Source organism: Balaenoptera acutorostrata, chromosome 9, assembly GCF_949987535.1.
Source record: "Balaenoptera acutorostrata chromosome 9, mBalAcu1.1, whole genome shotgun sequence".
Lineage (NCBI taxonomy): Eukaryota > Metazoa > Chordata > Mammalia > Artiodactyla > Balaenopteridae > Balaenoptera > Balaenoptera acutorostrata.
This window is the reverse complement of record NC_080072.1, coordinates 73551527-73623615: the sequence shown is the minus strand read 5'-3', so window position 1 is coordinate 73623615 and position 72089 is coordinate 73551527. Positions and strand designations below refer to the sequence as shown.

Sequence of the window (72089 nt, the reverse complement as noted above, 5' to 3'; positions counted from 1 at the left end):
CTGTATTACTTAGATGTTCTAACTACTTCTCCTGCCCCCAAGGGGTCCACAGAACAATTAAGGTGATTAGTTAAATGTGCAAATTATATCATGTCAAGTGCTGTTTCAAACTTCCAATGCCTTCTCATTTCAAGTTGAAAAAAACTCAAATATTTCACATGAGCTACAAGGTCCTGCATACCCTGGACCCTGCCTCTCCCTTCTCAGTGCCCCAGACACAAATGAGCTTCCTCTCTATCCACACAAAAACACCAAGCTCTATGTTAGGGCTGTTACACGTGCTGTTTCATCCAAGTGGAAATCAGCTCCGGACCTTCCTTCTTGTCATTTGGGACTCAGAAAAGCCTCCTGCTCTATGAAGTATTCCCTGACCACCAGAACCACACTGCCCATTCTGCACTAGCATCCCATGCCCTTTAATCTCTTCACAGAACATATGCCCACTTGAAATTGTCTTGTTCCTTTATTTGTGGATTGGTTTATTGGGATGTATCAATGACTTAACCATGTGAAATATACATACAGCATTGAGAAGGCAGTGGAGACTTGGAGAGAAGATTTTCACAGGCTGGCACTTTTTGTCCTATGTTTGCTCATCTCTCCTAGCAACTTGGATCAGCCAAGTGCCAGGTGATTCCCACCAAGTCATCCTTCAGATAGGCCTGAAAACCAAACCCCCCAACCCAGCCCGCCAGCTGGAACCCAACAATCAACCCCAAACTCACTCACCAACATCACACAAGGCAACCAGCTCATAAAAATAAGATTTGCTTGAAATGTTTTGGTATAATTATTAAGAAAAGTGCAGAAAAAACGACCACCTCTCAGTTGACTGACTGAACAACACAAAAAATAAAGTCCGATTTTAACATTCTGGTTACCTTTAATATATTTAATAAACTCAGATTTTAACATTCTAGTTACCATACTGGCAGAGAACACATTTTCAATACATCAAAGACTCAGAAAGATTATCAATTATTATCTAAGTCTCTACTGACCGAATTGGTCAAAAGGGCCTAGTTTGGCAAGAAAAGTGGGAAGAGAAGGGGGAAGAGGAAAAGGAGAGAGACTGGAGAGTAATCAAAGCCCAGGGTTCTTTAGAAGTTCAGCAGCATCCAGAGCCGGCCCACAGGATGGGAGTGTGAGGTAGATTGGGCTCTGGCGACCTCAGCAGGACCTAGTTCCCAGAGCCACTAGAGTGTCCAGTGCATGAAACCTCAGTTTGTGACACAGGAGTTAGCAGTGTCCAAAGATTCCAGGGTCTGGAAGGAAGAACAAACTTTGCAGAATTTGGTAAACACCACGGACCCAGCCCGTCCAGCGGCAGCACAAGAGGCACTCTCACGCAAGACTAGTGACCTGCAAATACCCAAAGCTCTGAAATGTAAATGTGACCAGTCTCAAAGGATCCCCACGCAGGAGCAGTGGGGTAGAAAGACATCCCCTGGGCTTAGGGGACAGGGCCACAACCACAGCCAGAAGCCGTGGCGGGATGCTGCAGCCCAGGGCTGAGCGGGGTGGCGCTGTCCGGCGAGGGTGCATCCACAGGCAGGGGCTGAGCCTCTGGGTCCTGATCTGTGTCTAAGGAAAGCCTCCTCTTAGCCCTGGCGGGAGCAGCTGGCTCCTCAGAGCCCTGTTCCCAAGGACGACGACGAGGGCCACATCTTCCAGCTGGGTGGCGATCCGGGGCGGATGGACCTGGGGTCGGCGGCTGGGTCGGGCCGGGCTCCCCGGAGGTGCTGGTGACCGCATCCCCGAACTGGGCGGCATAGCAAGAACCCCGGGCCGGCGAGGGGCGCCGGGACACAGAACGCACAGGGACTCGGTGGCTGGTCCCACCGCCCGCGGCTACAGCCCTACGGGGGCGCAGAGCGCGGCGGGGCAGGTGGTGCCTCTGGCCGAGAGCGGCTCCCGCGGGCGCTCGGACCTCCCTCCAGGCGTTCAGGACCTGGCTGTCCGGCGCCGTGGGCTGCGTGTAGTCCACCACGGTCCGGTCCTGCCCGCGTTTCCACAGCTCGTAGCGCTCCGGTTGCAGGATGCGCACGAAGGCGTCCATGGAGAAGGCGACCCGGGCCTCCCCGCAGCTGCACTGCGAGGCCACTTTGCCATAATCGATCCAGCGCGGGGAGGCGAAATTGATGGCTTCCGCGCAGTTGAAGCCATGGTTGAAGCCAGAGTGGTAGCCATAGGGAAAGGTCACCATGAACTCTCCAGCCTCCTGAGTGACCTGATCGAAGGGGATGCCGTTGTCCTTGAGGACCGTGGGCGAGATGAGAGCCACCTTGTGCCGCAGGAAGGCCTCACAGCCCCGCGCGCTGCCCGGGAAAAGCTCCCTGGCCAGGCGTTCCAGGCGCCGGCCGTGCTCCGGGGGCACCGCGTACCACGTCTTGGGCTCCCCGAAGTGCATGTAGTTGATGCTGTAAAGGTCCATGTCCTCCGTGTGCCAGGCGAAGGCGGTCTTCCACATGCCGAAGTACAGGTACGGGGTGTTGACGCCTTCGATGACCACTCCGCACTCCTGCTCCAGCAGGTCCTGAATGGTTCCCAGGTGTCCAAGGTTCCACTGCTCCGTGTTTTGATCGAATAAGGAGCCACTCACGTCCGCACCATATACTGGTGAATCATAGAGGCGTGTTTTCCAATATTTTCGCTCCAGCTCCTTAAAATCAAAGTGTGGTGGAGTCCGGTATTTTGCACTATTTGCTAAGTGGTGGTACTCACCCACGGTCATGGCTTTCTTCTTTTTGTGGTATTGAGTAAACACACCTGCCTGCCCAGAAGTCACCTGCTGGAGGGGAGCGGCTATTAAGATGTCACTGATATCATCATAGGTCTGTCTGGCTTTCCAGTCCTTGGGTGGAATGATCTTCGCCACGCCTGCTCGGTGTGCACCTTGGGATTCCATATAAGCAATGTATTTATCGAAATCATTAAACTCTTCTTTGGTTGGATGAAATACCATTATTCTACAACTTGGGTTCCGGGCCCAGTTCGACTTAGACTTCATAGCTTTCATTAATAAGCAGGAAACTCTCAAGTTCTGATGTATGTTCTGGGCAGGTGAGGATGCTGGAAAACACTACTTTTTCAAAAATGGGTTGGAGTATATCAGCAGGAACCCGCAGTAGACTTTAATGCAATGAGTTGATAATATTTCTTAGGCTTGCTGATTCTCCAGGGGACTCCACGCTGGGCAGAAGCCTTGCTCAGGACTGATGCCGGCTGAGCCTGCAAGTCTGTGATGTCCTTGGTTGACACTTGGCTCTGTCCTCTTGAGATCTAGTGAATCACCCAGCCCTGGCTGGGTATCCCAAATGCAGTGTCTTCAGGGCAGAATTGAAAACAAAACCTAAAAAGAAAAAGAATAGAGACAGGTTGAAAACTGATGGTTGGAAATAGTTACAAGGGAACTACAAAGAAAACACCACCATGGACTTTAATTGCATATTCAAATAAAGGCTAAAATTTCATAAGTTTGACAATACAAGAAATGGTGTTGTTGTGAACAATGGAAATTCTTGTACTCTAGTAAGGAGAACGGAAATCATTACATTCACTTTGAAAACCTATTTGGACAGTATCCACTAAAATTGAACTTACCCATGTGCTATGATTCATGCCTAGGATATGTGTATGTCTGTGCAATGCAAGTCAAGTCCGAGAATGTTCAGAACAACATGATTTCAGTAGTCAAACACTGGAAACAACTCAAATGCCAGTCAACATTAGAATGGCTAAGTACATTGTAGTATATTCATACAATGGAATACAATACAGGAATGAGATAAACAAAAACTACATGAAAATAAAAGAATAATTCTATAAACATAATACTGAGCAAAATTATCTGGACTCACAAGAATACCTATTCTATGCTTCCATTTATATAAAGATAAAAAGGTACCTATAAGATGATGATATTTTTTGGTACCAACATAATGTATGTTAGAAGTCAGAGTAGTGGTTACCTTTGTGAAAGAGAGAGGTTGTGAGTGGGGCTGTGAGGAAGTCTCTAGAATAATGTGAATATTCTGTTCTGAACCCAGGTACTGGTTACACAGCCATCAGAATGGCTCATTGTCATAATTCATCAAGTTATGATGAATCTCACAAATTTCTGTGAAATAAATTTTTTAAAATTTATTTATATTATTTAAATAAATTTAAAAATATAGTTTAGGGTGAAAAGCATTAAAGGAGACAGATAGCTTTCATCGTACCAAAAGGAAAAGGAAGGGTGATTGAAAATATATGAACTAAATATTCAATTGAAGAAGCTATAAAATAGAAGAAGAGAAAGAAGGGGTAGGAGTAAAAAAATAACAAAGAATAAAGACAAAATTAATGAAAGAAAACACATACAAGACTGAACACTGATGACCAAAAATATTCTTGGAAGAAATTAATGATAGCAATAAAGCATGGGCATAACTGAGCATAAGAAAGAAGGGGAAAATAAACCACTAGGAATGAAATAGTGCACAAAAGAATTTTTAAAATCTCCAAAGATAATCTTAGGAGAAACTTGACAGCAACATTTTCAAAAGATAAGAGAAAAGAATAAATTTCTGGAGAGGAAACATATCCAAAATGGATGCAAGAAACACCAGAAAGCTTGAATAACACCCCAGTATAAGAAGCTGGTTCAAAGTATGACCCCTGAAAGTCCAGGAGACGCATCATTTTGCATGTGAATCTAGAAAACTTTCAAGAAACAGTTAACTCTTATTGTGCAAATTGCTTCAGAGTATAGAAAAAGCTGGAAAGCTACTCAGATGAGGCTATTCTGCTCTCTGATAGCCAAACGAAAAAAGGACAATAAAAAATAAAGCTACAGGCCATTTTTGTTTATAAGCATAGAGGAAAGCATAAAATGGAATGTTATCCAATGAAATGCAGCAATATAGTAAAAGAATAATACATCATGACCAAATAGAATGCAAGTATGATTGAACATTGGAAAATTTAATGATATAATTCAGAATATTAACAAAGTAAATGAAAGATATCATCATCTTATAAGTACCAAAAAAAGCATTTGATGAAATGGAAAATCCATTCATGATTTTAAAATTCTTACTTGCAAAGCATCAAGAGAAACTTTTTTTTGTAAGATAAAGAATTTCAAGGTAAAAAATAGCAATGATCATTCTTAACAGTGAAACAAAAGTAACATTCTCATTAAAGTTAGGAAAAAGAGATGCATCAGCATGAAAAGCTGCTCAATATCACTAATTATTAGAGAAATGCAAATCAAAACTACAATGAGGTATCACCTCACACCAGTTAGAATAGGCATCATTAGAACATCTACAAACAAATGCTGGAGAAGGTGTGGAGAAAAGGGAACCCTCTTGCACTGTTGGTGGGAATGTAAATAGATAGAGCCACTATGGAGAAGAGTATAGAGGTTCCTTAAGAAGCTAAAAATAGAATTACCATATGATCCAGCAATCCCACTACTGGGCATATACACAGAGAAAACCATAATTGAAAAAATACATGCACCCCAATGTTCATTGCAGCACTATTTACAATAGCCAGGTCACGGAGGCAACCTCAATGCCCATCGACAGATGAATGGATAAAGAAGTGGTGGTACATATATACAATAGAATATTACTCAGCCATAAAAAGGAACGAAATTGAGTCATTTGTTGAGACGTGGATGGATCTAGAGACTGTCATACAGAGTGAAGTAAGTCAGAAAGAGAAAAACAAATATCGTATATTAACGCATGTATGTGGAATCTAGAGAAATAGTACAGATGAACCGGTTTGCAGGGCAGAAGTTGAGACAGAGATGTAGAGAACAAGCGTATGGACACCAAGGGGGGAAAACCGCGGTGGGGTGTGGGTGGTGGTGTGCTGAATTGGGCGATTGGGATTGACATGTATGCACTGATGTGTATAAAATTGATGACTAATTAGAACCTGCAGTATAAAAAAACAAACAAACAAACAAAAAACAAGTAATACTAAACTTTTTTTGGGTTATTTGTATGGAAATATGTTAATATAAAGGTTTCAGACATTACATGAAATTTCCAGAAATCTTATATCTTCTGGTCTAATGTTATAAGTCATAATTCTAGTTATTACTTTAAAATGTATATCTCAGAAATAACAAAATTTCCTTGTCAATTGCTTTATTATGAAATTTCATCCAATCTTTAACCGTGGTCATTTTCAAGTCTTTTGTCATTTACAGACAGTTCTGGGTGTTCTCTGATGCTTTTGCAAAAATGATCCTATAAAAGGGTCTCATCTTCAAGGAATTCATGGAAAAGACTCTGACAAGTACAGGTTTCTGGTAACTGACTATACTGCTGAACTGAATGAATAAGCATGTTCAGAAAACTAATGGAAAACTGATGAATTCATAAAAGTGCTAACAAAAGATCAAGACAAAAAAAAATTAATTAGGTGGGACTGAGTCAACTTATGAGGATGATTTAATTTTTGTGACTTTCTGTTTGAATAAAAAAAAGAGAAATCCCACAAGGACTCGGAGGTAAAAAATATACAAATCAATTTCCACTGCAAAGTAAAGAAGTTGTTACAGTGGAGGATTACTGGACTGAATGTCAATATTATGACATAGTATGAGTGAGTTTCATGTTTGGTAATTGCAATCATTGTTGCTTTTGTTGTGGTCATCCATTTACAATGCTTGGTGTCAGTTTATTTATCCCTTATAAAAATAAAATACAGTGTGTGTGTGTGAAAAGAAAAAAACATATTGAAAACAATGTGAAAAATAAATCTCACCATGTACACACCACGTTCAACTTGAACTGTATAGAGGATATGTAATAGTTATGATTTAGGACAGAAAATATATGTGAACAATTAAGAAAACACAAAAATAACCAAAGCAAACTATCTCATTAACCCAATTTCAAGTGCTCCCTTATTACTGTTTCCTAATCCTCTTAAGCTCCCCTAATTTCCACCGTTCAAATATTCTCTCTCACTTTCCCCTGTCCTCAAACTTCAGGCGCCCCTATTCCACCCCACTTAGAATCCTCCGAATGTCCGAAAAGTCCCTAGGTGATCTGGCCCACCATCACCTCTTGAACTCACCCCTTTCGACCCTGCTCCTTGCTCTCTCATTCCAAACACATTCCTGGCTGTGTCTCAAAAAAGGCCGCTATACTCTTGTCTGATGGTCTTTGCACCCAGGCAACTCTCAAGCCTCAGCCCAAACATCACCTTTTCAGGGAACTCTCCTCTGATTGTCTTGCTTTGGATAAAAGTAGAGACGATTTTCTTTCCAGGAAAACAGGTACTCTCTCAACAAAACATTTCCAAATGAAACTTGAACTGATGGGCAGTACCCATGTATCTCTTCCAGATATACTGACATCAGCCCCATGGTAACTCCAACGTTCCTGATTGCATCACAGTGGAATCCAACTGGCTCTTCCAACTGTCTACTAAAAGGTCTCCTTTTTAAAGTTATCAGCCCACAAAACACAGGTATTTTACCTGAAATTTTTCCTTTAAGATTTCTTACAAGAAAATAAATGAGATCTAAATATTATACAAATTTCAGGGTCCTTTTAGGTCCAGAGGGATTTCCCTGGGAAAGCTGCCAGAATGGGAGGAGCTAGCACAGTTGTCAGGGTATTAAACACCACTAGTATTGGGTCAGCACAAGAACCAGGGAGAGGAGAAGAAAACCATGCTAAAGAAATCGGTGAGGAAGAGCTCAAATGCCTTTAGAGAACAAAGGCATTTCATCTTCCTCACCCTGTAGTCTCCCCAATAAGACTTGGAAAGATCAGCTTGCCTGCCATTGTTCCAAGTAATAGAAACTCCCCACATCTCCTATGGTCTGCAAGAGGTGCCCGAGGTCCCTATATCTTATCTGGGGTCCATTCAAGACAAGAGGAAGCTGGGACTGGGGCCCAATCCTCTACCAGCCCTCTCCCCAAAGAGGTCAGCACAATTTGGCTTCAACATAAAACATTTCTCCTTTGGATCTGGGATCAGGGACAAAAAAATAGCCAAGGAAGGGCTTGCTCTCTGTGACCCCTGCTGGTAGCTTTTGTAAGAGTGCATCAAAGGAATGTTTGCTGCAGACCTGAATACTGGTGGCAGGGGCCCTTTGAGTGAGCAGTAGTAGCTCTGTGTACCTCTGCCCTGGAGCCTCATGCACCATGGAACATGCAGAAGGTAGGTAATGGAGGATTAAAACACTCTTCTCTTTTTCCAACTTTAAGGTCAAAGGATAAAATAAACAATCTCGAGGTTTCTATAGAATTTGTTGGTAATAAATGGTGGGGAGGGGAAGTGGTTGACAATCTAGTTCATCCTTGAGGGAGTGTGACAAATGCAGTTCACTTAGCCTCTAAAGATTGGGTGGAAGTCAAATAATCTCTCTCTTCCTATTCCAGAAACACCTGATGAGCACTCAAGGGTCTTGGGGATAGATTGTTATGAAGGAGAAGCATTGTTCAAACATGACCCTAGATGTTCATCCTAAGATGCCTGAACAATGGGCTAGCCTAGACTCCTTCCATGACTGGAGGGCTATAGCATCCAAAAGGGCCCAAGGTCCCCAGGTGCCTCCTAACGTACAGGGCTGCTGGCTTTCCCGGACAGCTCCTGTAAATGGCTGGCATGATATCTAGGCCGCTTAATTCACCAAGCAGTCCGAAGGTCCCTTTCCTAATAAAGTTGTTGTCATCAAAGCCCTATATGAAGGAAGAGCACTGGGGAAGGGGCCTCCACTAGAACAAAACCCTCCTCAACATGGGATGCTTCTCCATGTAGACGCTGAGGAAATGCAGAGCCTATGTGTGCCTTGGTCTTGATGTGTTTCCTGAACTCATATTGTATGACTCTGTGGAACTGTCCACCATTGACAAGGGGACCCAAAAGATGGGAAGAAAGCAAATAGTAAGGTTTCATCAGGGTTCGGGTTTTCCAGCCATGTGTATCTCAAGGAGAGAGGAACAAGTGTCTTGATGGATTGGATGGAGGGATAAGAGAGTGATTACAATGATGGACCAGTAAATTTATCCTGGGTAAAAAAGGAAATGAGAACATGAGGGCAATGAGGGAGAATGAAACAGTGCCTGATTCATGGGATGAATGTCTCCATTAGGTGAAATACTTGTATTAGAACACTAGGAAATGTAAGCTAGAAAGAGAATGGGATGCTTGAAACATAGCTGGTACTATTATTATTCCCATTTTATGGAGGAAGAAACTGAGGTGCAGAAAAATTTATATTTAACTTCATAGCTTGTGCTCTCAATCTCTAGAGTTATTTTTGTGCTTGTCTTATCTTCCATATAAAACTACTTTGAGAGCATTGTCTAGGTCTTGTTCATCATCAAATTTTCCAGGGGATCTTGGTACTCTATATGGTGCACACTCCAAAAATATTTATTAAAAAATAAGTAACTAAAATCATTTGGCGCACACTGCAGTCTCTCTCCTCTTGGTTACACCCCATCTTTCTCCCTACTCTCCTATCTCAGGGGAAGAGAAGATACTCCCCCTCTCCAGAGCTAATCTTGCCATTTAAACTCCTTAAATTGACACCTCCCATGCATTCCAAAACTACAGTCAATTAAATGATCACTATCACCTCTGTAAAGACTTAAATCATCAGTCATCAGTCTGTTTCCTGATTTAAGCTACATCCTTTCTCTTACCTTCCTTTCAATACCGAACATGTCAAAACATAAGCAAAAATAATCTACCTTTACAAAAACCTTTCCTCATCTCTCTCGTCTTCTGATTCTGACCCCACTTCTCCACTGAAATTGATCTCTGTCAATCATCACATTGTCTCCCAAGTGCGCCTCCATGGGTTACACTTTATCTCTCTACATCATTGATTCAGGGAACACCTCCTTCCTCCTAAAATGTCTCTGACCTCTAGGGTACTGATAGTCTACTCCGGTTCTTTTCTTTCTCCTTGGTTCCACTTCTTTTTCCACTATACAAATGCAGTCTTATTTGAAAGCTCAATTCTCATCTCTCTTTTAACTCTTTTTATTTCTCCCTTTCAATTTCCTTTTTCTGTTCATGGATTTCTTTAGTATCACACTCTCTCTCTTTAAAGATATTATTTATTGCCATAGCTTTCTCTAATAGCACTGACTTTCTCCTGCATTTCTGATTTGCTTTTCCTTCTTGACTGGCCACTGAGCCCCTGAAAACCAACTTGTTTAGTACAAATTGATCATCTCTCTCCTGAAATTAACTTCGTCCTTTAGAAATCTTTTTTTCTAAGGATGGGAATACAGTATCCTAGTTACCGTTGGCTATTACATCTCCCTCTCCCTAGACATATAGTCGGTGATGTCAGGGGATCCCACGACAGTCTACTGTGAGGCCCCAGGGACACCTGGTTACCCCAGGGAGGCTTCCTGTGCTCTCCTTCCTTATATAAGGACCCAAGGATCCAGCTTGCCTACCTCTCCTCCTTAGAGCTGTCACCACTCAAGCTAGACCCTGAGGATCTACAAGTACCCATCACCTGTATCATGTGATAATCTCCCCATCTCACTGTAATTTTTAATCTTAAAAATTCTTCTATAATGATTTTATTTAAAACTATATAAATATATAATCAAATTTTTCATTCTATATGAAAACTTCCTCTAGAGAAATGAAAAGAGAAGAGTGAAACAATTTACAAGGAAAATTAATGTCAAAAATTTAAATACCATGCTAAGGGTCTTTCCCCTAATAAACCCTAAAATGCTGATTATGAATATCACACAGGCCCTCATTTCTTATTGAATTCTTAATAGACAACTAAAACAAGCCTTGAGGTGAGTATTTGCTTTTGTTTTTCTTTTTGTTGGCTTTGCCACGTGGCATGTGGGATCTTCGTTCCCTGACCAGGGATCAAACCCGTCCCCCTGCAGTGGAAGCACAGAGTCCCAACCACTGGACTGCCAGGGAAGTCCCCTGTATTTGTTTAATAAACTAAATTATTTCCTTTTTACATTTCTAAGGATCCTAGGAGGTATGCGGCCGGGCTACCATCTATAGAAAATAAATAATCTAGATACACATTAATCTTCAGATATTGAGCATCCAAAGGAAACACTCTGATTCTGTAAGTGTAACTCTGTGCTCAAATCAAAACTTCCCAGAATTTGCCGGGTACAATTACGGTGCTCCTTCAGTGCTCCAGGCAAATGTCTTCTCTCCGGGTCTCAGATGGTTGCTTTTACTGTGAAACCGCCTCCGTGTTTCTTTCAATTGGAGCCACAGGTACTAGCTGAGAATAAGTACCCTTACATTTCAGTTGCTCTTCCATTTTACCCTTATTCTTGGTATCCCCAGTAACACAGAAATTCTTCCTCTAAGGAAACTTGATAATTCTGACAATTGAAGAAAAGAATTTTTATCAGAATGATTAGACTTGATGGATTTCTGGATATTAGGAGTCTTTCAAAAATAATTCCACTAAGCTTTCCTGGGGTGTGTGTGTGTGTGTGTGTGTGTATGTGTGTGTGTGTGTGTGTTTTAAACTGGGGAAGGTAAGAAGTGAAGTAAGTTTAATAAGTCCTCTCACTGTGGCCATTGTCCAGATTGCTTATTGCACAGATTGCTCAACAATTTCAGGACAGCAGGAAAGCCTTCTTGTATTTCATGTTCCGTGCATATTTCAAAGCTATTCTTTCAAATGAGGATTGTTGACAGAATGCCTCAGACGTTAGCCATTGTTTCCACTGACAGCCAATATCTAAATGCTGTGTTTAATAAATTTCTTCTCACATTAGAAAGTCTACTTACCGTTTATTGAAAATAATTATAACCATCATATTTGATGGCTAAATAAATTCTATTGGATGGAGATATGTGACTCAACTTTCCCCCTATTATTGGACAGTTATTTTGTTTTTTACTTTTCCACAAGTTTTACTAATCCCTTATAAATATCCTATATTTCAGTACCTAGATCAGTATATTTGGTAAAATATTAGTGAAATAATGAAATTCCTTGGATTAGATAACTAGAAATGGAATTACTGCATTGCAAGTGTTAAACATTTAAAATCCTTAACATGTATTGCCAAAACTTTCCAGAAACATATCACTTTACATCCTCACCATTAACTTTACAATGAAAAGAAATCTCTAATAATTTGGTAAGAAAATTATTGTGAAAAATTTTGGTGAAAAAGTGTAGCTCAAGTTTTAATTTATACTTCTTAGATTACAACTAAGATTGACTTGTTTTTCTTCAATGAATGCTAGCCATTTGTATTGCTTCATATCCTTTGCCCATTTTTCTCCAATATGGTTCTAGTGTTTTTTCTCATCTACTTACATGAACATTTTATATATTATGTGACTATTCTGCATATTTTACACAGTATATGAACATTTTACTTGTCATGTGAATAGTTTCCATATTAAACCCTTTGTTTAATCTGTTCATAGATTTTTCCCAGTTTGCCATTTCTTTAATTTATATTTAATTTTAATTTTAAATGTTTTTCACATATATTTCAGTTTAATGTATTAAAATGTTGAGTCGGCCTTTTCCTTTGTAATGCCTTTCATGGCCTTTATGTTTAGAAAGTTAGAAAGTTATTTGCCCAACCAGAGACAGATAAATATTCTCTTATGGGGTTTTTCCTTTTTATATGTTAATTGTACTTTTAATTTTGATTTTAATTATACCTTTAATTCTAACTGGGGTTTTGGGTTTGTTTTATTAACTTGTTTTATTGTTTTGTGAGTGTGGTACGAGGAATAAGGGAGATGTAAGTATGATTCCTAGTCCTAGTGTGCTGTGTTCCTCTCTATTAGTTTATAGGAGCTTTTCTTTGTCCCAGTGCTCTTAAATGTTTTCCGTCTCAAAATTCTGGTTCTTTAGTTTTATGAAAGCTTTTTAGTTACTTCTTTGACAACATCCTCTAGTTTTTCCCTCTGTACATTAACTCCTGTATTTGGATATCGGACCTCATGGGCCGTACCTCCAATTTTTGTGTCTTTTCTTCTTCCAATTTTCTATCCCTTTATGACTATGCTTTACCTTCTGAAATTTTTTCTCATCTTTATCTTGTAAACCTACTTCTATTGTCTTTTTCATTTCTCCTATCAAACTTTTAATTTTTAACAGCTCATTTCTGTCCCCTTAGCTTTTTCCAGTGTACATAGCTTCCTTCCCTGTCCCCCACCATTGTCCTCTTTTTGTTTCACAGGTGCACTTATTTCATCTCTCAGAAAATACTAAAACCAGACACATATTGAGAAAGCAAGCTTCATGTAATAATCCTTATGCTTAAAATTGACATTGCAATCTAGTATTTCTGTTGTGTTCTATTTTGTTCCCTTTTAAAAAATATGCTGCTGGTAACCCACAAAGTTGTTTCTATGACCCACTAATGGCTCATGTCCTGCAGTTTGGAAAGAAATATTCTATAAATCATGTTGAGGCTTTTGATCTTTCAATGGCCGAGACACAATCACATTTGCTTTCTGGGCAGAAATGGGCAGACTGGAGTGGCCGAGAATGAATGAAGGAAAACATGTATAAAGATCCAGATGAGAGATGGTAGCTTGGAGTGGGGTGGTGGTTGAGCCAGAAGCAGAGTGCCTCCTAGGGTGCCTTCACTCACATCTTCTTATTTAATCTTACTTCCTCAGTGTGCCACGTGGGGAACTGGACCAGAGCGTTCAGATGCTTGTCCAAGATGGCATAATCAGTGAGTCCTGAGCCAGATTTGAGCCAGGCCCGTCTGCTTCCTAAGCCTGGCCTTTCCTCTAAGTCACAGCAAATCCATGAGGTGAGCCTATATAATAGGAGAGAAATTGTCAGAAGAGCACATTTTAGAGCTTAAGAACCAATTCCTTGGAGGCTTCAATACCTGAAAAGGTTGACTATGTTTGGGCCCTGAAATGAAACCTAAATTTATTTGTTAATAAAAAAAAAAAAACAAGACACATACAGTGTGATGTCACAGTAACAACTAGACTTGGAGTCCCCTTTGATCTGGAGTTGATGACCCTGGTCACGAGGTACTTGTCCCTCAGCCAGGTCATCCTTACCCTTGTACACCTCTGTCATGTCCTCCATGGGAGGCTGTGAGGATTATGGTTTTCATGGGATTTTTTAATATTTATGTTACTATCTAGGATTATACATGTTCCCCAATGTCGATTCATGTTGTCAACTCTAAACACAATTAAACAACTGGAAATCAATCCCTCTCTTTCTCATGTTCTTTATACATGCTCTATTATGCTGCTTGTCATGTAAGGGTATTAATCATTCCTCTGTCTGTCTTCTCTACTAGATCGTGTACTTCGCGGAACAGGGTGGTCCCTTCTTAGTCTCTGGGTCCCATTGGCCACCACAGAGTCTGGAGTAATAGATATCAAATTTGATAATTATGTTGTGTTTGAGAATATGCAGAATATAAAATTAAATTCTCAGTTTTTATGACTAAAGCATTTATACGATTTTAATTCACAGTTTTTCAAACTTTCTTGATCCCTGCACCCCCCTTTGATAAGCATAACTATCTCTGCCACTACTCCCCCACCCCCTTCGGCAAATTCTAGTTTTTCCCCAGACCCCTGTCAGTGACCAACACGCACATAACACAGAACATTTGCACATCCCACAGCCAGGGCGATTTTGTCTACTTTAGTTCCTTTTAGTCTATAGTACAAACAAGAGAGCTTCTTTTTGTTTGCCTGCTTTCCAAAGATAAGTTATATGATGATATTGAGTTTACTTTTGCAAATTACAAACGTTCTCACCCCAAGATTCTAGAACACAGTATCTCATGGGAGTACCTTGATCTAATTAAAGTTTTTGCTGACAGCTCATTCTAGGGGAAGCCTGTCTTTCACAGCATCTTTATGAGCGATAATTCACTGTCTCCATTTGATCACCTCTGGTCCCTTTTCTTTGCCACTGATGCTCTTCTCCTGGGGACGAGGTTGCAAACCAGATCCTCTTAGGCCTCTGCACTCACACCCATGCCAATCCAACATCTGTCGGTAGCTGTCAGCAAAGACCTGAAGGGGAAGAATAATGGCTGATGTGGAATAAAATGACACTCTACTTGGATTTCAGTGGTTTGGTTGATTCTGTTCCAAGCTCTTTGAAGACATGAGTCAAAATCGAACCTTCTCCAGCCCTGCAGTTCTCACCACCTCATCTCTCATACCCAGTTTTTCATCCCTTCATCCCTGCCAATCCATTCTGCAGCTGGAGTGACTTCCTAAAATAAATCTAATGACATCATCCTACTCTTACAGCCCGTCAATCGCTCCCCATTTGCCTTAGGATGAAACCCTGCTCCCTACCTGACCCCCAAAACCACTGAGATCTGATCTCTCCCTCTTGGGCCTCACCTGGGCCTGTGCCACCTGGCCGTGTATGCTCTGAGCAGTGCTATTCAACTTCTTGCAGTTTCTACCACAGACAGTGCTCTCTCTTGTCCCTGAGACTTTGCATCATAAAATACTTCCCTTGGCCTGGAATTCTCACCTTGTAATCCCATCCCTTCATCTCTTTCATTTGGCTTTTTTTTTTTCCTGAAACACAATCCAGCTAAACATTAGTTCCTCAAGTCATCCATCTTCCTAACAAGCATGTCCTCACTCACCCCTTGCCCTCCTCCTGTCTTACGTGATGTTAAGGGCCCTTTCTGATTGTGCCTTTTGTTTTTGCAGCTTGTGGCATCTTAGTTCCCTGACCAGGGATCGAACCCAGTCCCCCTACAGTGGAAGCATGGAGTCCTAATCACTGGACCACCAGGGAATTCCCTGACTGTGCCTATTAATCCCAGTATTTCCCCTGTATCTAACTGCTACCTTCCCCCTCAGACATAAACATCGTGCCTGCTATGCAGTAAGTATTCAATACAGTGAGTAAATAAATGAATAAAAGAAAGGGAAAAATACCCTTCCATGAAATTTCATTTGGAGTCTCATGGCTCTAGTTCATTCATTCATTTTCAAAATGTTTTAAAAACATCTACCGTGAGCACTGGCTAGATGCCGAGTGTTCACGGAGGAACGAGGTTAGACTTGGTCCCTCTCTCATGCCAGCACCTCGCAGGGCTCCATGGGTAACCAGAAAAGAAAGCAGAAGTCAACTGATGCTCTGCCTTAGACAGGGAAGGGCAACGCTGGGGAACTTTCCCGCCACGAGTGAGTTCTGTAACGTAGACTTCATGCTGTGTCACCTCTAGCCCAGGGCAAGACAGATACAGAACTCTGTACCTCAGAACTTGAAGTAGGTAGGGAAGACAAACAGACAGACAGACAAGGAGTTCCGATACAGTGTGAGAAGTGCTCTTTAAGAGAGCTATGTGCTATGAGGGCAGGGAAGGGTCGCTGAAGCTACTCTGGGGAGAAGTAGCTCTGGAAAGACAGTAGCAATGGGGTAAAATCATACTTAATAATGAGGTATGGTGAAACTGTGGCTTGTATACTGGAATAATGATTAAATTTCTAGGTCCCTGAAGCTACTTCTTTGTCACTCCTCTCTGTTGATTGTCAAACACTTGTATGAAATTGACAGGTAAGGAGGAAATTAACCCCATTTGGATTATGAGGAGAGGCAAGGAGGCTGAGGAGTAGCTCCTATTTGGGTGAGGATGTCTGATTTATTTTCCTAATCATGACTACCCTAAGAAAGCATACCAGGCTCAACCCTCAAGTGAGAAGCAGAAGGCCTCAGAGTCCAAAGTGGTGGTTGACACCCAAGCCAACAGGAGACTGAATCACGCTCTCCTGAAACTGTGGACAGAACTGTCTTCTTTCTAGCAAAGCTACACCCTCGATGGTGTCTAGAAGTAACGCTAGACAACCGCAGTCCTCATAGAAGGAGCCATGTGTCCACAGGCATGCTCTCACCCCAGGAGCTTGCACTAAAAAAGACATATGGTCCATAGAACTCCTGAGCACTTCCGGATTGCTCAGCTTTGCGATATTGGTCCAGATGTTAGGGGACAACTGCAGACAGGAATAACTTTGAGTCTCCTCATGCAGAGAAGTATTTAAAATAAATTTTCTGAAACTTACTTTTTTCGGCTTTCCTTATCTGCAGGGAGAAGAGTGTAGTGGTTGTGAGCTGGGCCCTGGAGTTCGACTGTCTGGGTGCAAATGCAGTGTGATCCTGGGCACATTGTGGAACCTCTCTATGCCTCAGTTTTCTCATCTACAAAATGAGGATAAGGATAGAACCTACCTCCTAGAGTTGTTTAATTATGACAACGTGCATTAATATACCATGGTTCATTGATTCTGAGACATGCATTTTTCACATTTTAACATGTCTGAAAATGAGGTGCAATTTACAGTCAATAGTATAGCATAGTTCAGTTGCCTCAGTGGTATGAAAAATAATGGTGTAGCTTATAATCAGTGGCATCTTAGATGTGATGAAATTCAGGATACAAGGAGCTTAGAACAATACATAGCACATAAACAGTACTAAAGGAATAGTTAATAGATGATATAGATATAAAATGTATATAGCTCTTCTAACTTCATCAGAGCCAACCTATATAGCTCATTTTTAAACAAATGTCCAAGATCACAATGGCAAATGATAACATGACTGACCCATTTCCCAGGAAAGTGAGAAGCTGCTCTTCATACTTGGCCTGCAGTTGGTGGAAGCATCTGGTACCCATCCCTTTATCTTAGCCAAGATCTCAGAAAGGTGATATAACTGAGATCCACTGAGATGTGGATACCTTGGACAGGTAAAAATTTGATGCCTCTTTAGATCAACATTCTTTTCCTAATCATTTATTAGAGCGACTGGTACTCTGAGACCCAGCAGAGAAGTAGGATCTCTGACAGTGAGGCTCAGAAATCCAGCTCTCACCCCAAAGCTGCACACACCAGAGAACAAATCCAAAGCCCCAAGTTACCCAACTGCTCTTCTTAGGAGGATAGTGATCATTGGACAACCGTTCCCCAACTGACTAATGAGAATCTTGTTTTCCAATTACAGACCCCGCTATCCCTAAGAGAAGATGCAATAAACACATTTTCTAAATACCAGCAAGTTTCCAGTGATGCTCTAGTGAACCTTGGAGACTGGTTCTATAAGCAACTCCTAAGCCTCCCCTACCAACTTTAATTCAGCTCATCTCTGGGCCCCAAAGGAGTTTATTCAGATGGCAGACACGCAGACATGAGTGAATGTTATGTATTTAGACAGGGGATCAAAAGGAGCTTCCCTGGCCTTTTGTTTCTTACTGATTGTGTGTTCCCTTTTAAAATATATTCGACTGTCAACCAGAGAAAGCAGAACTTTCTGTTCTAAACTTCCACATTAAAATTTTTCTTCATTTTCAATAATCTGTGTATCTTTCATCTGTATTGTTTTATTTAACTAAAACAAACATATATTGCCTTTGTATTATGAAAGCTTTTTTTACTTTCCAGGAAAAAAGGAAAATAAAATTCTATCAATATGTTTATAATAGAAAGACTAATTAGAAAAGTAGAATAAAAAACTTATGCATGGTTTGGTCACAGTGTGTGAACATACGCAAAGGATAATAAAAGACTGAGAAAAGCTCAATAATTGCCTTTGCCCGATAGGTAAATAAAATTATTTTGTTTTATTTTTGTGTATTTAAAATTTTATACAGAAAAACTGTTTTATAAGAGAAAAAATGAAATTCTTTTTCAAAGCAAAGAGTATTAAATTCAGTTGAAGTTTGGAAACCACTGTAGCTTTTGTAAATATACATTTAAAAAAAAACTCACAGGAGTATTTCATTTTCACTAGCTGTTCATAGATCACCAAGGCACTGAGTCATTTTATAATACAAACAGGAAATGGAGGTTCTGATGAAGCAAGATTACCAAAATCCACCTTCTCCAGATATTGATAAACTGCTTGGCTTGGCTCTCTGGCCTAACCCTTGTTAATATTATTTAGTATTTTCATAGTCCTTTCAGGATGATATAACAAAATATCATAGTGGCTTAGAAACAAGCATTTACTTCTCACTGTTCTGGAGGCTGGGAAGTCAAAGATCAAGGGGCCAGCAGAGTCAGTGTCTGGTGAGAACCAACTTCCTGGTTCATAGATGGCCGTCTTTTTGCTGTATACCCACATGGCCGAAGGGGCAAGCAAGCTCTCTCTGGTCTCTTTCTAGAGGCACTAATCCCTTTCATGAGGGCTCTACTCTCATGACCTAATCACCTCCCAAAAGCTCCACTTCCAAATACCATCACATAAGTTTCAACGCATGAACTTTGGAGGGAGACAAACATTCAGTCTATGGCAGTAATGTAGAAGACAACAGTCTGTTCAGTGGGTGAAGGAGGCCCATTTAACTTAAGTAGATGGTCTCTTCTTTTCCAAATATTGATGTGGATAGAGGAGACACTTATTTTTTCATTCAGCGAACACTGAGTGCCTTCCTCCGCACTGTGGGCTAGGCTCAGTGCTAATTGCTGGAGACACAGAGTGTATAAAACTTGGTCTCAGCTGTCGTGGAACTCACAGTCTCAGCTTTCTACCAGGTCATCTCGATTTTCAACACGGGACTTTAAACATTTATTTCAGAAATCTATTTGCCTAAGTATCTATTCCATTATAACTACTTATGAATTTAAAATAATTGCTGTTTATTTTTATCACTACAAAATATATTAAGGAAGACATTCAGTCCTATCTCTGTCTATATGTGTCTGTCTTAGTCTGAATATGACAGCATCTGGCAATTGCAAAAGAACTCCAGAAGTGCAGATAAATGGGAAAAGCAGAGGTCTGGGTATCAGGAGACTTTGATTGAAATCTAAGCTCTGCCATTTATCAGCTTTTGGAGCTCTCTGAGCCTTAAATGCCTCATTTGTAAAATGGGAATAATAAGACCTACCTCACATTTTTGACATGAGAATGAAATGAACTAAACAATGTGAAGCACTTAACCTATAACAAAACTGAACAAATGCTAGTTTGTTTCCTCCATATAGTTTCACTGTAGGTAGGTGGCCAGTCTTTCATCTGGGGGAAAAAATGCAATTACCAAAATCTGGAATTTACAAGACAGGTATTTTTAGGGCTCTGGTTCTCTTTTCAGAAAGATTAAACTCAGATTATAAATAGGTTGGCTGCAGGATTCACCTTGACAGTTCAATTCCAAATCAAGATAGCACAGAACCTTTGCAGCACAACCCTCCAGAAAAGGATGTCTGCTGTCACCACTTCTATTAAACAGTTTACTGCAGATTCTAGTCAGGGCAGTTAGGCAAGAAAAGAAAAGAAAAGACATCCAGATTGGAAAAGAACCAAAAGTATCTCTATATGCAGGTGATATGATCTTGTATATGAGAAATCATAAGGAATCCACTGGGAAAAAAGCATTAGAACTAATAAATGAGTTCATCAATGCTCCAGGATACAAGATCAATATACAAAAATCAACTGTATTTTTATATAGTATCAATGAGCAAACTGAAAATTAAATTAAGAAAACAATTTCATTTATAATAGCATTGAAAAGAAAAAACATACTTTGGAAAAAACTTAACAAAAGAAGTACAAAACTTTTGCTCTGCGAACTATAAAAGATTGTTGAAAGAAACTAAAGAAGCACAAAATAAACAGAACGACATCCCATTTTCATGGATCAAAACACTTAGTATTGTTAAGATGGCACTACCCTCCACATTGATCTATAGATTCAATGCAATTCTATCAAAATTCCAGCTAACTTCTTCACAAAAATTGACAAGCTGATCCTAAAATTCATATGGAAATGCAAAGAACCCAGAAGCGCCAAACAATCTCGAAAAAAAAAACAAAGTTGGAGAACTCACACTTTTTTATTTCAAAACTTACTAGAAAGCTTGTGGTACTGGCATAAGGATAAACATATACATCAATTTTGAATCCGGAAATAAACCCTCACATTTATGGAGCACTGAATACTTTTGACAATAGTGTCAAGACAATTCAATGGAGGAAAAAATAGCCTTTTTCAATAAATGGTTCTGGGAAAAGTGGGTATCCATGGGCAAAAGATTGAAGTTGGACTCCTACATCACACTATAATGTTAATACAAAAATTAAAATGATCAAATACTTAAATGTAAGAGCTAAAACTGTAAAACTTTTAGAAGAAAACATATGGAAAAAATCTTCATGATACTAGATTTGGCAATGATTTCTTGGATATGTCACCAAAAACACCACATTAAAGGAAAAATATAGATAAATGGGACTACATCAAAATTAAAACTTTTTTAAAATCAAAGGACACTATCAACAAAGTGAAAGGCAACTCATTAAATGGGAGAAAATATTTATAAACCATATATCTGATAAGGGATTAATATGCAGAGTATACAAAGAACTCTCAAAACTCAACAACAACAAAAAACCCAATTCAAAAAAGGATAAAATACTTGAATAGACATTTCTCCAAAGAAGATACACAAACAGCCCATAAACACATGAAAAGATACTCAAATCACTAGTCATTAGGAAAACGCAAAGCAAAATCACAAAGAGATACCACTTCACATTCATTAGGATAGCTAGCTGTTATATTTTTAAAAAGGAAAGTAACAAGACTTGGCAAGGATATAGAGAAATTGGAACCTTTGTGCATTGCTGGTGGCAATGTAAAGTGGTGCAGGCACTTGAAAAAGTTTAATGGTTCCTCACAAAATTAAACACAGAACTACCATATGATCCAGTAATTCCATTTCTAGGTATATACTCAAAAGAACTGAAAGCAGGAACTCAAAACTGATACTTGTACACCAGTGTTCATTGCAGCATTACTTGCAACTGCCTAAAGGTGGAAACAACCCAAATGTCCATCAACAGATGAACAGATATACACAATGTTGTATGTACATACAATGGAATATTATTCAATCTTAAAAAAGGAATGCAATTCTGATTCATGCTACAACATGGATGAACTTTAAAAACATTATGCTAAATGAAATAACCCAGACACAAAAGGAAAAGTTTGTATGATTCCACTTATATGAAGTACCTAAAGTAGTCAAATTCGCAGAGACAGAAGATAGAACAGAGGTTACCAGAGGGCAGGGAGAGGGGGAAATTGAGAATTATTGTTTAATGGGTACAATTTCTGTTTGGGATAATGAAAAAATTCTGGAAATGGATAGTGGTGATGACTGTACAACACTATGAATGTACTTAATGCCACTGAATTGTATACTTAAAAATGGTTAAAAGAGTAAATTTTATGTTATGTACATTTTATCACAATAAAAATAAAGCAGTTAGACCTCCAGATCCCCCATACCTAGCAGCTAGATGGTTGACCCCCCCCCCCCGCCACCGTCCACACCAGCAGAAGATTGGAGGTAATTCACTGAAGGAAGTCAAACAGGCTCTCTGGATGGAAGGTACAAAGCACAGTTGAAGGCAGGACCACCATACTGAAATGGGAATTTCATGAATACTTACATTCTACATATTAAGCCTTCAGTTCTCTTCTCCCCCTCACTTCCCAGGGTGCTGGTACCAGACTGATTCCCTCCAGCAGGGAGACCGGAGGAGTCACTCCATGGAGAATCAGAGCAGTTCACGAGATAAGACCTTAAAATACCAACATGAGGGCTTCCGCAACTGAACAGCCGAGACAGATCACCCGTCAGTAAAACCCCCAGTTGATAAGCCCACCTGTATGCACAGAATCATATGTCCACTACTAGATAGGGCAAGACAGTCAAAGATCACCTGAAGGTAGAGGAAAGCTACTAAGAGAACAAAACAAACTAGAACAGGTAACTTGGGGGAAGCAACAATTATACAAGAAGAAAGTACCATTGGAAATGAGTGTATCATTAATATCCTTAGACAGATAAGATATTGCATCCATGGCATAAGGCCAAAGTGTTATACAAAAAAGAGAGTTCTGAGAAATTAGAAACTTGATGGCAGAAGTGAAAAATAAAATGCATTGAAAGTACTGTTGAGGAAATCGCCAGAAAATAGTGCAAAAATACAGAGATATAAAATAGAAAAAAAGTCAGAAAATTAGAGGACAAATCAGGAGATCTAATATATAAATGACAGGAGTTCCAGAGGGAACAGAGAAAAAAATAGACATTACAATAAAACAATTCAAGAAAAAGTCTCTAAAATGAAGGACATGAGTTTCTAGATTGAAATGATCTGCTGAGTGCCCAGCAAAATGGTTGAAAATTTACCCACATCAAGGGGTATCATCATGAAATTTCAGAACATTGAAGACAAAGACAAGATCCTCCATGTTTCTAGAAAGAAAGAACAGGTCCTATCCAAGAGGTCAGGAATAGAATGGCAGTAGAATTCTCTGTGGCAGCAGTAGATGCCAAAAGACAATGGTGCAATGACTTTAAAATTCTGAAGAAAAATTATATCCAAATTAGAGTTCTTTATCCAGCTAGACCCTCACTTTAGTAGAGAATAAAATAAAGATACTTTTAAACCTGTAAAAACTTGGACATTTTATCTCCCATACACAATTTCTGAAAAAGCTCCTGGAGATATGCTCCACCAAATAAGTAAGGAAACCAAGAAAGAGAAGAATATGGACTCTACAAATCAGGGATTCAAGGCAAGAGAGAGGCATGATGGTGAAGGGAGATCCTTATACAACAGCTGTGCAACCACAGGTCTGGAGAGCGACCAGTGCAGACTGGGGCAGATCAGAGGTCTCTCTGGAAGGGACTTTTTCAAAAGGATGAAATTGATAGAATTCCTCATGTGTTTGAACATATTAAGAGATTTACACAAGGAGAGTTTAGGAATTAATTAGTGATAAAGACATTAAAATTCAAGCAAATTGGGGTTTCCCTGGTGGCGCAGTGGTTGAGAATCTGCCTGCCAATGCAGGGGACACAGGTTCGAGCCCTGGTCTGGGAAGATCCCAAATGCTGCGGAGCAACTAGGCCCGTGAGCCACAACCACTGAGCCTGCGCGTCTGGAGCCTGTGCTCCGCAACAAGAGAGGCCGCGATGGTGAGAGGCCCGCGCACCGCGATGAAGAGTGGCCCCCGCTTGCCACAACCTGAGAAAGCCCTCGCACAGAAACGAAGACCCAACACAGCCAAAAATAAATAAATTAATTAAAAATATATATATATATTAAAAAAAAAAGAAAAATGTTGAGTGGCCTTAGACTTGCCAAATATAAATTAAAAATAAAAATCAAGCAAATTAAAGAGCAAGGCACCTAGAGAGTCTCATATTAAGTGAAGTCAGAAAGAGAAAGACAAATACCATATGATATCACTTGTATGTGGAATCTAAAAGAATGACACAAATGAACTTATTCACAAAACAGAAACAGACTCACAGACATAGAAAACAAACTTTTGATTACCAAAGGGGATGGGGGGGAGATAAATTAGGAGTTTGGGATTAACAGATACACACTACTATATGTAAAACAGATAAACAACAAAGACCTACTGTGTAGCATAGGGAACTATACTCAGTATCTTGCAATTATCTATAATGGAAAAGAATCTGAAAAAGAATATATATATATATATATATAACCGAATCACCTTGCTGTGCACCTGAAACTATCACAACATTGTAAATTAACTATATGTCAATAAAAAAAAGGAAAAAGAAGCCAAAAAAAAAAAAAAAAAGAGCAAGGCAACTATCAACTCCAGGTAATTAAAAAGTTGTACAGAAAGAAAAAGTGAGCCTAGGATATTGTGCAGTGGATAAACTCAGCTGCGACTAGAGTTTACATAGCCATAGTAAATGAAAACCCTCTAGGCAAAATTTCAATTTATCTACAGTGGGAGTTTGAAGGTGCAGTTAAGTACATGTGAGGTGGGAAGCATGGAAGAGAGCTAAATCTTCACTCTCCCATAGCAGGAAATCAAGACATGATACCTGAAACTAAAAAATCTAAAGTTCAGCAAAATAAGCAGTTGGTTATATGGTTGTAAATGCTAACTTATCATCCAGAAGAGGTGAAAAGTGGAGTAAAATGGAGGTAAAACGGAGGCAGATGGGGTCCCCTGTATTTGGCTACAAACCTTGTAGAAGCATTTAATTCTGCACGTTTAGCTTTCATAAAATTAACACCACAACATATTTTTAAATGACTGCAAAAACAAAACAAAAGCAACTTCTTCCTCCAAATAAAACTCTAGATTTTCCCATTTGCTATTCAAATTAAACTTTTCTGAGTTTGATTTCTTCATCTGTAAAATTTAGTTTTTATATGGATTCAAATAGATTGTGAATACAAAAGTGCTTGGACACTACAAGAGTTGTTTATTAATAATAACAACAACAACAACAACTTACAATCCGAAAGTTGGGAATCCTCAACATTGATTTATTTGATCATGTGTGTGTAGCAGGGAGCGGGACACGACAAGCAAAGCACTGCGTGAAACCAGAGACCTTTCCTTGAACTCACTGCCCAGTCCCTCCTCCCGCCCCTACTTGTTCCAGGTGGTGATTTATTCTTTAGCCTTTGGGGCCAAACTTTTCTGAATTCAGATTCCGGCTGTGCCACTTCTAGTTGTGTAACCTCAGACAATATCCTTAGCTTTTCTGAATCTCAGTTTCCCTACCAGGGAATAGTGAACCCTCTCTCGCCAAACTGGTGTCACAAACAAATGAGAGATTATTGGAAAGAAAGTCCTTTGCTTTGGTCGGTAAGTAATTGCATTTCCCCAACTCCAGCGCCTTCCTGGGCGCGCGGGACACCTGCAGACTCCCGCTGGGAGCGGCTCGGGGCAGGGAGGACCCACAGTCAGCATGGCAACCGGAGACGCCTCGCGTTCCCCAGCAGCTTGCGGCGGAGCAGAGAAGGCCAGCCGGCCGCGCGCCGCGAAGAAGACCCCCGCGGCATGAGGGGGGAGGAGGCGGTGACCGCGGTGGCGAGGCCCGAGGCGGGCCGCGACGGCGAGCAGTCTCGGCCGCCCGCAGGCCTGGGGTGCGGGGCGCGCGGGGAGACCGGAGGCCGCGGCCCCCAAGAGTCCCGGAAGCAGTGTGAGTTCCCTTTCAGCCTCGGACCCCGCGGGAGGGACGTGGACGAGGAGAAGTGGTGAAAGATGAACTGGGGGAAACCGGAGTAAGACTAGCTGAAGCCGCAAAGGTTTTGTAGGGAGGGGGCGAAGCTGCTGTTTTGGCAAAGGCAGGGGTGATGGTTTTGTGGCCGAAGGCATCTGGTCCATTTCCGCAAGCCCTCCTTCATAAAAGGCTACCTGAGTCCAGGTAGCCTCCAACTTAATTGGTAGTGGCATTGGCCTGGAAGGTATTGAAAAAAATTGTGTGTATATATACATACATATGATATTAAAAATATTAAATTATAAAATATATCTTAATTATAAAAATGTGTAAAATATAATATATAAGTTTTAAATATATTTAAAAATATGTTTAAATTATAAAAATGTGTAAAATGTAATATATAAATTTAAATTTTACACATAATAAAACTATGAAATTTATTTTTTAAATACATAAATGATATACACACATGGAAATATGCAGATCATTTTTGTCAATTCCTTCATTTTACAGGCCAGGAAACTGAGGTCTACACTAGAGGAAAGGAAGTGACTTGCCTACCGTCACTCAGTGCTGGAGAAATCCTTCAAACACTTAAACCCCCATCTCTTGGATTATCAGTTCATAAATTATGATTACCTGATCCTTTTAGAATCTCACAATCATGGACCACATTTTAACACACTGCTGTTGTTTCCTCCCTGCCCTGCCGAACACACAAACAACATTCAAATAACTAGAAGCAGTTCTGGTTCACAGTCACAGCCAACATGGTTGAGTCCGCGCTAGGTCGAAGTGCTCTTCCATACTGTTCCATAAATGTACAGATATTTCACAGCCCTTTGTGCCCCACAGGTCTTCAGTAGGTGGTAAGGAATGATGAAGATGAAAATAATAGGCCGAAGAGGAAGGCAAGCGTTCCCAGCCCTTTTGCAGCGCCTCCCTGATTGCCTCTCTAGAGCAGCGTGGCTTCCTCTGCGCCAGGACAACAGAGGAGCGAGGGTTGGGCTGAAGCGGCTCAGCTTCCGCTCCTCGAGGGACCACGCACCCTCCTCTTGGGAGACGGAGACCCCCCGAGGAGCCACAGAACTGCTGCCGCCTGGTGAAAGGACCTCTTCCCTCAGCATCAGCCACAATGTGCCTGACTATGATACCTCATTCCTGTTACTGTCAACAGCATGCAGAGACCTTATTTACAGCAACTAAATTCAGTATATATAAGTATTCAGTACACTTAAGTAATTCCTTACTCCGACTTAAAATTCTATCTATCTGGGAATTTTCCTGTTAAAGATGCTATAATTTAAAGGTTCTGTATTCCCTGTGACTGTAGGAGTAAAAGGTGGAATTAACCATTCACTCATCAATTTGACAACTATTGAGTCCTTTTTGCATGTCAGGCATTGGGCTGGTTGCTGGGAAATGAGTAATGAATTAAGGCAGGTGTCCAGACTTTCAGGAGCTCACAAAGTCAGGGTGGGGGGCATATGAAGAGTTCCTGCCTCAGCCTTCCTGAGCTCCTGGCCTCAGCTGAAGTAGAGACAGAATATTTACACCTGCACAAAGTACCCATTCAATTTTCAAATTTTTTTTTTGAAAGGTCTTCAATCTCTATTTTTTGGAAAGGTCCCCAGTCTCTGTACAGCTTCTACTCCCTAATCACACATCTGTTCCCAAATATACACAGATAAAATGTGGTGCTTCCCCACTGAAACATTTTTGAATTATATAGTGGCGGCTATTTGAGCACCCACCAAATCTTTCATAGACTCAGTGTTACCTTTCTTTTTTTCTTTTTTCAGTGTTACCTTTAAAATAATTTGTAGTGCTTTCACCACGCTGGCTGAACTATCCCAGTATTCTCCATTTTATTAAATCACTGAATCCAGTACAATCAGGTTAGTGTAGTGTAGTGTGGTGGGGCTATAACCTCCCTTGCTCTGAAAATTATACTTCTATTAAGTGGATCTAAAATTACATGAGCTGTTTTGACAGACACATTATATTATTAACACACATAACAAACGCAGTCTATGACATCCTTAGTTTCTCTTTCCCCCCCCCCCGTCCAATTGAAAACATTTGACCCAGGCCTTTTCTGTCCTATGCTTATGCAATTCCTTTGTTTGGTCCTAAATACAGGTCGTTATATGTATCCCCAACCATCCCGTCCTATGAATTTTAGCACTTCATTCTGGGTGTAGAAGGCCCTTTGAGTCCTGAGTTTGCCATTCAGCACATAAACCGTTCACCAGGTTTGTGCCATTCTCACATTTGGTGAGTTTGCTGAAAGTTCCTATATTCAAATCAACAAATTAAATGGTGACCCCAACAGTTCCAAGTAGAGTCTCTAGAAGCCCCTGATCTGTCAGTCAGCATCTTTGGCGTGGGCGCTCTCTGCCAAAGAGAAATGCGCTTTATCAAGTGCCTTGCTGAAATGCACACACTGCACTGTAGCTACAGCATCTCCCTGGTCGGTCTAGTTTAGTAACTTGATTCGAGAGAGGTAGGCAGGCACGACTTTTAGTTTTTATGACTTCTGGAAGTTACTTTTTCGTCTATAAAATAGGAATAATTATACCTGCCCATAGGTTGTCAGGAAGAGAGATAATATATGTAAGATGCCTAGGGCACAGTAGCATTCAATAAACTGTAGCAATTGTTATTAGCCAGCTTGTTTGCTTTCTTTCTTTCTTTCTTTCTTTCTGTCTTTCTTGGAGCTGGGAATATTTGTCTATGCTAGCTCTTTACTACTATCTCATTTTTCATAGTTCCTCAAAACCTTTGGTGATTTCCTTTGTAAATTCTCTTAACAGAAGGGCTGAAATTTGTCAAGAGACTTGAACTTAGAGCAAGTGATCTCTTCCTCTCTTCTGAACTATTACAGGCTTTTCTTCTTTCTTGGCCACATTTCTTACACCCTTTTTCTGCCTGAAGATCATGATTTAACCAAAAAAGTTTAAACCAAAGTTAAGCTAGAGTAATTCTGACCCTCATTCATCTCTCATTCATATGACTCCTAATTTGGGGGAAACAAGATTCAGAGAGTATCCAACTCTGCCTTGTTCATGTCTGAGGGTGTGTTTGGGTCTCATGACCAGGAATGAACCAGACCCACAGCCGTATGCAGCAGGTCTTTTGCCCCATTAGGGTCAGTCTGCACACAAGTCAAATTTATTTACTTGTCTTCCCTATCAGTTAGTCAGGAAAAGATGACACCTGCCATAGCTTTGTGTTGGTTAGTTAGGTTTTCCATGGCTCCTTGGATTGAGCTTTTGGGCACTAAGACTAGAGCTACTGGTTCCCTGATGTTCACAAGGCTGAGTGCGCAGACATGCATATAGAAGAATCTTTCACTAATTGAACAATGCTTAGTTCCACTTGAACACACATTTGTTGAGCATCTATTATGATGTCAAACTCTGTTCTAGGACTCTAATGAACCGAACAGACAACATCCCTGCTCTTATGGTATTTATGGCCTGGTAAGGGAGACATATGGTAAACTAATAGTTACACAAATAATTGTATATACAGTAAATGAGGCTGCACACACATTGCAATAAATCAAATGAAAGAAAAGAGGAGAGTACTATGAGAAAAAGTAACCAGGGGCATTTCAAGAATGTGGAGCCAAGGAAAGTTTCCTTAAAGAACTGACATTCCAGCATAGACCTGAAATTCAGGTAGAAGTTACCCAGGGAAAAAAAAAATTAGGAGAAAGGCAGTTCAGGCAGAGAAAATAGAATGTTCAAAGGCTTCCATGTGGGGATGGACAGAAGGGCCATGTGGCTGGAGCTCAGAGAGCAAGAGAGAGAAGCTGACAGGAGAGATTAGAGAGATGGAAGGGCTCAAATGACACAGCGCTCCCTGGGGTGAGCAGAAGAAATGTAGCTAAAGTACTTAGAACAAATATTCCATCCTCAACTATAGCAGTGTTGTCTTGTGGGGGCAGGTTTAGAGGACAGGAAAAAGTCCTATGTCCATTAGTGGCTCACTACTACAATTCAGGTTTATTCTTTAAAAGATGATGAGGGACTTCCCTGGTGGCACAGTGGTTGAGAGTCTGCCTGCCAATGCAGGGAACACGGGTTTGATCCTTGGTCCGGGAAGATCCCACATGCCGTGGAGCAACTAAGCCCGCGCGCCACAACTACTGAAGCCGGCGTGCCTAGAGCCTGTGCTCCGCAACAAGAGAAGCCACCGCAATGAGAAGCCTGTGCACAGCAACGAAGACCCAATATAAATAAATAAATAATAAATTTATTTTTTAAAAAAGATAATGAAATACTGCTAGACTCTTCTGTATTATGTATCTGGATTGTAGGCTCCAAGCATACATCTTTCTTATTCATTGCTGTGTCCTCTGCCCCAAATGCCTGGCACAGAGTATGTCTTTAATAAGAATTTGTTGAATAAATGAAAGTTTTCTTCAAGCTAATGAAGAAAACTTCATATATTACTTCATAACACCTAAAAGAGGTATCTGAAACTTAACCCCCAAATGTAAAGTTCCCCCCAAAACTAAAAGTTACAATGGAAGAGATCTTTCCAAAATAGAGTCTGCAGGGTGAGTCGTCTGCTGTTTGTATGGAAGGATTTGTCTCTTTAAAAAGTAGTTATTCATGTAAGTAGTGGCTAGAAGGTTGGGCAGAATTTATGATAAGTAACCAGTTTTGTTAATGTCTTTTTAGGGAAGAAATTTTTATATTGTGAGCCACATAAGAGAATTAAGGAAGTACTGGAAGAAGAACTTTATATTAAGAGAGATGAATGCCACATTAAACATCCACCTGCAGGTAATCTCAGTAACAAATGAGGTATATTTGCAAAATGGATATAAAATTGTCTGTCTGATGGCAGAGCGATTATTTTATTTATTGCAAAACCATGACTATTAAAAGAAAAATGGGTCCCTGGGAAATTCTTGGCTAATTTTATAATTATTTTGCCTATTCCAAATAAACTGTTGTATTTAGAAAAAATAAATGAGCTAGGTATCAGAATCTACATTGCTGTCCCACATTTTTGGTGGAGTTATTTCTACTTAATGATAGGTAGAATTTTTTTCCAAGTGCCTGAAAAGCACAATAACATATTCTATCTTTATCAATATAAGTATGAGCAATAACAGTGGTTCTCAAAGTTTAGACTGCATCAGAATTACCTGGGAATTACCTGTTAAAAGCAAATAACTGGGCCTCATCCATCAGTTACTTCTGAGTAACTGGCTCAGAACGTCTTTGGTGGGACTTCCCTGGTGGCACAGTGGTTAAGAATCTGCCTGCCAATGCAGAGGACATGGGTTTGAGCTCTGGTCTGGGAAGATCCCACATGCCGCGGAGCAACTAAGCCCGTGCGCCACAACTACTGAGCCTGCGCTCTAGAGCCCGTGAGCCACAACTACTGAGCCCTCGTGCCACAACTACTGAAGCCCGTGCACCTCGAGCTCGTGCTTCTTAACAAGAGAAGCCACCGCAATGAGAAGTCTGTGCACCACAATGAACAGTAGCCCCTGCTCGCCGCAACTAGAGAAAAGTCTGTGCACAGCAGCAAAGACCCAATGCAGCCATAAATAAATAAATAAATAAATAAATAAATTTTTAAAAAGAAAAAAAAAAAAGGTCTGGGGTGGGGTCCAAGAATTTGCATTTCTACCAGGTTTCCAGCTGACATTGATGATGCTGGTCCAGGGACCCCACTTTGCAAGTCACTGACCCAGAAGAATCTAAGTCATTTAAATCGGTCAAAGCAGCCAAGGATTTTATCCCACATACACATGGTATATGAGTTACATGGCCTGGGCATTGAGAGCTTGCACTGATGCTTCATTTGAAAAAAGATATGCTCTCAAGAATCCCTCATAGATGTTATTTTGAAACTGCTGGATCTCCTCATTTTCATAGTTCCTTCTCAATGATTGCTAGGTGCATATTTCATGCTTTTCAAACCATCAGGTTTTTATTGCAACCCTCTTGGGTACCAGCAGTTGCTTGAAGATATGAAAGAACTGTAAGGCATGACTCCTATACTCAGAGAAGTTGACATTTTCTGAGGAGGATTGTTGAACAACAGTCTGGTGGGACCCAAATTCACTAAGGATTCCTAAGAGAAGATGCTGCAGGCCCAGAGGTACATCTTTTCAGACTCCATGGTGTTTTTTCACACTTTTTTTTTTTTCGTATTTCTTCACTCTTTATTCGGTCCTCTTCATCTATTTATTGATCTCAATACCAGTGCCACATTGTCTTTGTTACTATAGCTTTATAATAAATCTTTTTTTTAAAATGTTTTCCCACTTTATGTTTTAAACCCAGTATAGAAACATCTTTTAAGGCTTCTTGTGTCACCCATTCTTATGGAAAGAGAGACCAACAAAATGGCTCATTTTGTTCATATAGTGTCTTGAAGGAAAGTTTAAAGTCTTAGAGTTTGAACTCTATGGATGGATGCAAAATGACCTACTAAATTACTTCTCTGAACCCCAATCTACATATACTACTTCCCTGGTGATTTAAAAAAATTGTTAAGTCCATACTATTATATTTTGTGTCACCTTCATTGTTTTCAGTGATTATATAAAAGCTGATTTATACACTAGTTGGATGTTGTATTATTCTTTTTTTTTTTTTTTTAATTTATTTATTTATGGCTGTGTTGGGTCTTCGTTTCTGTGCGAGGGCTTTCTCCAGTTGCGGCAAGTGGGGGCCACTCTTCATCGCGGTGTGCGGGCCTCTCATTGCGGCCTCTCATTGCGGAGCACAGGCTCCAGACGCGCAGGCTCAGTAGTTGTGGCTCACGGGCCTAGTTGCTCCATGGCATGTGGGATCTTCCCAGACCATGGCTCGAACCCGTGTCCCCTGCGTTGGCAGGCAGATTCTCAACCACTGCGCCACCAGGGAAGCCCAATGTTGTATTATTCTTAATGGATACATTTGATTATGAGACAGTCTAAATGATTAGGAAAAATCATTCGGTTTATAAAAAGTCATTTTTCTAGGCAGTGTTTTCAAATATTTTTCATATAAAATGGAAAATGCTTGGGCTGCATGGGGGGGCTGCATTTTTAATAACATCCACCAGAGGACGCACGAAGGTGCTATTTTAGCTTAGAAAAATCTTTCAAAGCTGAGGATTGATTCTGTAAGGTTAAGTCTTAAAGGGCTCTATTGATGAAAAACAAAAACCTACTATATTTTTTCTTTTCCTTTTCTTCTTCTTTTTTTTAATGGCTGGGAGCCCCACATCCTTGGCCAGAATAGGAAACTAGCACCCAGGGAGAATGCCACACTCTTCCAGCGTAGCACAGAGGGCTGGCAGCTCAGGTGAGCCACTGGACCTTCCAGAAGGAGGTTTTCAGTGACACACTCCTTTAAATATCAGAAGAAAGCTATGGCTTCTCTTGCTGGAAAACACACCTTGTCACGTACACCCATAATTCTGCATAAAATTCTGAGCGGCTTGTATGACTTATATCGTAGCTATTCCCAGATGTTAGGAGTAAGTATGCTTGACCCATTCATTGTCTTCATTTCTTTACCCATCCCAAATAGGCTTTTGCTTCCATGAGTGCAGGGAAATTGTTCTTTTCCAGATTGCAAATGACCTTTTTCTTGAAGGTCAAATTCAATCTCCTGGTTTCAATCGTACCATCTATTGAGGGGCATTTGTTCTGAAGTTAAGCAACTTAAAAGAGAGCATGTTTTACTTCCGATTGAGCTAATGATGACAATAATGGAAGTACCCCAAAGCAGTGGACTTAAGTTATTTCTGTCCTTTTTTCTTCTCCTTTGGTTGAATGAAATTGGTAAAAGGTCAAAAGTTTCTTCTCTTTGGGTTGCACAAAATCAACTAAAGGTCAAAAGATCCAGAAGTTAGGTTTTAAGGATGTTTAACAGAGTGAACATTACATTTATTTTAGAATACTGTTATTTGGATAGCAAGAAGGGACTCAGGAAAAAGCCGTTCAGTGAGGGACCCTCAGGTGATTGAGCTATCCCACCTGTTCTTGTGGTTCGTGTATGACAACAGTTAATAAGAGCTGTGAAGACCTTGCAGTGGCCAACATGTCCCAGGTGATTATTACTGTGCACCCCATACTTGGGTCTGGGGAATGGCATCAGTGACAACAAGAAAAATGGACTACCAAGCCTCTAAGCCTTCCCTTCTCTGGGTTTTTGAGTCCTTCTAGGTTCCTGATGTAGAGCTATATGGGTTCAGTGAGAAGGGGAGGGGTAGGTGGGTGAAGGGAGGCTCTCTAATGATGATGATGATGATGATGGTGGTAATCATTCATAATTTTATTTATTTATTTATTATATTGGCCATCATTCACAGTGTGTCTCCTGGACATGAAAGTTTTTACAAATTACCTCTCTTAATCTTTGCAACAACCCTATGCTCTTATTGAAACTGCAGAATGCGTTTTGGGACTTAGTAGAGCGTAGAGCTTGGTAGAGCTTCTGTCTCCGTGCAGAAAGAATTCAGTGAGAGACAGAGTGACAGGTAAGCAAAGAGTTTGTTAGTATAGGACACTTGTGAGATTTACAAGTGGGTGGGCAAGAGGGTGGCACGCCAAGAACTTAGTGGGCTGCAGTTTTATAATCAAAGGAAAAGTGGGGAGGGTAGACATCAAGCTTCCATCATCAGTTTCTCCTCCACATTGGGCAGGAGTATTCTTGTCCCTACATGGTCAAACTGGGACTATCACGGAGCAATGGAAATAAGCGAAAAGGCGGTTACATATACTAAAATATGGTAAATCATCTCAGGTTTCAGTTTAATGTCACCTTTTCCTCGTATTTTTGTTTTTAGTGTGAGCAGAGAAGCATGTCCTAGGAATCATTAACTTACTGGCCTCACTGGACAGGATGTGGGTCTCATTCCACCATTGTTTTATTGTTTTGGGACATGTCTCATGCTTCTGGTGCGTGGTTTTTTTGTTAAGCAAGCCTGCTTTCTTGAGTGATCATTAACTTATAGGGGTCTCCCATACTTTTTTCTTTACTTATGATCCCATCGTGGGATTAACTATTTAATCACCTACTTTGTCCCTGTACTCTGTCCCTATCATTATTATTCCCATTTTGCAGCTCTGGAAGCTGAGGCTTGGGGGAGGTACAATGACTTGCCTATTGTCACACAGTGGAATAACTGATACTTGAATGTAGGCTCATCAGAAGCTGATGTCTTTGCTCTTAGCCATTGGGATATACTTTAAAATATAAGATTATGTTTTCTTAGAGGAAAAAAGACTTGAAACTGTACTGGTAGCAAATAGTATTCTCTTCAGTAACAACAAAGTTGTCACAATCTTCTCCAGGTTTAAGTTCAAACTTGAGGTAGAAGAGGTTTCAGAGGCTTTACACATTCCTGCCCCAAGCACAGGGACCTGGATCTACAGGGTCTCATCATCCTGAAATGATGAAAAGAAGAAATGCAATTTTCTGATCAGATCTGCTGTCAGGTGTAAATGGAATTTGGGCAACCTATGGAACCTTCTGGATAAGTAAGAATTTAGCTAACATCACAATTCATATATTCTTAGTGGTTCCCTGAAGACTTCCCCCTCCTTACAACTTTTTTAAAAAGAAGAGGTAGGTTTATGAGACATGCATTATGGGACTATTGCATTCATTTTGCCATTTATTTTAAAGCTATTTCTACATTTTGAAAATTTTCTATAGAGGACCATGTGGAAATACATTAATGTACTACTTTAATGTTTTCAAACTGCAAGGGCTTTTGTATTTTTCTGGCTAAAACCTGCAGAGTTTATGGTAGTCATGAAAAATTTGATTCATGAAGCTCACTAGTGTTCTCTTATACATTTCCTTTCCCAATGAATTTCAAGAGTGTACTGTCAGATGCATTCATTTGTGTCTACATGTGCCTGAATGCATGCAAACTTAATGTTGAGTCTGGTTTGTTTATTATGTTTAGTACAAATTTAAGAAATGTGAAATATTACCCAGCAAGTGTGGATATTTTTGCTATTCATTAATTCATTCAACAAAAATGTTTTTGTACCTATAATATACAAGGAACTTACTAGACACCAAAGGCATGTCAAGATAATTACAAAAAAATAATAATAATTACGGAGCTTAGAAGTCACCAAATATAAATTTAAATTACTTAAAATTTTCTTCCTCTGAACATGTTTACACAAAGGAAGAATAGACAATATGTTTCTCAACTGGCTTTTAAAGCTCCAGGGTTCCTTATTCACAGTCCTGAGACAGCTGGGGAAACAAAAATATTTTTAAAAGGCGACCTTCTGATAGACCAGGTCAGATCCCATTGGCATCTAAAATTTTACGCTAAAATTTTCAGCGTAAAGACTTGGTTTTGTAACTTTAAAATTCAGGATAAAAACACACCTAAAAAGGTTTTTGAGTAGAAGAGGTTTGGGGGCATGAGAAGAGGAGAGAGAAGAAGAATCTCTAAGATTCCGAACTTCAAGAAAGGATTTGATTCCTTTCTCTTAGCGTCTCTCTTATGCCTGCTGCCCTTTTCCTTTTCAGGTTAAGCTGCCAACATTGAGGTCTCTCTGGCCCCATTGTTCTGCACAACCCCCCTTTGTCTTCCTTCCTCCTCCTGGAAAACATTTGCCCAGAGCTGAGAGAGTTGAATTTCCCTTTAAAGAAGCCGCTGCTTCAAAGGATATTCACACTTCTTTTTGGTCCTCTTTTCCTCCAGTTGAATATATCACTTTCCGTAATGTCTTCATGCCAATATCCTATCAAATCAAAGTCATGCTATTTTTCCCAGCACCCTCTATCCCCAAGTACAGTAAACACTTACGTATAACAACATTTTGCTTTGAGCGGTTTTTTTCCATGCATTTCTAGGCATATGCATTTACATTTCAGGTATTTTCTCTATTAAGCCATAAATGTGATTGCATCTGAAAGAGCCACCTAGATTAGACTAGTACAATTCTTCTATCTAATTTGATGTGGGTTTTCTACAGAGTTCTACCTCTGGATTTTTAACCGTTTTCCATTTACCAGACCTTCCCACAATGTGGAACAAATCTAAATCTATTTTCTTGGTTTCTCACAGGGTGTCACGGGGGTTATTGAATAAATGTTTGCGGACTCCTACGTCTGAGAGTCTGTTACCCTTTTCTATCTCTAGACGGGTCAGGAAAGGAAACTGGCTTGATGAGTAAGGGAAGATTTGGGTTAGGTATAAGGAACAGCTTGAACTTTGTAAGGTCTTGGCAGAAGGAGATTGTGGAGTCTTCCTTGAAGGTCTTTGAAGAAGAGGGAGGAAACGAATCTTGACAGATAGCTCCAGCCACTCCATTCAGGAGCCGGGAAGGAGGGGAAAGGACTGACATTCAGCCTGGTGGGTCAGCTCAGTGACTGTGCCTCTGGAAATAGAATCTGAGTCCATGCTTGTACAGGAAAATCATTGTCCCTGTAAAAAGAAAAAGAAAAAAAAAAAGCTACTATTTATTGAGTACAAAGCACTTATGTCCATTTCATCCAAATACTATAATAATCCTTCAAGGTAGATATTATTGTCATCCCCATGAAGGAACTGAGACATCGTAGATTAAAGAACTTGCCCGAAGTCATAGAATTGGTAGGTGGTAGAGCAGAGATTGAAACCCAGATCTCCTCTGAACTCAAAGGCTGTGCCCCTACTCATTGCATGGTACAGACTCCTTTAGGGAGAGATCATGTCAGTGGGTATGCCAGTGGGCAGCCTTGGATCTGTGGAGACTACTGGGCATTGACATTTGCAGCTTCAGAAATGGGAAAAACAGCTTACGGCATTTACCTGAATTCACTTCTTTGTTTGACTTGGGTCACAGTTTTCTACACAGTAGATTTTCACTAAATGCTTGTTAACTGATTCCCAGAATCTAAACATGTGATTTTAGGATATGGAGAAAAGCCCAGTGCAAATCATTACTAAACCAATACTTATTGGTGGTATCAGGATTTAGGACTATAATTTGCCTTGCACAATGCATAGACATCACATTACAAATATTTTGTTATGATGTTTTCCAGTGAGTTTACTATTTCTTTCAAGGGGGAGATTAAACAACAACTAGTTTAGAAGATTGTTGGATCTATTGAATGAATTACTCTGGTAATTTTGGGTTATGTTATCTTTGGAAATACTTGTGCTTCTAGGAGTTAAAGCAGAATCAGACAAGATTGCCTGATGAAGCCCATATATTAATGATTATTTATTCCTGATTTCTCTGTGTCTTGCTATTTGTATTTCTTAATTGACTTTTCATCTATTTCTTTAGGGGCAGGTTAAATTCATAACACTGTAGAGGTTTAATTGCATAGGGAATAATTCAGTGAATGAACTAGAATTACAGATTAAACAAAGGCTAAAGACCTTGGGTGGTTTGATAATCAAACCAAATAAACCTCCACCCAAATGGCTAAAGAAAATAATCACCAAGTAAATACTTTAGGAACGTTTTGTGCTGAAAAGAGAAGAAGCTAATAATCATTATCTTGCTTTTGAAAATATTGACAGTGGCCCTGGAAGGGATTTGGAGCATTAAAAGGAATCTCCCTGTGGGAGGCTTGAAGCCAGGACTGCCGAGCAGAAACAGTTTACTGCCACAAGCCAAGTACTATTCGAGGCACGGAGGGCTACAAAGTAAGACCTGGATACCCTTGACTTCCACCCCAAGTATGGAAGATACTGAGCTGTTTATAAACCAGTGGTGTATGCTTTATTTACAGCTCCCAGTCAAAATCCAATCTTCTTTTGACTTGCTTCTCTCAGGTTACTTGCAGTTTAGCTACATTGCCTTATTGTGGAACTTAAATAGTAATAGTTTAAGTAACCAATTTACCCCATGGATACAATAGAAGTTCACACTCTTGAGTTATACTCCTGACTCTTTCCTTTCCTTTTTATCCACGGAAGACCTTCCAGCACACAGGCTCAGTGGGGAGGAATCTTGCACTCTCCTTTCTTCTAGACAGAAGATCTGCGTTTACTAGTGGAAATGAGGAAAGGGAGAAGAGGGAATTCAGGAAGAATAAGGCAACTGCTTTGCTAGGTTCCATTAGTTTTACCCTATTTTAGGTAGGAGGCCACCAGGCTGGCCCCAGTAGACTCTTCCTCACAGACATTATGTTTGGGGAAAGAACTGTTACTCATTCCTCACTGCCCCAGCCAGCGTCTGCCAGTGATATTTGTGGCAGGATGTGGAGAAGGCAGGGGTTCTGACATGGAAGCACAAGCAGTGTCCAGATAGTGTACAGACATACAATTGGGTCTGTAAGTCCTGAAAACAGCTCTACAATTGGGAGGGAACCCTGTGCTGAGAGGAAAGAAGTGTGTAAGTGCCAAGCTTGGGTCCTCTTAACCAAGATATGAGTCATACTGGCAAATGCTATACAGCACTTCATATTCTAGATTCTTCATATATAATTATCTACTAAATCTTTACAACAATCACATGAAACAAGTACAGTTCATTTCACAGATGAGGAAACTGAGGCACAGAAAGGTTTGAATAATTTACCCAAGTCACTCAGCTAGTGAGTAGAAGTCACGAGGCACCACCAACTCTGTGAGCCAACGATGCACAGGAACTGGGCTGTCTGGTGAATCTGGAATGGGGTGAGGGCTCAGCCCAAGTGCCACAAAGGAGGGGCGTCCCCAGGGAGGAAGCCTCCAGAATATGGATTCAATAGGAGGAAAATACAGCCACTAAAGACTGCAACACAAGGTGAAAAAATAAACAAACTTGTTACTTAAGGGGATTCATGTAGCAAAAAGGAACCAGTAATAGAGACCTGGGTCTAATAATAATAAAGTAGTAGTAGCCACCATTTATCATGTGCCAGGCGTGGCAGTCTTTTATAGTTATGTAATCCACAGGGTCACATGAGATGAGGGATTCAATCTTCATTTTTCACGTAAGAAAACTGAGGCTTGGAGACATTACATTACCCAAGGTACTATGTCTAGGGGGTAGTGAGGCCAGAACTACAAACCTGTTTCCATCTGACTCCAAGACTATGCTTCAAGCTTTGGGCCATCATGGCAGAGAATTCGCTCATCAGAAAACAAGGGTGGAATAGTAGTGGTTAAAGAGGTACAAATGCCAGGGCCATGGGAATGCAGGGTTAGGAACCTGGGAGTCAACTACATGCAAAATCCACAGAGATGTGAGTGACCTGAAGTAATGGTTGTTGCACCCAAGTCTGGGACACTTGCCCAGTGGGGGCTATTTATTTCAGCTTTCCACCCAATTTTTCAGGTCCCAACTCTAGTGGGCAAATCCATCATTCCAAGAAAACTCACAAAGCAATTTAGTTTAAAGATGATTTTCTAAATGCCATATTATAAGACTGGTTTGAAGAACAAATTACCTTCATTTGAAGACATAGAAGTGCAACAGATTACCCGATTTATCAATTGGAGGCATATAATAAAAAATATATGTTTGATTTTGACCATAATTACATTACTTTCATCCATACAGTTTAGGAGAAACTTATTCACAGCTCCCGCTCATTGATACTCATCCACACTACCTTCCTAGTGGCCCCCAGCCCTCTATCTCCAGCCTACATCAAGCCCTTACAGTGGTCATGTTATAGTATGTAACTGACATTGTTGTATGTTTTAGCTTCATCTCTGTAAGTTACCAGCTGCATTTTGCCATATAAACTGCTACTATCTGCTCTACAAATCACAACTGATGAATCCATAAGAATTAGCTGATAACTGATAACTGAGAATTAGATATTTCTCATTATCAATTAGAAAAGTTAGATGCAAGACAGAAATATCACAGATGAACAAAACCCACAGATAACTCTCAAAAATGGGTCAGTATTAACTCAGACACTGTCAGAAACCCAATGAAGGCGGGACCCATGTCTCTCTCACTCACCACTGTTTGTCTGGCACTTAGCACGGTACCTGGCACGGTAGGTGCTCAATCGCTATCAGTCACAAGAATGACCGCGCGAATGATGAAACAGGAAATACATACGTGTTGAATGCCTCCTGTATGTTCAGAACCTTCTTGCTGCTACCCTACACGTCTCCCCCTCCACAAAAGTATATGGTTTTCCCTCTTTGAAGTACTAAATTAAACAATGTAAACAATAGAAGGAAAAGCAAGGGAACCCATTGACTTTAGTGTATGAGTCATGAATAGTTGTGCATATCTTCTATACACGCTGATGCTTTCAAAGAGAGGTTTTCCTTGGAATACAATATTTCCAGAAACCTCTCCTATAAAGTGTACTTTAGGTAGATAATTTGGGCAATCCTCACTGCCATCTTTTTCCTATTCATTTGTGCTTCTTTTCCTTTTTCTCATGAACAACACGATCACTGTAGTTGTAACTCCTCCAACATTTAATACACGTCCTTTAAAATTTAAATTTAGAATCATGATCATCTAATTGTAGTTCTAAATCCTAAAACAGTTTTTGGTTAGAGACTATGAAGCATCTCCTGCTTTCATTATACTAACAAGACTGAGTCATTTACCTTGATCGTTTTCTTCTTATTCTGTGGCATGTAACAACAACAATAAAATCATAATATTAAAGTTGTCCAGCCCAGCACTTCTCAGGCTTTAATGTGCCTACAAATCACATAGGTATCTTATCAAAAAGCAGTTTCTGATACAGTCGATCTGGGGTGGGATGAGATTTTGCATTTCTAACCAGCTCCCTGCTGGTGCTGATGTTCAGACACTATACTCTGAGTAATGAGGGTCTAGAAGACCGAGGTTTCTCCAGTTACTTGAATCACATGGGTAGGGCTTTTACATTCTGCTCTACCAAATGAAGCACTGTTAAGAAAATTAAATCAATTTTAGATTAAAACGGGGTTGGAATTAAAGAGCATTTCCCCAAAGTAAAAACTTACTTATTTGTTCACTTATTGCTTTACTCTAGGATAAGATGAACAATTTTTCCATTGAGAAGAAACCTCTTTCTCCTGATGTCTGAAAAAACGGAAGAAACCCAGGCTTGTTTCACGGTTTAGATGTGTTTAAAAAAATGTATATTAGCCTGTAATTCCTATTATTGATATTAGTTCCTATCTATAAATTAATCCAAAGCAATGAAAGACGATTGGTAAAGTTTTGCTAAGCACCTGAAAGCAATGGAGGAAAATATATTTATTTTTAGTTATCACAGTTGGGATACACTGGCCTTCTATTTCAGCTTATTTTATTAAGTATGCCAAATATGATAAAACAAAGGCATGTTTATTGAGTCTACTTCAAGGAAAACATTATAAATGTTAACATTTCACTGTAATATAATTGTGGTCATCCATTAAAAAAAAATTACAGGTATAGGTAAAGGTTAGTAAATGAATGGCAGAGACGAAAAGTCTCTGACTCAGAGACAACCATTTTAATGCTAGCCTTGGTAGAGCTCATCCTTTCTCTAGAATTTGTCACTAAATAGTAAGGAGCCAGGAAATTTATGAAGAGATTTTAAAGGGAGGGGGGCATTTTACAAATTCTGTAATACTGCTGGGCTAAAAAGAGGTTAGTTAAAAAGGAGAAAAAAACCTTAACCTTCCTTTCCCCCCAGTTGTCAAAAGTAACATATGTACTGTGTAGAAAAATTGGAAAATAAAAAAAAATAAAGGAAAAAAACCCATCTGTAATTCAATTCCCAGAAAAAGCCACTGATAACATACTGATATATTTTTATTCTTTTTTCCTATGCATGTTTTACTTTATATGCATAGGAAATATTTGAAATCACATTGTATGGTATATATAACACAACATATAATTTCCCACTCATTAAGATATAAATGAATAATTATATTAAAAATCTTTATATGTTTGTACTATTTTTTTTTTGCATTTATTACTCTATGTTTTGGACCTTTGGATTTTTCAGATTTTTCATTTTATACATAACTGCTGTGATTTACTTACACCCCCTCACCCACTTAAAAAGTTCTTTTTCCTAGTATTCTGGTTATACACGTTTCATTCTCCTTCTTCACTTAAGCTCATCTTAAAACTTCCTCCAGTTCATGGTTCTCAAGTTTATTTCTCAGATGAATGAAATAAATCAAGTCAGCTCAACAAAGATTTGTTGACTGGGTATGTCTCTTCCCTACTTAAAAATATTTACACTGTGAAACAGTCAATAATCTCTTGAGTCAAAATCCAAACTTTCCCAGATTTAATACAGACATTTCCATTTAGTTAATACACACTAAGAGATCCTACATGTAAGCCACTTCCAGCCATCACCATGCTAATGGAACTCTCTAATCATCGGCTACTTAAAAGACAGTGTTGTGAGCCAGTGGCTAAAATGGGAGAGATTACATCTTCAATTAGTCAAGAAATACAACACCCCAAACTACCTGAAAATGGGGTAAAGCATTTACTATGCTTACGAATCTAAACTCTTAACCTCCCCCAAATTCTTACCATCAACCTTTCTGCATGTATATTAGGGTGACACACAAAAGGAGCAGTGGCTGGGGAGTATTGACTTTTATTCACCCATTAGAAATGATGTCCTGTTTGCACTTGGGCTTTCAGGGTTACTTTACAAACACGTGCTCAAGGATTTCCTCCCTCATTTCCACTCTACTTCTGCCCAATACACAAGCTCCCCCCAGTTTATTCTTAGCCTTGCCACTCGGGCTGGGGCCTCTGCGTCAGCCTCTCTATTCCTGGTCAACCGATAACACACACTGCACCCTCCCCACTGCAGGACGGATTTCATGGCACGGTTTCCTTGCTAGGGCTTCTCTCCTTTCTCCACTTTGGGGCCCTGGTCCTTTTGGGGTTAAGTCCTGTTCTTTATTGCCCCACTGCACATCTTCCAAACTGGCTTCATGTACAGGGTTTTTCATCCCACGATTATTTATAATAATGAATAACGTAGAGGATGATTTTTTAAATTGCTACATAATAGGATGCATCTGTTTGGTTTCTTTTAATTTAAAAAGCATCTTTAAATGAAAACTTTTTGAAAGCCAGGGTCACAAGGACACTTCTTTAAAGTGATAAAAATCTATAGCAATCTTAAACCAATGGCTATTTTCATTATTGATGAAATACGACAGAAGCATTCTTTCTGAGGTCAGAAAAAAAATAAAAATGCTTTTTTTCTAAAGATGTTTGCAACTTGCTCACTTTCCTCCTTCATTTTATGTGCTCCTGGCTCTGGAATCTTTGAACTTCCTGGGTTCAGGCCAGGGACAGTTGCCATGGGTTGCTGGGTCACTTGTGTCATAGGGCTTGCACCCCACTTCCTAATTTGGCCAAATAGTCATGGCAAAAGTATCTGTGAGCCACACAGACTAAAAGATTAGAAGTAAAAAAAAAAAGCCAAATTGATTGGGAACACTCTTTAGTTGCATGAGATGGTGAAACAGAGCAGGACCCTTTGGTCCTTGAGCCCCATGTCCTCAGCCTGCCTTTTGTCTGTGGAAAAACTTTAGCCAAAGAATAAGTTTAATCTGAGAAGTGAGAAAATGCAGAAAAAAAAGGAAAACAGTCCAACAAGACTAAATAATAATAGTGTAGTCATTAAGCAAAGTCAAAGGAACATCTAGTTCCTTCGCAAGGGCTATAGATAATATTCTGAACCATAACTTTTGAGCTGTTTTATAGATACTGAAACCCTCACCAGGTGGAAGAAGTTAACTACCTGATGACCAGACAGTAGCCATGACATAAGCTGCCACAGTTCCGAGAACTGGCCTCAAAGAAATGGGGACAAACCGACCCTGGAACTGAAGGTTAACTGTACTTAAAACAATCAAGATGACGATGATCAAACAACTGCATGACCAGTTTCAAGATGACTGTCAGAGCTGACTGTGCTGTTTCTGCATGTAGCTCCCTCCCCTCACCTATGAAAGCTCTTGCCCACTGATTGTCTGTGGGGGGGAGTTGGCCTTTGGACAGGAGTCCGCCCTTCCCCCCAGGCTGCTGGCCTCCGAAATACAGCAAACTTTCCTTTCCACCCATTTGCCTCTTTACTGGCTTTAGACCTGCGAGCAGCCAGACCCCCACTTTCAATGGGACAAAATTTTTTGGAAAAGACAATGTTTTAGTCTTACTTTTAAAGAAATGTATCCTCTGGTTTGTCTTATTAAGATATCCTTTGTTTACAACCAAAATATTTATAGAGATAGAAATCATACAATGAGGATTTTTTTTTAATAAAAATACTATCACATTACACCTATTTTATAGCCTGCATTTTTTCACTTAGTCAGACATTATGACCATTTTCCTATATCATATATGTTTGTCTAAATCATGATTTTACAGTCTATATAGTATGTCCTGATATGACAGTACCACAATTTACTTACCTTCATGTTGCATCTGATTTTTCTAAACTTGGCATTTTAAGAAATATTTCTACCTCCTCCCACTGATACAACAAACAGGAAATGCTTTATATTTTCCTCATAGCCAAGATGACTCCCTAATCCTGATAGAAATCTGCACGTTTACACTCTAGATGGAATAAGCTAGAAGGAGTTTGGATGAAATAGGGTGATCAAGTTGGGAGTCAACATTGTCCATTTCAAGAGCCCAAATCCCCTTAGTTCCCAGAATTTTTCAGCCAGAGTCACACTCCTGCCTACACAGCACACACACGCGCACGTGCGTGCACACACACACACACACACACACACACGACAGGAGATTGGAAATTAACAGGGATGGACCTGGAGGACTTTATGCTAAGTGAAATCAGCCAGTCACAGAAGAATAAATACTGCATGATTCTACTTACACGAGGAATCTAAACTAGTCAAACTCACAGAAGCAAAGAATAGAATGGTGGCTGCCAGGGGCCAGGGTGAGAGAGAATGGGGGGTTTGCTAATCAACGGCTATAAAATTTCAATTGTGGAAGGTGAATAATTCTAGAGATCTGCTATACATCACTGTGCCTCTAGATAACAAGACTGTATTGTACACTTAAAAATCTGTTCAGAGGATAGTTCTCATGTAAAGTATTCTTACTACGGTAAAACTAAAAAAATTTTTTTTAAGTAAGTAAGCGACTAAATGCTGATTAAAACTGTGTGCATAGACAGGGCTTTTGACTCATGGTTTTCCCTGTACCTGGTGTGGTCCATCCAGCACCTGTACCATCAGTAACTACAGATCCTTTTTCTTGATCATATGATAAAACTATTAAAGTCATGTTTTCAAAGTGCATTTAAAGACATGGGACAAAGCTGATGTTAAAGGAGGAGAGATGACTACAAATAGTATCACAATATATAAACCATATATATATAAACTATATTATACTGGATATTCGTTAAATACCCAAATACAAACAGTGGTTATCTGGGGATGGAGTTGGGGGAGGAGCAATATTTTCTTTATCATCTTCTTTATATTTTCTATATTAAAAAAATTTTTATATAGTAAATATGTGCTGTATATATGAGACAAACACAATAAATGCTATGAAATAATCTTCCCTGACCGCACCAAGGTAATTTTATATATTTTATTTCTTGCCATGTCTCAGTTACTTTTAGTCTTGTTTTCTTACTATTTAGATGCCCTTTTGATGGTAAATGGTAATGATATCTCTTAAATACAAACCCATATTTTTTTATGGTGCCTGTACAATAGATGATGCCACCTAAAAGGACAGTAAAAAAATGTTTATGATGGCTTTATTCAAAATAGCCTAAAAATGGAAACAACCCAAATGTCTATCAACAGGAAACTAGATAAATTGTAATATATTTATACAGTGGAAAGATACAAGAAAACAAAAAAGAATAAACCATATGAGACCAATGACTCTCACAGTCATTATGATGACAAAAAGAAGCCAGACACAAAGAGAACATACTGGAGGAATCCATGTATAGATTTGGAAAAACAGGTAAAACTAACCTAGAGAGACAGAAGTCAAAATAGCAGCTTCTGAAGAACCTGAAAAAGAATACATAAATGTATATATATATAAATATATATTAATATATATATACATATATATACACATATCTGTATAACTGAATCACTTTGCTGTACAACTGAAACATTGTAAATCAACTATACTTCAATTTAAAAATAAATAAAATAAAACAATAAAAAGTAACAGAAGACAATATGGGCAGATTTTAAAGAAAATATTGGGGTGGAGAAGTATGATTTTCTAAGTATGATATGAAAGTCAGAAACAATAAAAATGATAAATTTAACTATGCAAAATCGTGGTTTCCTTTGGGAACTATTGACTAGAAACAAGCATGAAGGATCCTGTTGTGTTTTATATCTTTATCTGGGTAGTTGTTACACAAGTAAGAGTATGTGTGTGCTGCATGTAAAAAGCATTGAGCTGTGCGCTTAAGTTTTGTGTTCTTTACGTATATCTTCAAAACAAAACAAAGCAAAACATAACATAGGAAAATTATCTTGGGAAAGAAAGGACTGCTTCTCAGAATGCTAAAAAGCAAAGAGGTTAGGATTTCCCCTGCAGCTGGGATTGTGTTGAAACTCGAATTAGGCTTTCTATATTCTGATTTAATAGTATTACCTATTTCCTAAGAAATAATATGACAATAGGTAAAGAGAAAATGAAAAAGAAAAATATACCCAAACTAATTATCCAGGGACATGGGGGTAGGGTGCAGCGTCATTGGGCCTAAGATTTAGTTGTGTCCCAACAATGTAGATTTGGATTAGCTCCTAATCTCTCTTTCTCTGTCTCTGTCTCTGTCTCTGTTTCTCTCTCTCTTCTCCACCCCTCTCTTGCTCCCTCTCATTTTCCTCCCTTCCTTCTCATCTTTCCTTCCTTCCTTTATTCTTTTCTTTCTGACTGCCTGTCTGCCTTACTTTCTTCCTTCCCCATCAACCCTTTATTTCTTTATACTCTGGGGAGTTTCAAAACAGATTTACGGCTTCAGATTGTTTAACAATGAGATTTTTGGTCCTTCTATTGTAAGTGTGCCTGGATCATTAAGCTATGTCTTTTTCCCCTGATCCTGATCTTTACTTCACTATATTCTTTCATTTAAATTCTAATTTAAAGTTTATCAAGTTTGATTCTGGTAGCCAATATTGAAAGGAAAACCTGGTAAATTAAACAATTCATACTGTTCATAACATTTTAAAAAATTCCCCATGTTGAATATAGGTTGAATTATGTCTCCCCACAATTCTTATATGGAAATCCTAACCCCTAGTACCTCAATAAAGTTGAGTTTTAAGAACACTTAGATTAAAAAAGAAGCCATGGCTCCTTGGAGGAATGTCTGATTCCAGATCTGAGGCAGGAAATCTCCAGGATGAATTTGGAGCATCTTGTACAGAAAACAGGGAAGTTTCCAAAATTAATAGGTCATATCCAAAGGACTTAGGAGCCACCGTGAAGTAATCCTCTGGCCAAAGATGGGGAAATTTTAGCATAAAAAATTTGGCACTCACTGAATATATAAAAAGCCATGAGTTCATAAGTGTATTTTTTAAATGAGAGAGCATAAGGCAAACAGCAACAACAAAGACAAAACCCAGCTTCACTAAACACTAATCGAAATTGCAAAGGCATTAATTCTTACTTACAAAGGCAGCGACTGAAAAGAAAGAATTATCTATTATCTTACCTTTTCTGAACAATTTGGTAATTTAGGTACCAAATAGCCCTAGTAGATTAAGGGAAGTCCTCTTTACAGAATTTCAGTTAATAAATGTGGAAAGAATGATAGATTAGTGAAACTACCATTTTATAATCCCCAAAGCATTAACTGACTCTGCTCATCAATGGGTGAAACCATTGGACGAATGTGGTTTTTTGTTTTTTTGAATTTATTTGTTTTTATTTTTGGCTGTGCTGGGTCTTTGTTGCTGTGCGTGGGCTTTTCCGTAGCTGCGGCGCGCGGGCTTCTCATTGCGGTGGCTCTCAGGCTCTAGAGCGCAGGCTCAGTAGTTGTGGCACATGGGCTTAGTTGCTCTGCAGCATGTGAGATCTTCCCGGACCAGGGCTCGAACCCGTGTCCCCTGCATTGGCAGGCAGATTCTTAACCACTGCGCCACCAGGGAAGCCCTAGACAGATGTCGATGGGGGATTCCTCACTGGGAGAGAAGGCTAGGCACCACAAGAACCTGTGATTAATCTTAACATCACACAAGTGCAACAATTGGACACCAAGTGCCACCTGGTGTGAAGTTACCTGTGGCTTGATTGGATTCAGGTTCAGCTCTTTTGGTAAGTAGACTTTGTAGGTGACATACGTAATCATGAAGGAATGACAGATGATATATGGGATTTAATTGAAAACATAGAAATAAAAGAAAAATGGTTAGGTGGAGCATATGTGAGCAATCTTAATAATCGCTGAATCTTGATGAAGGGAACTGGGGGTTCATCACCTTTTTCTTTCTACTTTTGTATGTGTTTATAGTTTTTCATAATAAGTTGTTTGCAGGTATTTATTTTAGACATAAGGAAGCATTTGTTTATGGAAGTAATAGAAAGACTGAGAAAGTTCCTTCCTTGGTCATCTGTTCGAAATCAGAACAAACACAAGAGGCAGACACCTCTCCAGAACTGTTCAGCTCACAAAGGTGTTCATTTCTCTGAGAACTAGTACCCTCACTCCCTGCCCAAACCCACCTACTGACCACCACTGCTCTGGACCCAGTGCCAGACCATAGCTAATTTCACTAGAGGGACACCAGGCCCAAGGTAGTCCAGTCAGATTTTTGCTGCCAAAGACTTAAAACTGAGATTCAAAATCTGCTTGTCACACTCTGCTGTTGGAGAACTATGGAGCTAGGGAGAACTATATTCTGCCCAGTGAACTGGAGAAACACAGAAAGCTGATGGGGATGGCGGGGTGGAGGGAAGGAAGGAGATGGAGCATTCTGACAGCATTCTCTGCCCTGTAGTCCTCCTCTTGGGCTTTGTAAGAACCCCTTCTCACAAGATAGTAAATTTTGTTCAAGGGAGCTCTCTGTCACAGACTAGCCTTGGGTGCAGGACACCAAAGCCTTAGCTACCAGTGAGTTTGTCAGATGAGAGCCTGGGAACCAGTGAACATGCAGGGCATCACTGGAGACTGTCCCTCGGTGGAGGGGCCTTTGGACTCACGGAAAGGTTAAGTCTCTCATCATTTAAGGAAATTTCTGCCTAATGACTCTTTAACTTAATTACATTAGCTTTTTTTTCTTACTATTTTTAATACAACTCTTCAACTATTAAAAAAAATAGAGGTGGGTCTCTATGAGACACACTTCTTACATGACAGTAAATTTTGTCCCCCACCCTGCCCTTTTTTTTTTTTTGGTCTAATGCTGGGACTTCCCTGGCAGTCCAGTGGTTAAGACTCTGCACTTCCACTGCAGGGGGCATGGGTTTGATCCCTGGTCAGGGAACTAAGATCCCGCACGCCGCACCGTGTGGCCAAAAAAAAAGAAACAGTCACCATAAAGCTGTCTCTAGTAAGTCACTGTAATGGCAACGAAAAGAATCCTTAGTAGTACAGCTGCCTTTAGTTTTATCTGGCTTAATTATAGTACCTGCTTGGAGCACGTGTGTGGGCTAAATAGCTTCCTTCCGGTTCATAATTCCAGGTCTCTATAACTAAAGGGGATAGAGTGGAAACTTTTGGGTGGAGAGACCCAGGTGTACACCCGACCCCTCAAAAAACATTGCTTCCCTTTAACTTGAAAAACGTCTTTGATAATATGAACAAACCTTGCTTAACTATTTATAAACGGATATGAGAAAGTTGCAAAGATAGGTGTCTGAAAGAACTTTCTACCCTGATAATGACACTTGATCAGTTCAGAAGTGACAAGGCAATCAAGGAAATGTTGCCTCAAGAAGCAAATTGGCAGGGTTACTAAAGACCTGACACATCATAGCTTCTGAAGTCTACCTTTGGATTCTTCAGATCTGGAATTTCTCTAAAGCTATAATTTACATGGGTGGGTTGAGTGTGATAGCTAGCATGTCCCACAAGGGCAGAAATTTTTGTCTGTTTGTTCAGATATACCTCATGTGTCTGGCACATAACTGACATCCAGTAAGTGTTACTGCATGAAGTTACAGCCTTTGCAAGTTTTTAAGCCCAAACAAGGTCTGACCCTAATGTAGCCCTCCAAATATCAATATAGAACAACTCTCAGTCCTGTATTGCTTGGAAAACACTTGAGAAATAGCTCTGCAAGCTGATAATGACAAAGGAGTCGTCATAATATATCAAAATAAAGAAAAACTGCAGTATTTTATCTTTTAAAGGAACACAGCCAATCCTGGGGTCATCATATCAAAATCTTCTAACAACAATCCCCAAAGTTCTTTCTCAAACTGTGGACAGGGAAATGGGCCCTTGAGAGTTTCAAGGGAACGAAAGAGGCACAGCAGATTTTCAGTGACGAACAGTGAGAATGTGTGAATGGTGGTCAGGCAGCATCTACGGCTTTTATTCACATCTAATTTCTCTTCTCTGACTTCAAGAGGGGCTGTTACTCCCCTGCTGTCTTGGATGATCCTGGAAATTAAGTCTTTGAGCAGTGAGCTCACTCAAAGAAGTTCCCTTTTTTTGCAGGAGTCCAGTGGTGCCTCCAGGACAGAAGTAGTTCCTGCAGTGCCGTCAGACAGTTGGGGCAGTGTTTATTCACCTGTCTTTCTCTTTCTCCCAAGATCAAATACTTGCTGAATTGGCTTAAACATTGCTAAGGGTAAATACAGACAAAAGGTTCTTTTTGGAGTGGTTGAAAATAACATAACCAGCACTTTTATTGTGATTTCACCCTGGTGAATCTTGCAAGATTTCTGGGCTGTGGTTTATTTGGCCACGGTATGCTGGTGGTGGAACTATAAAAAGTGGCTGTCCCACTTATTCAAGAATGGTTTTTCCTTGCCATGCATAAGCAACATGCATTTACCCGTCCATTCTCACACTCTTCCAAAATCATTTGTATGTCACTAATTTTGTTGACTTTAATCCAACAAGTATTTCTTAATATTTCAAGTGCCTCAGAGCCCTTTTAGAAGAATCACAGGAACAAGTGTGATGGAACCTGATCTGACCACTTTTGTGCTCTCAGTGGCTGCTTGGAGGTAATTTGCTGGTCAAGACAGAATTCCCTGACTTCTATGGAAAAGGCATCTTCTCTCCATTTTCTTTAGTGAGGTGTGCCCTGGGTCTGTGTGAGAAGTGGGGTCAGGGCAGGGGGAGGGGAGGGGAGTCACGATCCCTTCCTCCAACTGTAGAGATTTGGGCTGCCTGCCTGAGTTAGGGTCTTGTCTTGAGCTAGGGTCCGATTGCCTTGAGTAAGGCCACACATAAGTTCTGATGTGGAGCCAGTACCATAGTAAATCCAGATCAGACGTGTTTGAGTTCCTGAGACTGTACGGAATTTGAGCTAACTCATTTGACTGAGGACCCAAGTAGACTTCAGGTGAGGTACAGAGATAATGCTGGTGAACCTGAAGAGGATTTGGGGAGGCCAGTATGATACTTACCATTTTCACCCTACACTTGTGCTATATTATTTATCTTAGTCATTACTTTTTAGTCCAAAGTCTTTTGCATACTCTCCGTGAATGAAGAAAGTGAACTGTTTCATAAGTGCCTCATGAAAAGTAAAATTAACAGTGGCGTTCATTGATTCACTCATCTATTCATTTATTTAACAAACATTTATTAAACACCTCGTATGTGCCAGGCATTGCACTGTGTGATATTAACATGCTTATTGCAATGTCAAAATAATTTCCTTTTGTGTGTCTTGTATTCCATAACTTCTACATGTGACTGCGAATAAACTCTCTTTTAGGAAAGAGTAGTTTAACAAGAAGAATGCAGAAGTAAGCCCTATAAATATTTTAAATATGGTGCAAATATTTCTGACTTTAACCAGAATTTCACAATGTACCTTTTTCTGAACATCCAAAATTCTTGCACTACCTGTTCAGTCAAGTAAGAATACAAGAAGAACTTGAGTGCATAAGAGTAAAACCCTAAAATAAATGTAATAAATTCTCATATTGACTATTCATAACAGTATCTTTTAGGGGCAGTCAATTTTTGCACTTAGATAAAAAGAAATGACCTTAAAAGTTGGTGTTAGTTTTCTTTTTTCTATCAAGGAATTAATAGGGCAATGAACAATAACTTGTGGATTGTTGTGGAATTTACACAAGTCCTAACACTTTTTAACTAACAGTGATTCCATAATCATCTGCCCAATTATACACAGTTAAAAACTTGTATCTGACAAAAGAAATAATCTCCACCTTTTTTTGCATACGGGTTAGCTTTTCCAGTTGAACCTGCTCACTGGCTGCACCCCATTTCCTGGTAAGTACGTAACACTGGGAGGAACTTTCCCCTTTTATCTCTTCAAGAAAAAAATTTGAAGTTTACTTGGCAGGTCAATGTTCAGTCACAGAAGTCTCAACCAAAAATAGCCACCCATCTGAGGGCAGCCTGGTTCTCATGCACCTGCAGCTGACCGAGCTAGGTGCTGGTGGGCAGACTCAAGGCAGTCGGAACATGTTCTGAGGCATCCCTGGAAAACAGCAACTGTCTCTGGTGAGGAGCAGTAGGAAAGACTTAAAATGAATTCTTTCCCTGGGGAAGAACAAAGCACAAGTTAGAGTTTTAGGAACCACAGTTGGCCTGGTTCTTGCCCCCAGAGAATCCTGTCCTATATTAAATTTTGGAACTGAATAGGCCATTCTTGGCCCCATTGTGCATGGAACCCTCATCTATCTTGATTAAATGAGCCTTGAGTGCTCGCTCTGGCAGCACATAGACTAAAACTGGAACGATACAGAGAAGTTTAGCATGGCCCCTGCACAAGGATGACATCTAAATTCGTGAAGTGTTCCATATTTTTAAAAAAGAAATTAAAAAATGAGCCTTGAATTTTGGAGCTCCCCTCTACACACCTTTAGCAAATTCAGGAGCCAAAAGCCCTTCTTGATACCTGACCTTGTCATCATGCTTGCGACTGAAATCCAGTTCTTCCTGTGTAATATTTTGTGGAAACTGGGAGGCCTTTAAATACACGAAAGAAACATTTGTTTATTATGACCAAATTAAAAAGAATCAGAATGTTTAACGTTCTAAATTGATTTAGAATTCATTTAGAATAATAATAATTCCTTGCACAAGGCTAGTAGACACGTTGTTTTGGCCTCTGCCCACCATCCCTTCCCTCTTCTTCAGGGAACAGCACTTCACTTTTTCTTTTGGGCAACTACCTTCACCCCACTATTAGTTCATGAGGTTTATATGGGACTGATTCCACCCCCTGGATCCAGAAGAGGGTCTAAAGAGAGTCCACATCCCCTGACCACAGTGATTGCTTCGAGAATGAGCACCCTGCCCAGGTTGGGCCGATGAGACGCAGCCTAATTTGATGGAGTTTCTGAAGCTTGTCCCCAGGGTCCTGATTAATACATGTGTAGCATTTTACACAGAAAGCTTAAGGAGCTTCTTAAGGTCACAGCAAGCCATTCACATAGCCATCTTCTCCTGATACTGGCCCACTTTCTAGATGGGGAACAGTGATACCAACAGATCATTTCAATAATACATTAAGAGCATTCATTCATTCATTCAAGTATTCATTGAGATGATGAATACTACTAGATGCCTGGTTCTGTGCAAGAGATGGAGTTTGACTGAAACAGCCATGATTGCTGCCCAATGATGTTCTGAAAGATGTGTATATGGGCACACACAGGAGGGGCATGTAACCTACCCTGGATGTGTGCGTATGGGTGTCCAGGAAGGCTTCCTGGAGAAAGAGACTGGCTTCCTAAGTACCTCTGAATCTATTCTCCTTTAATTTTAATTTAATCTCATTCTCACAGCTACTGTCTTAGTTCAGCCTTTTTTGTTTCACATCTGAATTATAGCAAGAGCTTTCTAACTGGACTAGATACTTCTACTCTTATCCTGGTCCCTAATATCCAACTCATTCTTTAGTGATGACAGAATGATTTGTTTCTTAGCAACATTTTACTGACATATTATATACATACATAAAATTACATATGTAAGCATACAGCTTGATGAATTTCCTCAACCAAGCACACCCATTAACCAGTGCCCACATCAATAAACATGGCCACCACACCAGAAGCCCATCTCACGTCCTCTTCTGTATACTCACCTCCTCCCACAAATGAGTGTTTAAAAATACTAATCTCGGGGCTTCCCTGGTGGCACAGTGGTTAAGAATCCGCCTGCCAATGCAGGGGACACAGGTTCGAGCCCTGGGCCGGGAAGATCCCACATGCCGCAGAGCAATTAAGCTCGTGTGCCACAGTGACTGAGCCTGCGCTCTAGAAGCTGCGAGCCACAACTACTGAAGCCTGTGCAACTAGAGCCCGTGCTCCGCAACAAGAGAAGCCACCGCAATGAGAAACCCGCGCACCGCAATGAAGGGTAGCCCCTGCTCACCACAACTAGAGAAAGCCCGCGCACAGCAACAAAGACCCAACGCAGCCAAAGCTAAAATAAATAAAATAAATAAATTTAAAAAAGAATACTAATCTCATTATATTGCTCCCTTGCTTTGGTACAGCTTTTCAAGGACTCTCCACAGGCTTCAGGATAAAACCTCATCTCCTTAGCCAAACTAAACTCTTGTAATTCCTAACCTGCTATCCTGGTTCTCACTGCCTGGCCTTTGCATATGCTGCTTATTCTGTTTAGACTAATGTCTCCGCCCTCTTCCGCCCCCATTTTAATCATTCCTAATTATTCCAGGAACCACCTTCTCAAAACCTTCCAAGATCCCTTCTTCTCCATTGTCTGCACTTCTCATAGATTCTGAAAGGTAGAAATAGTGTTTTTCATCCCAGTTTCCCAGTTGGCTAAATGAATAAATGAGAACACCTGGCTTTATTACTTTCCCTTAAAGCCTTTCCTCCTCTTGCCTCCTCCCCTCCATTCCTTTTAAGTAAGAACAAACCACTGCCCGGTGAATAAATGCATATAGTTTGTAGGTAAGTCATGACTTTTTCACTGATCCAGCCACAAACTTCTGCTTGGTATCCCCTCGCATACACCAAGATATGACTGAAGTAGGGACAGTTTGTGGTCCTGCACCCTACCAAGATAAGTGGACACAATGGAAATTGATATTCATGAGATCTGAGCCATTCTGCCAGTAAAAAGTTGCTTTAATTGGAATATCTGAAGGATCTAAGGGAAAATTGGGAGTGGAGGGAGGATACAGGCAAGCAGGCTAACATTTACCAAATGCCAAACACAATGTTAGGCTCTATCTATGATGTCTTATTTAACTGAAGTGGGGGAGGAATGGGCATAAACGTATAGGTTTTTGAATTGCATAAAAAGAAAAGCCAATATGTCCTTTCCTTCCTTTGGTTGAAAAAAGTTATTCATGCATTTATAGCCTTTTCTTTCTAATTAAAAATAACAGAGTGGAGAATCACTGAAATTTCTAATTTCAAAGACAATTTGTTTAACTAGCTTGAAAAATGATTCTATAAAAACATTATTATAAAAGCTTTTGGTGTGTAAGAGAAAGTATCACTAGGCTGATGGGTACAGCCAGAGCACCTAACGCTGTCCATTCAGCTCCCAAACTGTCACTGTGGGCGGGCAGGTAATGCCACTTGAAACTACCTAAATGAAACCATTTTTATAGAAGCTTTTACAATCTGTACTTGGTTTTCAATGAAAAAGTTCTTCATAATAAATCCAAATGGCATAACATCAAAAATACCTGACAGGTTGGCCCCATTCCCAGCAAGTCTACTTTTTCCCAACATCTTGTAACTTACATGGCACTGGGCTGAGGCACCACCAATGCACCGCTGTGATCTAAAAATTCTCTCAAACTGCCTCCTCTCCTTAGGTCAACAGCCCACCCATGCCCTATTTAGAACTTTGCTGAATAAAAGTGTAATTACATAAATGAAGGCCAAAATCCAGAAATTCAAATTCAAGCCATCGAGAAAAAAACCTCCTTAAGTCACGGTAGAAGTAGATGCCTCAGTTGCTTCATTGATAAACCTGAAGAGGCCACTGTGATACCCTTTATACCCTAAACTTGGATGCTATAATATTTATCTTAGTCATCGTTTTATAGTCCACAGTGTTTTGCTGGATCTTCATGAGCCCAGATATTAAGCTGCTTCTTAAGTGCTTAGTAAAATTAATGGTGTTGTTCATTCATTCATCTCACTGAATAGGCAGGAAGTTCATAGCTCTGGTACAAAGAAAGCTATGAGCCAGCAGGCAGAAGCGTTCATTCAGCGGGGGAGCGAAGAAAAAGAACGTGTTTTCACTGCTCAGAAAACTTTCGATTCTTCTGTTTCCTCTGCTGGGGCAGTAGGCAAAGCGAATGTTCTCCTGACAGTAGGGTTTCCTTGAAAACTTGGTTTCACAAAATGCACCACCTCTGTGGGCCGCGCCTCGGGAGCTGACTGCGCTACCTGCCTGCGTCGGCGGCAGGTCACGAGGTAAAGGTCCGCTCCGCGTAGGCTGCGCCTCTGTCAGCACGTTTCCGCGGCCTCGCGGGCTCCCTCCCTCCGGCAGGCGTCGCTGGCCATTGATGGGGCGAGAGGAAGGAAGAGGATCTTCGATCCCGCCCCGAGGCTCGGTACCCCTGGGCCGCCTTCCTCCCGCGCCCGCCTGCGCTCGCGCCGCCGCGCCTTCTGGAGGGTCTCGCACCAGCTGCCGGCGCCCAGGGATGAACCGGGCCCTCACTCTGGAAGGCAAGAATCTGGGCGGCCGCGATGGAGGGCTCGGGCGCAGCTGGGAAGGAATCCCCGGCAGGCGAGAGCGCCAGCGCCAGGCCAAGGCGTGGGGTGCGCGGAGAGGTCCGGGATCACGGCGACGGCATCCGGAGTCGCGGGCGGGGGCGGGGGCGCTGCCGGGGAGTCCGGGAACCCTGGAGGGGCCGGGGAGTGGGCGGAGGTGCAGCAGGAGGCGCCCGGGGCTTGGCCGGGCTGGTCTGGTCGGGCGCGCGGTGGAGGGGAGGGACGGGGCTGCGCTGGGCTGGGCCGCCGGGTCCGCTTCCCTCGCCCTGGACTCTCGCCGGGCGGCGAGTGGTGGGGAAGAGAGCAAGACCTGCGGGCCTTTAGATCCTGGGACCGCCCTTTCCCGCTCCAGGTCGGGCGGCGAGCAGCAACGAAGGCTGAACCCTCAGCGGCAGCATGAGAGCGGGCACCGCCGCTCCGGGCTTGCGGCCGCGCGGCGGGCGGCGGCGGCTCTGCCGGCGCTCGCCATGGGCGCGCGGTGGGGCCGGCGGCGCACTCGGCGTGGAGGCCTGAGGCTGTCCGAGGCCCAGTTGGCGCTGATGGCCGCCAGCCTGGTGTGCAGCGCCGTGGTCGTCTATGTTTGCTGGAAGCAGCTGCCGCCGCTGCCCTGGGCCTCCTCCGTCCCGCCGCGGCGGGTGAGCGTGCTGCTGTGGTGGGAGCCCTTCGGGGGCCGGCACAGAGCCAAAAGGCCGCCCCCTGATTGCCGGCTGCGCTTCAACATCAGCGGCTGCCGCCTGCTCACTGATCGCGCGGCCTCTGGGGAGGCCCAGGCGGTGCTTTTCCACCACGGAGACTTGGTGAAGGGACCCCCGGACTGGCCCCCGCCCTGGGGCGTCCACGTGCGCCCGGCGGAGGAGCAGCAGGTGCTGATCGACGACGAGGAGGAAGCCGCGGAGGCCTTAGCCCTGGCTGCCTCGGGCCCCAGGCCCCTGGGCCAGCGCTGGGTGTGGATGAACTTCGAGTCACCCACCCACTCCCCGGGGCTGCAGAGCCTGGCACGTAACCTCTTCAACTGGACGCTCTCCTACCGGGCCGACTCGGACATCTTAGTGCCTTACGGCTACCTCTACCCTAGGACCCATCCCAGCGAGCAGCCGGCGGGTCTGGTCCCGCCGCTGGCCCGGAAACAAGGGCTGGTGGCCTGGGTGGTGAGCAACTGGGACGAGCGCCAGGCGCGGGTCCCCTACTACAGCCAGCTGAGCCAGTACGTGACCTTGGACCTCTTCGGCAAGGGCGGGCCCAGGCAGCCGCTGCCTGACGTCGGGCTTCTGCACACAATCAATTATAAAGTGAAAGAGTAAAAAGGTTTTAATCCCTTTAATAACAGAAATACATGGCCCCAATAAAGAAATCTAAAAATGATATGCATGCAATGCTTGTACTTTAAATGCATAAATAAATGAAAATTTTACCAGGGAAAAAAAGTTGTTCTCTGATATAAAATGTCATCCTTTTCATCTTTATGCTTTAAAGGATAAAAAAAAAAGGCCAAAAATGTGCTTGCCTTCTGCTAGTCTAAAATCTTAATTCCAAATGATGATACACGAGGACCCAGAAAATGGTTTCCTTGAAGGATTCAGCCTCTGAATGAAACAGGCTGTGCTCAAAGTCTGGCTATATATGTCCCACAGCAATTTCAATTCAATCAGTACCACCCCAATTCTAATACACTCATATCCAATCAAAATCTCTAATTTGATCCCACATAATTTTCAAGTCCCTTCCAATTGACACACTCCTTACCCAGTTCTAGAAACCCTCTCATTCCCATTAGATCGCAGTTCACTCAATGAGGTGCTTTTTCCTGAAAATCTGTGTGATTTTTACCAAGAAAATATTAAGAAAACATTAACTTAACAAGTTGGAAAATAGTTTAAAAATAAAAACTCAAGGAAAGGATATCCCAATGTATAGTTCCCTCTCGCTCTCTCTCTCTCTATATATATATATGCATAAATAGTGTCATTTTTTAAAACTTCTGGTAGGAAAATAAATCTTTTGCTCATGCGCACAAATTACAGAAATAAAGTGACCTACCTTCTACCAACAAAATCCTGATTCCAGTTGGAGATATTCAAGGTCCCAGAGAGAGAGACAGTGTTCTCTGGGCAGCTGGCCTCCAAATGCAGACCCATGTCCTGATGGCTCTGGCTTTCTACCGGGGCAAAGGTATAATTTGATCAGCACCAATCAAAGGTATTTGCTCTGGTTGGTCAGCCCACTTTGTCTGCGCCCTTTTGATTTTTTAAACCAATCTGACCGCGAACTAAGAGGTTGAAAATAAAAGGCGTGCGAAAGTCAAACCAAGCAAATATTAAACAAAAGAAACCTGGTCGAGCAGCAATTAATATCAAATGTATTTATAAGGTCAAAGAAGGACAGCTTATGGTTATCAAAAAGAAAAACTCATGGGAAAGATTACAATGACGTACTTTACGCACCTAGACACATAGCACTGAGACATAGAACACAAAGACTGAGAATTATGAGATAAAACTGACATATTTGCAATCATGGTGGGAAGTTTTTTTTTTCAAACACCGTTCCCCCAGAAACTGATAGACGAGGAGAGAAGAAAATTAATAACGTTATAAAAGTTTAAACAATAAATTTAACAACTTTGATTATATTACCTGCAGCGACCACATAGCAAAATGCCATTCAACACATATAAAACATTTACAGAAATTTACCACTGTAAGACCACATAATAAATCTCAACAAAAATTCCATAGAATCAACATATTGAGTACCATCTTGATCAATCTTTTATTTCAATCATGAAATAAAATTGAAAGTCAATAATCGAAAAACTGAACACAACCATATTTATATAAAAATGAATATCCACATAACATCTACAACAATATCCATATAATAGCTTAAAATCTATTGATTTTTATGTTGTATGCAAGTAGTTAGTAAAACCTAAACCAGAATACCTCAGAATTATTTAAAAGAAAAAAAATATAAAAATGATAGAACAATTCAAAAAACAAAAGGGAAAACAGCCATATACAAAAATACAAATGATTAATAAAGTAGAAGTCTGTTACTTAAAAACTAAAAGAAAGGACTGGGTAATAAATTATATCGTGCTCCCTGCTAAAGGAAGGGAGTGCTCCCTTAGCGTGAGAAGCAGGTGCAGAGTGGTAAGTGGGGATGGGAGTCGGGGAGAGGTAGTGATTTTATAGAGGAGGACCATGCCAAACACCATTTTAACCAGGTCAACATCAAGAGTCGTAAACTGGGAATTCCCTGGCAGTCCAGTGGTTAGGACTCCGCGCTTTCACTGCCTAGGGCCCAGGTTCGATCCCTGGCCAGGGAACTAAGATCCCACAAACTGCGAGGCGTGGCCAAAGAAAAAAAAAGCCATAAATTACTTTAATAGTATATGTGCTTGATATGATGTGATTAAAATGTGATAAAATTCCCTCCGAAATCTTCCTCCAAAAAAATACAGAAACCTAAGATAATCATAAGAAAAGCATCAAATTCCACTAGAGGGGCATCTTACAATATACCTGACCAGTATTCCCCCAAACTTTCAGGTTTCTATACTAACTTTTGGTCAAAAACAAGGAAAGTCTGAGAATCTGTTACAGCCAAGAGAAACCTAAGGAGACATGAAAACTAAATGTAATTTGATATTTTAGATGAGATCTTGGAACAGAAAAAGGAGGTTGGGTAAAAGGTGAGGAAATCTGAACCAATGAGAGCCTTTAGTAGACAATAGCATATTGACATTTGTTCATTAATTGTCATCAATATACCTTGGGAATTAAGATGTTAAAAATAGGGGGACATGTGAGTGGGGTCGGGTCAATACTCCCTGATCCACGTGCTCAATGTTTTGTAAGTCTAAAACTGTCCAAAAACTTACATATTACTAAATATAATATGGTAAATAATAAACAAACAGGAGAAGGCATCAATAAACAATATTAGAAAGAAAAAAATTAGAAACATAATCTGAGTTTTGGAAACAGTCTACAATACAACATGCTATAAACCAAATGATTTTATGAACCACTATGTGACAATTTTTTAGAGCACTTTTAAAAATATTTTAAATTATGAAATATAAAGTGTTCACAGACATCTGTAGAGCATATATGTACAGTTCAACAAATGACTATAGAGTGAACAGAAGTGGAGCCACTACCCAGGTCAAGAAATGCAACATTGCCAGGCACCTGGCTGCTTGACTTGTGCTCTTTTTCCCAGATTACAGCCCCTTCTGCCTCCTACACTGACCTTATCATATTCACATAGTAATTTTGGTAAACATTATAAAATTAAAAATCTGTCCTTTTTTGAAAACTTTATTAACCTTGAAGAAACACAAATGTATTTATGTACTTTAGTGTATTTTTGGTGTATTTTTTCATCATTTACACCGTTACATGCAGATGGACTTCTCTGTTTCAGGGCTGTAAAGTATTCAACCATATACACTTTCTACTGTTGATGGGGCTTTGGGTTGTTTCCACTTTTGGTCTCTTACAAACAGCGTTGCTCTGAAAATTCTCTGACGTGTATACTGGCCATAGAATATGTAAACTTCAACTTGCCAAATTTTTTCAACACATTTTACCAGTTTACACACTAGCTGCATGCAAGGGTGCTCATCGCCCTTCACTTTTGCAAACCTTTGGTGATTTTCTGCCTTTTTAGTTTTAGCCGATCAGGTGAGGGCATAGGGGTAGCTCATAATGATTTGCATTTACTTGGTTCCTAATAGGGGTGAACCAATTTTTCTGATGATTATTGCCTGATTGGAGGTGCTCCTTCAGGAAGTGCCTCATCAAGTATTTTGTCCATTTTTCTGCTGGGTTGTCTGCCTTGGTAGTAGTTACATGTTCTGCTTATTAGTTCTTTACTGGGTATGAGTAACGCGATATCTGTTCTCACTCTTTGATTTGTCTTTTCCCTCTCTTTTTCATTGTTTTTGATCCACAGAAGTTTCTCTGTACCTCCAACAGAACAAATATTATTAAAAATAGCTAATATATGGTGACTATCTAATGCCAGACACTGTTCAATGCACTCTGCATAGAATAATTTATTTATGCCTTATCTTCATAATGACCCTATAAGGGAAATCCTATGAACCCTATTTCTCATATGAGGAAACCGCATCAAGGAGATATTAAGAAACTTGCTCAAGATGACAGATCTAGTAAGTAGGGAAGTATTCAAACAACAATCTCCATGATGATTCCTTAAAAGAAGAACAAAGTGGGGTGACTTCTCCTTTACCGAACTGTGATATTTGAGCTTCAATGGACAAATATATCTACGTACAAAATAGAGAGGCCAGACACAGACACATGGATATGTGGGAGTGTGCCTATGATGGAGGTAGTGTAGTGGTAGTAAACCAATGGGGAAGGATGGGCTATTTAATATGTGGTAGTGGCAGTGGCACTATTTTGGGGGGTGGAATTGGAGCTTGACCTCATACAACTTACCTAAATAAATTTGAGGTGCATTACAGACGGATACAACAGAGAATTTTAAGAGAAAATATTGAAGAATGTCTTTATGAACTCAGGGTGGAACAATGGCTTAGAGAACCAAAAGCACCATGATGGGAATGTCTGATATATTTAAATGATTCCAAACTAATGACTGTGATGGTTAATTTCACATGTAGACTGGGCTAAGAGATGCCTAGATAGCTGGTAAAGCATCACTTCTGTGTGTCCTACATTGCTCTTCAGGGAAGAGATTAGCACTAGCATCAGTAGACTGAGTAAAGAGCGACTTCACCACTGCAGGTGGGATCACCCAAACCACTGAGAGCCCAGATTCAACAAAAGAGCAGAGTAAGGGTGAATTTACTCTCTCTGCTTGAGCAGACGCATCCGTCTGCCCTTGCTTTGGGACACCTGACGTGGGCACTCCTGGTTCCCAGGCTTTCGAACCCAGACCCAACCATATTCCCTGTTCTCCATCTTGCTGATGGCCCACCTGACAGATCGTGGGATTCCTCAGCCTCCATAGCCAAATGAATGAGTTCCTCTACTAAGAGCTATACACATATGTCCTACCGGTTCTATTACTCTGAAGAACCCTGACTCATACAATGACTTAAAAAATTAAAAGAAATTACAGTCTAGGAGAAGTTTGTCATCATACATGAAATAGACAATGAATTAGTATCCTGAATATCACATAACTTCCACATAACAACAACAAAAAATAGTCAAACCAAAAAAAGTAGGCAGAGCTTTAGAATAGGTAATTCAGAAAAGAGGAAATCCAAATGGCCAATAAATACAAGAAGATGTGCAGGATCACTAGCAATCTGAGAAGCTATTCTCTGCCCATTTCGATTAGGTCTGACAATATAAAAAAGTGGGTCAAGATAGGGAGAAACCAGAACTCTCCCACACTGCCAATAGAGGTGGAAATTGGAGGGCAAGCTGGCTTTTCCTAAAAAGTTAAAAGTGAACATAAATACAACCCAGGAATCCTATATACAAAGCGGTTCTGTAAAGCATAGTTTGAAATAACAAAGATTTGCAAATAACCCTATTGTCCATCAGCAGCAGAAGGAATAAAATAAAATAAATTACACAGATCTAGTTGACTTTGTTGAACTGACTAAGAACTATAGATAAGAAAGTCTTTAGATCTTGTAACTGTAATATTGACTTTTTTAAAAGTTGATGGTGCGGGTATGTTGTTTAAACCACATGACATACTACTTTTCGATTTCGTAGCCTTTGTCTACAAACTTTATGAATATACAGTGGATTCGTGTTTGTTATTTCTCAGGAGTGGAGAGAGGCCTAAGAGAGATCGTGGCAGTGAGAACAAAGGTGGCTCTATCCTTGCCTTTATGTAATTGTCATTGTCAATGTCCCTTGCTTTTCCAAGATTAAGTATAGCAACAACTTACTGACCATGGAAGAAGAGCTGGATCTGGGTATCTTTTCCTGAGAAGAGTGGTCCAGATTGTGAGTATCTAAATGAGTGTGCCGGTTGACTTGAAATAAAATAGAATTTTCAATAGAATTGCTTGATGAACCCCCTTCATCACCACCCCCAGCTCCTGATCCTTTCAAGAAGACTAATTTTTTTTTTAATGGAAGTATAGTTGATTTGCAATATTGTGTTAGTCGCAGGTGTACAGAATAGTGATTGTGATATACATATGTTTTCAGATTATTTTTCATAATAGGTTATTTCAAGATATTGAATACAGTTCCCTGTGCTATATAGCAAATCCTAGGGGTTTTTTTTGTTTGGTTTTCGTTTGTTTTGTTTTTTTGTGCAAATCCTTGTTGCTTATCTGTTTTCTGTACAGTAGTGTGTATCTGTTAATACCATACCCCTAATTTATCCTTCCCCTGCTCCCTTTCCCCTTAGCTAACCACAAGTTTGTTTTCTATGTCTGTGAGTCTGTTTCTGTTTTGTATATAGATTCACCTGTATTGTTTTTTAGATTACACATGTAAGTAATCTATTTGACTTTTTCTGTCTTACTTACTTCACTTAGTATGATATTCTCTAGGTCCTTCTATGCTGCTGCAAGTGACAATATTTCATAATTTTGTAGCTGAGTAATATTCCACGATATGTATATACCACTTCTTCTTAAACTAATCATCTGTTGATGGGAACTTGGTTTGTTTCCATGTCTTGGCTATTGTGAACAGGGCTGTTATGAACACTGGGGTGCATGTATCTTTTCGAATTAGAGTTTTCGTCTTTTCTGGATATACGCCTAGGAATGGGATTGTTGGATCATATGGTAGCTCTATTTTTAGTTTTTTTAAGCAACCTCCATACAGTTTTCCATAGTGACTGAACCAATTTGCATTCCCACCGAAAGTGTAAGAGGGTTCCCTTTCATCCACACCCTCTCCAGTATTTATTATTTGTACACTTTTTGATGATGGCCATTCTGACAGGTGTGAGGTGATACCCCTCTGTGGTTTTGATTTGCATTTCTTTAATAATTAACGATGTTGAGCATCTTTTCATGGGCCTGTTGGCCATTTGTATATCTTCTTTTGAGAAATGCCTACTTAGGTCAAGAAGACTAATTTAGGAACCAGTATACTGGTAAAACTAAACTGTATTTTTCACATTGCTTCTCTTTATTGGGCAAAGGAAATTTTGTTTCAAGTATAAAAGTGAGTGAAAATATAAGGAGTGTAGTGGAAGAAATATTTTCTGAAATTTATTTTTGTTTCTTGGCCTTCAAATCGCCCAATTTTGTTAGCCTAGGCTATTTGGAGCGTGTATCTGCCGGGAAGAGATTGTGATATCCCTGAAATATAACAAGGAAAATTTCAGTTTCTAAAATTTAAAATAGCAATATGAGCCAGGCTACTGTCTTCATAGAGACTTTTCAGAGTTCCCTTATTTCTCTGCACTGCCATATCCACAATTGACCTAAATGAAAGGACCAAAAGCCCTCAAGATCTCTCAGTTACTTATCACATGAATGTTTACTCCTTGCTCATATGAGATCTACTATGGTCCAGTTGCTCTCCAGGGCTGCTGCCTTCCCAGTAATTCCAGTCTGCTTCCATCATGCGGTTCCACCATCTCAATACAGGGCTTAATCATCTTTCCAGCCAAGCATCCCACTGCCATCCTCCACTGAGGAATCTGAGTTCAGGCTCTCAGCTTCAGTTTTCCACAGAATATACTACCACAGTGTTGCCTAGCTGCATGGTGATAGGGATGAGAAGTGGGCTTTTGCTACTCCTCAATCAGACCTTCAAACAAGCCTTACTTTTTCATTACTGCTGTCTTTACTTTTACATGGTGCTTCAAATTCCAGAATCTTACTGAACTTCTGTAGGGGAGAGCTGGAGGGAAGACAGATGTGGTTTGATTCTCTGAAATGTTCCCTTCTGCATCCAAACTATCATTTTCAATTTCCAAAATTTATTCTGAGTTTGGCCACTTCTGTGCATCTTCAACACTATGGCCTAAGTCAGTAACCATCAATTCTCACCTGCATTACTTAGATGTTCTAACTGCTTCTCCTGCCCCCAAGGGGTCCACAGAACAATTAAGGTGATTAGTTAAATATGTAAATTATATCATGTCAAGTGCTGTTTTAAACTTCCAATGACTTCTGATTTCAAGTTGAAAAAAACTCAGATATTTAACATGAGCTACAAGGTCCTGCATACCCTGGACCCTGCCTCTCCCTTCTCAGTGCCCCAGACACAAATGAGCTTCCTCTCTATCCACACAATAACACCAAGCTCTATGTTAGGGCTGTTACACTTGCTGTTTCATCCTAGTGGAAATCAGCTCTGGACCTTCCTTCTTGTCACTTGGGACTCAGAAAGGTCTCCTGCTCTACGAAGTATTCCCTGCCCACCGGAACCAAACTGCCCATTCTGCACTAGCATCCCATCCCCTTTCGTCTCTTCACAGAACATATGCCCACTTGAAATTGTCTTGTTCCTTTATTTGTGGATTTGTTTATTGGGTTGTATCAATGACTTAACCATGTGAAATATACATACAGCATTGAGAAGGCAGTGGTGACTTGCAGAGAAGATTTTCACAGGCTGGCACTTATTGTCCTATGTTTGCTCATCTCTCCTAGCAACTTGGATCAGCCAAGTGCCAGGTGATTTCCACCAAGTCATCCTTCAGATCGGGCTGCAAACCAAATCCCCCAACCGAGCCCGCCAGCTGGAACCCAACAATCAACCCCAAACTCGCTCACCAACATCACACAAGGCAACCAGCTCATAAAAATAAGATTTGCTTGAAATGTTTTGGTATAATTATTAAGAAAAGTGCAGAAAAAACGACCACCTCTCAGTTGACTGACTGAACAACACAAAAAATAAAGTCAGATTTTAACATTCTGGTTACCTTTAATATATTTAATAAAGTCAGATTTTAACATTCTAGTTACCATACTGGCAGAGAACACATTTTCAATACATCAAAGACTCAGAAAGATTATCAATTATTATCTTAGTCTCTACTGACCTAATTGGTCAAAAGGACCTAGTTTGGCAAGAAAAGTGGGAAGAGAAGGGGGAAGAGGAAAAGGAGAGAGACTGGAGGGTAATCAAAGCCCAGGGTTCTTTAAAAGTTCAGCAGCATCCAGAGCTGGCCCACAGGATGGGAGTGTGAGGTAGATTGGGCTCTGGCGACCTCAGCAGGACCTAGTTCCCAGAGACACTGGAGTGTCCAGTGCATGAAACCTCAGTTTGTGACACAGGAGTTAGCAGTGTCCAAAGATTCCAGGGTCTGGAAGGAAGAACAAACTTTGGAGAATTTGGTAAACACCACGGACCCAGCCCGTCCAGCGGCAGCACAGGAGGCACTCTCACGCAAGACTAGTGACCTGCAAATACCCAAAGCTCTGAAATGGAAATATGACCAGTCTCAAAGGATCCCCACGCAGGAGCAGTGGGGTAGAAAGGCATCCCCTGGGCTTAGGGGACGGGGCCACAACCACAGCCAGAAGCCGTGGAGGGATGCTGGAGCCCAGGGCTGAGCGGGGCGGCGCTGTCCGGCGAGGGTGCATCCAGAGGCAGGGGCTGAGCCTCTGGGTCCTGATCTGTGTCTAACGACAGCCTCCTCTTAGCCCTGGGGGGAGCAGCTGGCTCCTCAGTGCCCTGTTCCCAAGGACGACGACAAGGGCCACATCTTCCAGCTGGGTGGCGATCCGGGGCGGATGGACCTGGGGTCGGCGGCTGGGACGGGCCGGGCTCCCCGGAGGTGCTGGTGGCCGCATCCCTGAACTGGGCGGCAGAGCAAGAACCCCGGGCCGGCGAGGGGCGCCGGGACACAGAACGCACAGGGACTCGGTGGCTGGTCCCACCGCCCGCGGCTACAGCCCTAGGGGGGCGCAGAGCGCGGCGGGGCAGGTGGTGCCTCTGGCCAAGAGCGGCTCCCCCGGGCGCGCGGATCTCCCTCCAGGCGTTCAGGACCTGGCTGTCCGGCGCCGTGGGCTGCGTGTGGTCCACCACGGTCCGGTCCTGCCCGCGTTTCCACAGCTCGTAGCGCTCCGGTTGCAGGATGCGCACGAAGGCGTCCATGGAGAAGGCGACCCGGGCCTCCCCGCAGCTGCACTGCGAGGCCACTTTGCCATAATCGATCCAGCGCGGGGAGGCGAAATTGATGGCTTCCGCGCAGTTGAAGCCATGGTTGAAGCCAGAGTGGTAGCCATAGGGAAAGGTCACCATGAACTCTCCAGCCTCCTGAGTGACCCGATCGAAGGGGATGCCGTTGTCCTTGAGGACCGTGGGCGAGATGAGAGCCACCTTGTGCCGCAGGAAGGCCTCACAGCCCCGCGCGCTGCCCGGGAAAAGCTCCCTGGCCAGGCGTTCCAGGCGCCGGCCGTGCTCCGGGGGCACCGCGTACCACGTCTTGGGCTCCCCGAAGTGCAGGTAGTTGATGCTGTAAAGGTCCATGTCCTCCGTGTGCCAGGCGAAGGCAGTCTTCCACATGCCGAAGTACAGGTACGGGGTGTTGACGCCTTCGATGACCACTCCGCACTCCTGCTCCAGCAGGTCCTGAATGGTTCCCAGGTGTCCAAGGTTCCACTGCTCCGTGTTTTGATCGAATAAGGAGCCACTGACGTCCGCACCATATACTGGTGAATCATAGAGGCGTGTTTTCCAATATTTTCGCTCCAGCTCCTTAAAATCAAAGTGTGCTGGAGTCCGGTATTTTGCACTATTTGCTAAGTGGTGGTACTCACCCACGGTCATGGCTTTCTTCTTTTTGTGGTATTGAGTAAACACACCTGCCTGCCCAGAAGTCACCTGCTGGAGGGGAGCGGCTATTAAGATGTCATTGATATCATCATAGGTCTGTCTGGCTTTCCAGTCCTTGGGTGGAATGATCTTCGCCACGCCTGCTCGGTGTGCACCTTGGGATTCCATATAAGCAATGTATTTATCGAAATCATTAAATTCTTCTTTGGTTGGATGAAATACCATTATTCTACAACTTGGGTTCCGGGCCCAGTTGGACCTAGACTTCATAGCTTTCATTAATAAGCAGGAAACTCCCAAGTTCTGATGTGTGTTCTGGGCAGGTGAGGATGCTGGAAAACACTACTTTTTCAAAAATGGGTTGGAGTATATCAGCAGGAAGCCCCAGTAGACTTTAATGCAATGAGTTGATAATATTTCGTAGGCTTGCTGATTCTCCAGGGGACTCCACGCTGGGCAGAAGCCTTGCTCAGGACTGATGCCGGCTGAGCCTACAAGTCTGTGATGCCCTTGGTTGACACTTGGCTCTGTCCTCTTGAGATCTCGTGAATCACCCAGCCCTGGCTGGGTATCCCAAATGCAGTGTCTTCAGGGCAGAATTGAAAACAAAACCTAAAAAGAAAAAGAATAGAGACAGGTTGAAAACTGATGGTTGGAAATAGTTACAAGGCAATTAGAAAGAAAACACCACCATGGACTTTAATTGCATATTCAAATAAAGGCTAAAATTTCATAAGTTTGACAATACAAGAAATGGTGTTGTTGTGAACAATGGAAATTCTTGTACTCTAGTAAGGAGAACGGAAATCATTACCTTCACTTTGAAAACCTATTTGGACAGTATCCACTAAAATTGAACTTACCCATGTGCTATGATTCATGCCTAGGATATGTGTATGCCTGTGCAATGAAAGTCAAGTCCAAGAATGTTCAGAACAACATGATTTCAGTAGTCAAACACTGGAAACAACTCAAATGCCAGTCAACATTAGAATGGATAAGTACATTGTAGTATATTCATACAATGGAATACAATACAGGAATGAGATAAACAAAAACTACATGAAAACAAAAGAATAATTCTATAAACATAATACTGAGCAAAATTATCCGGACTCAAAAGAATACCTATTCTATGCTTCCATTTATATAAAGATAAAAAGGTACCTATAAGATGATGATATTTTTTGGTACCAACATAATGTATGTTAAAAGTCAGAGTAGTGGTTACCTTTGTGAAAGAGAGAGGTTGTGAGTGGGGCTGTGAGGAAGTCTCTAGAATAATGTGAATATTCTGTTTTGAACCCAGGTACTGGTTACACAGCCATCAGAGCGACTCAATGTCATAATTCTTCAAGTTATGATGATTTTCACAAATTTCTATCAAATAAATTTTTAAAAATTTATTTAAATTATTTAAATAAATTTAAAATTATAGTTTAGGGTGAAAAGCATTAAAACAGAATGATATCTTTCATTGTACAAAAAGGAAAAAGAAGGGTGATTGAAAATATATGAACTAAACATTCAATTGAAGAAACTATAAAATAGAAGAAGAGAAAGAAGGGGTAGGCATAAAAAAATAACAAAGAATAAAGACAAAATTAACGGAAGAAAACACATACAAGACAGAACACTGATGACCAAAAATATTCTTGGAAGAAATTAATGATAGCAATAAAGCATGGGCATAACTGAGCATAAGAAAGAAGGGGAAAATAAACCACTAGGAATGAAATAGTGCACAAAAGAATTTTTAAAAGCTCGAAAGAGAATCTTAGGAGAAACTTGACAGCAACATTTTCAAAAGATAAGAGAAAATAATAAATTTCTGGAGAGGAAACATATCCAAAATGGATGCAAGAAACACCAGAAAGCTTGAATAACACCCCAGTATAAGAAGCTGGTTCAAAGTATGACCCCTGAAAGTCCAGGAGACGCATCATTTTGCATGTGAATCTAGAAAAGTTTCAAGAAACAGTTAACTCTTATTGTGCAAATTGCTTCAGAGTATAGAAAAAGCTGGAAAGCTACTCAGATGAGGCTATTCTGCTCTCTGATAGCCAAAGGAAAAAAGGACAATAAAAAATAAAGCTACAGGCCATTTTTGTTTATAAGCATAGAGGAAAGCATAAAATGGAATGTTATCCAATGAAATGCAGCAATATAGTAAAAGAATAATACATGATGACCAAATAGAATGCAAGTATGATTGAACATTGGAAAATTTAATGATATAATTCAGAATATTAACAAAGTAAATGAAAAATATCATCATCTTATAGGTACCAAAAAAGCATTTGATGAAATGGAAAATCCATTCATGATTTTAAAATTCTTACTTGCAAAGCATCAAGAGACACTTTTTTTTGTAAGATAAAGAATTTCAAGGTAAAAATAGCAATGATCATTCTTAACAGTGAAACAAAAGTAACATTCTCATTAAAGTTAGGAAAAAGAGATGCATCAGCATGAAAAGCTGCTCAATATCACTAATTATTAGAGAAATGCAAATCAAAACTACAATGAGGTATCACCTCACACCAGTTAGAATAGGCATCATTAGAAAATCTACAAACAACAAATGCTGGAGATGGTGTGGA

General features: G+C 40.7%; 4 protein-coding genes, 1 long non-coding RNA gene and 1 other non-coding gene across 7 annotated transcripts; 4 read left to right on the top strand and 2 right to left on the bottom strand.

Moving 5' to 3' along the window:
* Positions 1-1453: 1453 nt before the first annotated feature.
* LOC130708891 (lysine-specific demethylase 4D-like) lies at positions 1454-3019 on the bottom strand. The gene has a single exon (XM_057553290.1). The coding sequence runs from the start codon at positions 3017-3019 to the stop codon at positions 1454-1456; it is 1566 nt and encodes a 521-aa protein (XP_057409273.1).
* Positions 3020-15579: 12560 nt separating this feature from the next.
* On the top strand, positions 15580-18025 carry LOC130708964 (uncharacterized). The gene is made up of 3 exons (XR_009009366.1): positions 15580-15856; positions 17589-17720; positions 17975-18025. It is a non-coding gene; the product is annotated as an uncharacterized LOC130708964 (long non-coding RNA).
* Positions 18026-25835: 7810 nt separating this feature from the next.
* Positions 25836-40647, top strand: LOC114235441 (uncharacterized protein C11orf97 homolog). The gene is made up of 4 exons (XM_057553288.1): positions 25836-25977; positions 30696-30800; positions 38518-38643; positions 40634-40647. The coding sequence occupies exons 1-4, from the start codon at positions 25836-25838 to the stop codon at positions 40645-40647; spliced, it is 387 nt and encodes a 128-aa protein (XP_057409271.1).
* Positions 40648-53749: 13102 nt separating this feature from the next.
* On the top strand, positions 53750-53856 carry LOC130708972 (U6 spliceosomal RNA). Its single transcript, XR_009009382.1, has one exon. It is a non-coding gene; the product is annotated as a U6 spliceosomal RNA (small nuclear RNA).
* A 3658-nt stretch (positions 53857-57514) lies between these two features.
* Positions 57515-59174, top strand: LOC130708853 (alpha-(1,3)-fucosyltransferase 4-like). 2 transcript variants are annotated; one of them, XM_057553100.1, is made up of 2 exons: positions 57518-57718; positions 58116-59174. In XM_057553100.1, exon 2 carries the CDS (start codon positions 58231-58233, stop codon positions 59062-59064), a length of 834 nt encoding a protein of 277 aa, XP_057409083.1. In that variant the 5' UTR covers positions 57518-57718; positions 58116-58230; the 3' UTR covers positions 59065-59174. The 2 variants fall into 2 exon arrangements, with proteins under 2 accessions (XP_057409082.1, XP_057409083.1); XM_057553099.1 differs by having other exon boundaries at positions 57515-59174.
* Positions 59175-68199: 9025 nt separating this feature from the next.
* On the bottom strand, positions 68200-69765 carry LOC130708890 (lysine-specific demethylase 4D-like). Its single transcript, XM_057553287.1, has one exon. It carries the CDS (start codon positions 69763-69765, stop codon positions 68200-68202), a length of 1566 nt encoding a protein of 521 aa, XP_057409270.1.
* Positions 69766-72089: the final 2324 nt, after the last annotated feature.

Coding starts and splice junctions, on each gene's coding strand:
- LOC130708891 (XM_057553290.1), bottom strand. CDS start 3,019: ATGAAAGCTATGAAGTCTAAGTCGAACTGGGCCCGGAACCCAAGTTGT.
- LOC114235441 (XM_057553288.1), top strand. CDS start 25,836: ATGAGGGGGGAGGAGGCGGTGACCGCGGTGGCGAGGCCCGAGGCGGGC. Junction 25,978..30,695: donor CCAAGAGTCCCGGAAGCAGT/GTGAGTTCCCTT, acceptor ATGTCTTTTTAG/GGAAGAAATTTTTATATTGT. Junction 30,801..38,517: donor CATTAAACATCCACCTGCAG/GTAATCTCAGTA, acceptor AAATATTGACAG/TGGCCCTGGAAGGGATTTGG.
- LOC130708853 (XM_057553099.1), top strand. CDS start 57,556: ATGGGGCGAGAGGAAGGAAGAGGATCTTCGATCCCGCCCCGAGGCTCG.
- LOC130708890 (XM_057553287.1), bottom strand. CDS start 69,765: ATGAAAGCTATGAAGTCTAGGTCCAACTGGGCCCGGAACCCAAGTTGT.